The sequence below is a fragment of the Harpia harpyja genome, chromosome 1 (genome assembly GCF_026419915.1).
Source record: "Harpia harpyja isolate bHarHar1 chromosome 1, bHarHar1 primary haplotype, whole genome shotgun sequence".
NCBI classification, from domain to species: domain Eukaryota; kingdom Metazoa; phylum Chordata; class Aves; order Accipitriformes; family Accipitridae; genus Harpia; species Harpia harpyja.
In genome coordinates, this window is record NC_068940.1 from 31,214,801 (window position 1) to 31,284,789 (window position 69,989).

At 47.2% G+C, this 69,989-nt stretch overlaps 2 protein-coding genes and 1 long non-coding RNA gene across 5 annotated transcripts; 1 reads left to right on the plus strand and 2 right to left on the minus strand.

Moving 5' to 3' along the window:
- Positions 1-7,507: 7,507 nt before the first annotated feature.
- Positions 7,508-13,986, minus strand: LOC128140822 (uncharacterized). Its single transcript, XR_008234834.1, has 3 exons — positions 13,883-13,986; positions 11,203-11,817; positions 7,508-8,057 (listed from the first exon to the last, which is right to left on the minus strand). It is a non-coding gene; the product is annotated as an uncharacterized LOC128140822 (long non-coding RNA).
- Positions 13,008-27,276, plus strand: OPRL1 (opioid related nociceptin receptor 1). Of its 3 annotated transcripts, XM_052785139.1 has the most exons (5): positions 13,008-13,139; positions 13,404-13,706; positions 14,179-14,432; positions 23,498-23,853; positions 24,135-27,276. In XM_052785139.1, the coding sequence occupies exons 3-5, from the start codon at positions 14,206-14,208 to the stop codon at positions 24,656-24,658; spliced, it is 1,107 nt and encodes a 368-aa protein (XP_052641099.1). In that variant the 5' UTR covers positions 13,008-13,139; positions 13,404-13,706; positions 14,179-14,205; the 3' UTR covers positions 24,659-27,276. The 3 variants fall into 3 exon arrangements, with proteins under 3 accessions (XP_052641099.1, XP_052641110.1, XP_052641120.1); XM_052785150.1 differs by lacking the exons at positions 13,008-13,139; positions 13,404-13,706; positions 14,179-14,432 and adding an exon at positions 14,764-14,944; XM_052785160.1 differs by lacking the exons at positions 13,008-13,139; positions 13,404-13,706; positions 14,179-14,432 and adding an exon at positions 20,036-21,557.
- Positions 27,277-37,276: 10,000 nt separating this feature from the next.
- NPBWR2 (neuropeptides B and W receptor 2) lies at positions 37,277-40,365 on the minus strand. Its single transcript, XM_052785239.1, has 2 exons — positions 40,215-40,365; positions 37,277-39,697 (listed from the first exon to the last, which is right to left on the minus strand). Exon 2 carries the CDS (start codon positions 39,033-39,035, stop codon positions 38,037-38,039), a length of 999 nt encoding a protein of 332 aa, XP_052641199.1. The 5' UTR covers positions 39,036-39,697; positions 40,215-40,365; the 3' UTR covers positions 37,277-38,036.
- Between the last annotated feature and the right edge of the window lie 29,624 nt (positions 40,366-69,989).

Here is a 69,989-nt window from a genome sequence, read left to right on the forward strand (position 1 = left end):
TTGCTTGCTTTCTTTGTTTCTTTCTTTTTTCCTAGAAATTAATTTTCAGTCATGCCATCTGGTTGCCAGAGGTGACATTTTCTGCAGCTGAGGTAGCCGATGTCATGGGAGGATGCCATGGAGGACTCTGAGCATTTCTGTTTCACATTTCTTTTGTTTCTTTTCCATCAAGGTCACGGTGTCTCTTACCCAGGGTTTAGCTCTTACTTTAGCTGGAGCTTTCAAGAAAATGTTAGTGGCATCATTCCTTTCTGGGGAAAATACTGTGCAGGGTTGACTGAAACTGCAGGAAAATTTGGGTGAATTTCATCTAGGATTGAGCTAGAAATTAAAACGGGATATGAAAATTTGCTTTGAACTTGTGGTCTTTGTTTGTTCTGTTTGGATGCTCGTGATGCATGTGCTTTCAGGGAAATCAGTGCACATCAACTGAACTAAATCCTCAGGGGAAGAAAAGTAAAAGGAACTAAAATCTTTTTACAAAAATATTCACCAAGCAAAACTTTTAAGCCCAGTACATTTCCATGCTGGAAATAAAGGCGTCCTACAGATGTTACTGTTAGTTTTACGTGGAAGGCACCCGGGTACAGTGATGAATTTCCCTAGCAGAGGATGTATGGGATTTGTGCAGGCAAAGCCATGAGGGATGCAGGGAGGAAACCATTCCCTGTGCAAATCCACCAGATCCAACAGGACTGGATGAAAACGTGTACATATACTCTCTGCACACCCACTAGTGTGCACAATCTTTGCACTCTTGGATCAATGTGTTGCAGCTCCCAGTTCCCAATTTACACACAGCGTTGCAAATATAATACACAGAAACTGGGGTGTTGTGGAGCCACTGGCCGGTTTGCTGGTGTCCACTTCGATGCTCTCCTGGATGTTTGGGTCTTGGTTCCCTTGGTGAGTGGGGCAGGAGTGAAGGTGTCAAACTCTTCCCTTGAAATACTGAAGATTATTGTTTCCCCTTCAGCTACTGAAGTTTGGCAACACTTGCAAATGTCATTGCCTGTCAGGAAGATCTTTTGCATTTCCCATCCCCTGGAGTGGAGGCTGCCTATCAAGTGTCTCTTCGCCACACTTTAATGTTTCTGGTAAAACTACTGATTTGATTTTTAGATTTTGTCTGAACAGAATTAGCACATATCACATGCTTGAGCTGCCAGTTAAGGGAAAAGCCAAGGAATGGTCAGGGGAATAAACCAAGTTATCCCTGCCAAGGAATGGTCAGGGGAATAAAACAAGTTATCCCTCCTGGGGCTACATCAGCAGACCAAGCCTAGAAGGCAAAAGCATTTAGCCCATGCCATCCTGCTTTGCACATCACAGGGATGACAGGGACAGAGGTGGATGACAAGTAGGGCTTTGGGACGGGTTCTGCCCCGATTGTCGGAGTGCATGTTTGCAGGGCCAGGGTGCCACTGCATCAGCCGTGCCGTGCCTGCCCTTGGTGGGTATCAACCAGCATGGAAATGGGGAGGATGAGGTGGTGGCTGGACATCTGGCTGGGGCTGGGACTGGCCAGCTCTGTGCCGTGGCTGGCTGGAGATGGGAGGTGAGCAGGAGCTTGTGCAGGCGTCCGGGCTCTCCCGCAGTGGTGGGGTGCTGGAGAAGGATGGTAGAGCATTTATGTCTCTCAGGGAACACTGGCAACAGCAACGGATTTTGCTGATATTTAGTGATGACATATCCATTTCTCCTTCTTCTTTTTATCTAATAAATATGATCTCTCTCACAGGCAGAGATTTCAACTGAAACATTTAGATGCAGAATTAACTCAAACACTAAAAGCAAAAAACAACCCAGAGAGGTGTATCTGTAGCACTGCTAACCCTTGCAATGTTCAAGCTTCAAGGGAAGACCATCAAGATAATTTGCCAGGGAGACTTGCAAAACAGTATGACTCCCATAAACTGCTGCTGATGCATGCCTTGGAAAAGAAAAAGCCATCTCTTCTTGCTTTAGACAGGGTCATTTACTGCGCTACCTCATGTTTGCAGAGGAGCGTGCTAGAAGTGAGTAAGATGCTGAGCATGAGTCTCCTCCCAACACAGCTGCTTCCCACAATGTTCACTCCAACACCTGCAGACTTGCGAGGGGACGCGTGGTGTCTGTCACACACCGGGAATGTCAAGGCGAGGTCGGGAAAGTGCAGCTTTGGGGCTTTGCAAGTGCTGTGAGATGGTCAGCTCAAGGAAAGCTTAGACCCCACTAACCTTCCACTAGAGAAATGTTCCTATTTTCCTTCAGGTGTCCTCGCTCCATCCTAGGTGTGAAAAAGCCCGTGTGTATTCATGGGGATTGAAGAGCTGACTAGACAGTGAGAACAAAGCCATATGCTACATGTCATCATTTATATCCTACACTTTCTAAATCCCCCACCAAGATCACAGTATTCTTCTCACTTAGGAATTTTATGGAAGGAAAATAAAAGCCTAATAGAAGGCAGAATGAGCTCCATGTTTTCTGCTTCAGCATCACCTGCTGGTTCCAATGGGATTTGCAAATCCATAAAAGAGCTCAGGAGGTGTTGGGCAGGAGGTACAAAGCAGCCCATTTCGCAGGCTTTGGGATTTTTAATGGGATGCGTGGGTGCTGCTCTGTAATGGCTCACTACCTGAAGGCTTAAATGAAGAAAACAAGGGCAAGGAGGACAATAATAAGGCAGGCTTGTTAAATCATTTAAATTTTACTGTCGTACTCTGAGATTCACAATGAGGAGGCAATAAAAGGCATCCTTGGGCACAATTTAACAACCACCCTCGGTGACTGTGGCACTGAACTGCTTTAATATCTAGTTTAAAGCTAGTAGAAGCAACTCCAAGTATATTGTAAAACCTAATCCATCTTGTCTGAAAGATCAAAGTCTGCAGGAAAGCACAAATCCAAACCTCCAAAAGTATAACTACCCCTGAGCTCCAGGAGCAATATTAAAAATGTCATTTCCCTTCTTTTTCCCTTTCTCTTTCCTCAGCCCTCATTCAGATTTTCATGAAAACAATTGACAGCATGAGGTGATGCTCCAGCTTGTAGGATGATCTCATACAAAGGTAAGATCTCAACTGAGCTTTATAATTTTTGGACTTTTAAAAATTTTATTTCAAGAACCGAGTGTTTTTTTGCTCTTGAGTCTGTCTTCTCACCTGAATTGACCCTCTGTGCAGAATGGGGACCTAATCCATCTGCGCCAAACCTCGGCCGTGGGAAAACCTTGGGAAGAACTTGTAGGAACATCCTTCTGGAACAGCCAGTCCTGGGGAAATACTGGTATATGGACATGCAGTGAAAGCTCAGGCAGCATATGTTGCCTGATCCAGAAGTCATGAGATGGAAAGTGTCGGGACAGGGAGGAAAAATTGCTCCCAGGATTGTCCCTGACCTGTGCAGCATTTTTATTATTGTAGAACTAGAAACCTTCAATCACACTTCAGGGGTGGTAGCTGGAAGTGTTCAACATATACAGTAATAACAAAAAATAAAAGACAGGTGGCAAAGGTCTCCCAAATTTTCCTCAGAAATGAGCTCAATGAGATCCCAGAGGAATTAGATGTCTAAGACTGTTTTTGCATTCTCCAAGGCAGCTCTGCCACTACTTTATCACTCCAAAATGTGGAGGTTTGATGCTTAGGTGACTAGATGAGACCTGGGGACGGAATAGGTTTCCTGTCCTACATAGTATGCGGAATGATTAAAAAACCTCCCTTACTTACTGGACTGAATCTGAGACACTTCTAGGTAGTGCAACCCCCCCCCCCCCCCTCCAATTAATAGTAAGATTTCACAAAAGCCTGTGAAATTTCCCAGTTTCATGTGTCACAGCTGTTCCACCCTTTGATGTTGCTGAGATCTGAGCAACATGATATCTAGGCATGTCTGTGGTCTCAGAAAGCTTTAGCACTTGCGGACGCTATCAGAATTTCTCAGCAATCTGGGATGCTTTCCAGGGGAAATCTGTTCTGGTTTGTATTAGAGGTGGACTGTTTGGAGCAGAGCAAATAAAAATGCCTTGAGAGGTTGTGATGTGGACTGAGCAGGGGATGTGATAAATGGGAAGGGGACTGGGGAGCCTCATGGCTCTGCTGGTGCTGGCAAGGGGATGAGTGGGAAAGCCATCAGGGGTGGGTGCCTTCGTCCATCCAGCTCACTGGTGGGACATTGCTTTCAGATGACGGTGCCCTCGATTTGGATGGCTCTCTCATGACTGCAGCTCCTCTGGCATGGCAACAGCACTTTGCAAGGCTGGGACATTTTTACCTCTCTGAGATGCTGCTTTACTCTCACCTCCTGCATTTTAGCCCCAGGCTCCTGGTATCTGTCCCCCTCCGTCCATCTCGTAAATGAGTTTATGGAGTTTGCAGCACTGTCTGGGTTTCTGCAGGAGAAGCACAGTGTAAAAAGTCAATCCTTATTTCTGTGATTAGTGTAGCTGCCTCCGGCTCTGAGCTCACACTGCTCTGGGAGATGGAGTCAACCCAACACTGCCTCAGTGAAGGTGATGGAGGGTGCAAGTCAGGAAAAAGCAGAAGATATGAAGCAAAATGGTCTTGAGGGCTATTTAGGGGAAGTAATGAGAGGGGAAGTAATGGGACTGAACTGGGGACAGGCCTGGCAGGAGCATGTCCCTGTGCCTGAGGGAGAGGATGAGGTGCCGGGGTGGCTTCTGAGACATTTGATGGTTAGCAAGAGATCCAACCGTTTCTGCAGTCGGTCACTCTTTGGGAAGGTCTCAATCTCTTCATCTCTGAGAAGCACCTGATAGGACTCCTCTCCGTGGCTTCCTTGCTCTGATTAGGCACATTTTCGGCACCTCCAGCATCTTCCTCAACTGCTTGCTGCTCCTTGGGCTGAGCCGAAGGGGAAGCAAGGGACAGCGTGGGGGAGCAGAGCAGCGTGTGAAATGGCTGATCTGGGTGCAAGGCCAGGGGCTCATCCATCCCTTCCCACCACCAGGAACATTTCCAGAGCACCGTTCTCATCCCTCCTGCTGCCTCTGGTCCCTCCTCCAGCGCTAACCTGCAGCTCGGCACACTCATGAACAGATCTGATCGGGGCAGAGCTGTCCCTCACCCCAGCTCCTCTGTCAAAGAAATCGCCCGAGAGCACAGGCAAGGACCTTGCAGCCCTTCTTCTCCCTTTTGCACAGCCACTTCTCTCAAACCCCTAACTCGGTGGCTAACCAACTTTGCCAGCACATCTGGTCTTATTCGTGCTCAGCGCCGGCATCCCCTTGGTCCTGCGGATGCTGCTTCTGCATGGGCTGCCCGTGAAAAGCGTGGAGGGAGATGCAGCACCGACCAGAGCCAGGCTGATGAGTCCTGACCCAGGATAATGAAACCCAGAAGGGGTTTCAGCTGGGGTTCCCAATCCCCTTTGCTTGGGAATTGGGTCCCTACATACACCCCAAAGTGTCCAGATCTCTTTGCAAGGATGCCCAGGAGCCCGGTGTTAGATGTCTGTGCGAAGAATCAATGCTGCTCTTGTTAGTGCCAGAAGCAAGGTATTCCCATGCCACCCATAATTTCCCAGCTCTATGGCTGTGCCCAGCTCTCATTTACTCCTCATCCCAGCCCTCGAGTCAACCACAGAGTAAACTGGACGTAGGGCAATGGTGTGCTGAGGGCTACCCCATCGCAAGAGGACCTCTAAGGAGCTTTATGCCTCTTGGTTGGAAAACACTTAAATAACAGCCCCAAATTTGTTCCTTTTGTGTTTCTGAGAGCCCAGTAGTGAGAATTGTGGCAGGGTATCTATTTCTTAAAGGTCTTTCACACAATTTTTCACATTCAGAAGAGGAGATTGTAGTAGGATATGTGTTTCTCAGGGTCTTTTCACACAAACTTTCACATTCAAAAGCCTGGCTCAATCACACACACTCAGTCCCAGCATCGGTGCTTTTGCTGAACCAGGTTTAAAAACCTCTCCCAGTTCCCAAGCTGCTGCCACACCATTTGTGCAACAAGCTTTACCGAGGCTGGAAGAGCCCGTGGAGAAGAGCGGCCCCAGGTGACACGATTTCATCCCATGACGAGTGCAGGTGATGCGGGTCGGGTGGGTGAGGGATAAAAGGGCTGTGTGGGGCTGGGGTAAGGGGTTTTGGTGGTGTGGAGGGTGAGAGACATGTGGAAACAGATCAGCCCTGGGGGGACCAAGCAGCTTCTTAGGTAAGGCTTTGGCTTGGGGCAAGGTGGGAGAGGCTCTTAATGGAGGCTAAATATTGATTTTGTAGGGGATTGGTACAATTTTCCTAGCTGGGAATGAGAGCTGAGCAGCCCAGGGTGCTGGATAGCTCCTCTTGGTCACCAGTGCACCTCTGCCCACTCAGTATGTGTGTGTGCGTGTGGTCCTGTGGGCAGGCATGGTGGGGCGCAGTCATTGGCATCTCTGTGACACAAATGTAGAAGCGTTTTCCTATTTTGTCAAACCTTCAGGCCCTGGTTTTTGGCTCCTAGTGAAGCAGCACAGCTTTGCTGGAACCAGCTCATCCCAGCAGGGCCATTGACTCTTAATCCCACATAAATTATGGGGAGCTGGAATGTATGTACAGTACTTCTGGTATGGCTCTTTGCATGACATCTTCAGAGTGAGCATGACAGCAACATAAATAGCATATGTGAGGAGACATTACATATCTGTTGCTTGTTGCATATTATTTGCATACATATCCTCTACCTAACTGATGGTTCTTCCTAGTTATAGATTTGTTAGACTGCAGTGTTTTCAAGGCAGATATTCAAGCCTTTGAAAAACTGATGGGAATATATTTCCCTCTACAGTTGCTTGAAATTTTCAGTAAACATCTATTGTTTCCTCTTGCTAGAGAATAGAACAAGGGAAGGCTTCTGAGACTGCATTTAGGTGGGTTAAAACTGTGAAAACAAACTGCCTGAAAGCAAGTTATCAGGCATCAGCTGCTATTGATCCAAATAACAGCAAGATCTTGAGTGACATCTCTTTGGGGAAAGCAAGCATGGAGGGAAGCAAACAGCAAACGGACCCTGAATATCTTGGTGCTAGACTTTTTTGCAGTGAATTTGTTGCTCTCAAAGCTGCTCACGATGGAAAATGACTGCAGTACAGAGGCGATAAGCAGATTCCTACTTTGAAAGACTTCTGTGAAAATTGCCATCTGAGCACAGAGGTGTTTTCCTCCCTAAGGGATAAGAGGTTAAAGTGCTGGGATGGAGCTTGGAGGATCTGAATTCAGCATCTGCTTCTGTTTCTTACCGAGTACCTGTGTAAATCATGCAACTATAATTTCCTTTCCTTAAATCAGAGACCTTTCCTCTCTCAGCATCTGGGCTGTGGGGACCCCCAAATAGGGAGCCCTGGATGCTGGGTGCCCACTCCCAAAATGGTGGGGGAAAAACCCCAAAACAATCAGTGTCCTGAGTGAGGGGATAGTAGGGGGAAGGAAGGTTTCTGTCTTGCAAGAGTGGAAGGATTTGCTCACTTCAAGGTCAATGGATTTGAGATGCAAAGAGGAATAAGACTGTCAAAAAGAATAGAATGTTGCAGAGAGGATTTTTAAGGGCCTTGTCCACAATAACCTGAAATGATCAGTCCCTGGAAAATTCCAAATAATGATGGCAAACAATAAAATATCAGTGAAGTGGATAGCATTGTGTACTCCCTTTTTCCTGTTAGGGCTTGAGGGATTTTGCTCTAAATGAATTTTTGGTGAAAGCACGATCCACTCTAATTACCTGTAAGTAGTGAGGATCAGGCTCACTACTGCACACAGTGTTCTTCGAAATGCAGGCAGCTGCTGGCATTAAGTGGATCTGGTTATTCTTCTTACCATGGGCTTTGTAGCTTAAGGGGGTGTGGGACCTCTGATCTTGGTGGCTGCCGTCTTTTGGACGCGACCGAAGGGCATGAAGAAGGCATGTTGGAAACATGGGAGAGACTGGAATAGGACTGAAGCAACTCTTCCTGTGAGGTCGTGCTCAGGTTTTGGGAGCTGAATGTCTCTTTCTTCTCCTGTTGTGTGGTCCCAGGAAAATGTAGCAGGAGCTGACATATTTCTTGGCATTGTAACTCCATGGCTTTGGGAGCTGGAGAGCAAATGGAAGGAAAAAGATATGTAGAAGAGAAGTGGAGAGATTTCCTTTGTGCTTGAAATGGGCATGAATTATACTTGTTGCACTGTCCTGCTATTTTAGAAAGAGGAATCGATTGACTCCAGCTCTGTTAGCTAGGTGCCCCTGGGGATCAGCTGTCTCTTGCATGAAATTGTTTTATTGTACAATAGGCCTGTTCCTATGGATCAGTTCCTTGCTTGCAGTCTCAGGAATGGGCAGGGAGGTGCCCAGCCAGCAGCAATGTTGGATTTTTAGGGTACAGAGAGAAGCAGGAACTGACCCCACGGCTCTGGCAGAGCAAGTGGTGAGAGCAGGCAGGTGGAGCTGCCTTTCAGGGATGTGGGGATGGATTTGCTTGGCTGCCGTTCTCTGCTGGCTTGAGCTAACGGCTGTGTGCAAGTGTCTGGGCTTATATTTATGGCTAGGTCCAGGCATAGATGGGGTGTACTGGGATCAGCCCCCTGTGATGTGGACTGGACCCTCACCATCACCCTGCCATGTGCATCCTGAGATCTTGTCTCAAATAAGCTCTTCCTGAGAAATTCAATGATCGTGGAAGGGAAACAGGGACTTTGAAAGGGATGGGGGACATGGCCTGGGATGTGCTGCTGACCCTGTTCCCCTTGGTGGGTCTGGGTTTTAAGTAGTGTCCCAGTGCAAGCTGATGTCAGCAGGAACCTTTTTTTCCACAGTGTGTTTGTTCCCAGGCCCGTTTGCTCCTTGGGAAAGTTATTCTGTTTTTCTTTCTTTGTTCTGATGCTTAGCATTGCAAAAGAGGGTCAGCAGAGATTTCTGCCATCTCTAAAGGAGTCTGATGGAGCAAATACAGAAGCTACAATGAATATGTATTATTGCAAATACTGAAGAAACCAATGTCCCTCTTCTTAATAGATGTTATTTCTCATTCTTTGAACAAGTCTGTTGGCGATGGAGGGCAGATAGTCTACTTCTGGAATATCTCTCGCCTTGCGTTGTTATGTGATTTATAACATCACACAAGGAACAGAATTTGTCACCACCATCTCTGGGAAGGAGCACTGAATCCCCTGGTAGAGAGGAGTCTGGGGAGGTGGGTTTTGGGGCTCAAGAGACAATTTTTTTCATTTTGTTATGTCTTTTCATTCATTACTTCCTGCCAGTTTCTCTGATGCTCTAGTTGTTTGCCATAGATCTGTGATATTATGTAAAGCAGTCAGAATGTTCATATACTGAACCCAACATGTCTTGCTCTTCTGGAGCTGGTGCAGGGCTGAGCAGTGACTTCCCTGTGCTATTCTGTGGCTTCACCATCCTAGATCTCATTTTCCATGTCTGTTTTGCAGGTTTTCCAGCTCTGGAAAGAGCTTGAGCTCGTGCTCTAACTTCTCTAGCTGTAATGCAGTTTTGGTGTGTGGAGGTATATATATATTTTTTTTTGTTGTTATTAAAACCCAGTACCTGCTCTGGTTGCTTTCTTAGTGTTTAATGCTTTGCTGAAAGATGCAGTGCCTGCTGGCGCTGCTCTGCCTGCTCAGCTGCAGACACAGTTAATGTCCCTGCTCAGCACTGACCCTGTGAAGGGAGCAGCGATGCTCAAGGACCTCCCAGTGCTTGCTGGTGATGCTGGCCTTGGGGAGGCCACGGCTAGTCCAAGCTGCTGCTGGGCTTACCTTGACTTGTACGGCTGCTTAACAAAACTAGAAAGCTGGGAAAGAATGAGCAGAGAGCTCAGGGAGGTGCTTGTAAGGCCAAGGCTGAAGAGGGTGAAATGGGGAGCCAGAGGGAATGCTCCTCAAATGCAATTCTTGCTGGGGGGGTTTTCAGCAGCCAACAGCTGACTATTCAAAAGTGTGAATAGTTGGTCAGGAAAACAAGACCTTTTGTGCTTTTTTGCATAAATGTTTAACAGCAAATAACAGTCCTACCTGCCGGTCGCTTCTGTTTCTCATTCTACCAAACAGCTTGAGCCCAGTTTTATGATGCTTGAAACGAATGGGTTCACCAATGGTAATGCACTGCCAAGGCCATCAGTTTTGATGAGTGGAGGCTGTGTGTATTAACCAGAGATGGTTTCAGTGTTTATGGTATGGACAGTGGTGGGAGAAATGAGGCTGTGTGTCTCCCTGTGTGTGCCTTTTGTCCTTGGCTGGTTGCTGAATTTGTGTGATGATTAATGTGCAAAGAACAAATTTCACCCACCATCAGTGGTTGGGGTGCAAATTTAGCTAATTAGCATTTGGCATGTGGTTGGCAGGTGCCCATCATCCCAGGAGTAAGGGCTGCATTTTTGAACCTTGCTCTCCATCCTTTCCAGCACATTCTGCATTCCCCCCAGCCTTCCTCCCTCTTCTCTCCAGCCCAGGTGCTTGTCCCTGCGTAAGAAATGATTTCACGTCTTGCAAAATTAATTCTCTGCTCACGATGGCCTTGATTAAACAGATTGGCAAACTATGCTAAAGGTAGCAAAACAGCTCTGACATGCAGATGTCTTCACCTCCTGAAAGGAAAGGCAAAATCTGTGGGCTGTTGCTATTATGAAATGCAGGTGGCTGTGGGCTGTTTTCTGCAAAAGCAGCAAAAATTCTCCATGTTTAGGAACAGCGTCTGTAAAGTTAACCTGGTTGAAACGATGGTAGGTGTAATTATTGTCACTTGAACTAGAATAGCTTGAAATAGATAAGGTTTGTTCATCCATAACTGTGTAGACTGTACTGATGGTCCAGGAGTCTGGAGATAAATATACTATAGGTATGTGGGGAAAGCCCAGGGTCCTGCCTCTGCCAACATATATCCATTAACCAAGCAGAGAACAAGTGTGCTTGGGTCCCAGCTGTGGTTCTTATATTATAAAGCCTCTGAAAATTTGAACAAACAAACAAACAAAAAAACCAAACCCCAAATATGCACAAAGCTCATTTTCAGACAAATATTATTTTTTTATGGATATTCTAATTATTTACCCAATTGTCATGGTTTAACCCCTGTTGGCAGCTAAGCACCACACAGCTGCACTGCAAAACCAGCACACCAATTAACAAACTTTTGTATATTTTCAGTTTGAGTCTTATTTTGCAGATATTCAATGGAAAGTGGGGTTGAAAAAAAAGATATTTGCACCATGAATGTGTTTTTGACTTACATGTTGACGCTCTGGACACTTTCTTGTAAATCCAGCATCTATTCATGGCGTGTCACCTGCTGCCTTTGTGCGTGCTTTCTGGGCAATCATCATCTGGAAGAAGGATTGCATTTTTGGCTTTTTCTTTTTTGGCTTTGTTTACATTGCTGTCTGCATAGAAATCTTCAAGAAGAAGAGTTGATCTGTTTTTCTAAGAAATAGGCTGGGAGAAGTCCTTTCGGGTCATGCAGATGAAATCTTGGTGGCCTTCCTTCTCAGCCTTGGTGCATAGGTCCCAATGGACAGGGAGAAGACTTCTGATAGGGAAGAAATCTGGCAAGTCTCCTGCTCTTGACCATGAGATGTTCTGGAAGGACAGATATCTTCATGGCTGAATTAGGATTGGGGTGAAATCAGGTGAAACAGCAGGATTGGGACTGAAGGTGTGTGACATGAACATCCTGGGCTTTTTTCTGTGCAAGAGGACAGGGCTGAACATTGTGAAGATGCTAGATGGACAGAAGAGGAGAATTTTTGGAAGAGTTTTAGTACCAGACACAAAACATGTCTTGGCTGTCAGTAGTTCAAGGTGGCAATCCTGATCCCCTTTTACAGCAGTCATTCCAAAAGACTAGGCTGTATTGAGTCAAAACAAGGAACCCAACAAGACAAATGGGTGAACATGCTGTATTTGCTGCACTGAATGAACATAAAATGAGTATGTGAAGGGCTAAGTGCATTTATTGGGGTGGGAGCCAGCAGAGAGGAGCAGAGCTGAATTTGCAAACACTCTTTTCCCGTAGACTCCTGGGCTGTCCAGCCAGGCCGTCTCGCACTGATTTACTGCTGTCCTTCCTTCAGCCTTTGAAAATCAATCCATTAACAATTAAAGTAATGTCTAGTCCAGTATTTATTTCACACTCTTTCGTTAATGGACTGGCCAAAAAAACCCACCTTCAAGCGCTAGGACTGTTGTATTTCACAAGAGGGCTGCATCTCTGGGTCATGCTTTTTCCCTTGTTCCCTGTTACAGCTGAGACCTGCTCTTATGGAAGCATTCAGGAAAATTACCATGCATTACCATACCATACCATTACACTCCCTGTAAAGAAGGTGTAGCTTCTGTGCTAAATATCCCCAGACATCCATTAAAGCAGAATTGGAGCAGAAAGGGCTAGCCCTGACTGTGTCTGCTGGGCCTAAGCAGCTCTGCGTTGGGCTGTGGGCTCTGGAAGAGAAGCAGCATTTGCTCCCCAAAAGCCCATTTTCCTTTTCTCCATCTCCTTCTGGGCAATAGAAATGTGCCCCAAATTGGATCTGACCTGTGTGTGTCTGCTTGTGCCCCCAACACAAACTGCTGGGAAATGGCATCTTCAGGGAAACACTATAGATGGCCAGAGGCACTGGACCATGAGGCTCTTGTTTTCAGCAGCCCATCTGCCCCTGATGTGGAATCAAACTGGGGATGGATGCCAAAGACCTCTTTGCATCCTCTTTTGGGGGGTGGCATACCTGGGGGGCTCTGCAGCTCCTGGGCACTGAGTCTATCGTGGTCAATGTCCCATGGCCAGACTGGGAACAGCAGGGACCTGGGGGGTCTGTGTGGATCACACCACCCTAAGGTAATGAATTTACCACTGCAGCTGCTTGAGATAAATGTGCTACTGTAACTCTGATCCTAAGTGCAGGATGCTTTGGGTTACAAAAAATGACCTTTAGCGAATGCTACTAGCAGAACACTAAATAATAACAGTTTTCTCCCCCCTCACTTCTCAGTCCTCCTTGTATTTTTGCCAGTTTCTAGGTCAAATCCCCCATTCTGCTTCTCCTGTGCTAGCACAGCGTTCAGGTTGCACAATTGCAGAGGAGGGAGGAATTCGCATCCCGAAGCCTTGTCTCCCCCGTACCCCCATCCTTCCATCCTTCCCAGTGCCTCTGGGTGGGAGAACCCACCCCAGGTAGGCTGCGGGTCCCGTCCGCAACTGGGGGCTGCGGCAGGGTTATATTTTTTGGGGGGGGGAAGGTGATGGACCCCCCCTCCCTGCTCCGGGGGTGGGACGGGGGGGGGGGGCGGCCGGCAGCTCGGAGCGCCTGCTGGAGCAGGGGGGAGGACGCTGCCCTTGGGCTCGCAGGTGTAGGCTCGCTTTCCCTTTGGTTATTTATTATTCCCCCCCCCTTTCTTTTTCTCCTTCCCCCCCCTTCCCTGCTTTTCTCTTACGCAGTGGGAGAAGCCAGGCAGCCGGGGCTGGCTCTGCCCAGCCGCCGTCCATCCTCCCTCCCTCCCTCTCCCCCATCCCTCCCTTTTCCTTAAAAACGTGGGCTCCGGGGTGCAGCCCCCTGTGCTGGCAGCATCCCTGCCTGCGAGAAGCAGCCCCTTACCCCCCTCACCACCGACTGCCTCCGAAGCGGAGCCTCCAGCCGTGCCCGCAGCCTTTTTTTGGTCCCCCCATCCATCCCCAGCCCGGGGGTACCTGGATGCGGCCGGGGGGAGCACAGCCTCGCTAGTGGGGGAAACCTGCACGCAGGTAAGGAGCCAGCTGGGGTTTATTTTCAACTTTGGGCTTTTTTCTACCTTTTTATCGGGGCAGGAGCCGGGAGGGGGGGGTTGTACCCCAGCCCCAGTGGGATGCTGCGGCAGCTTTCGGAGGGCACCGGCGCGGGGGGGAGGTTTGGGGGTACAAAACCGTATGTTGGGACTCACCGACCCGGCAGGCAGGTAGGAGCATCCAAGGCTTTTGGGAGGGATGGCGTTGTGCAGCCCGCATGTCCCCTGCGCTGGCGGTGTGGAGATATGCGTGAGCTCCCTGTGTGCTCAGGATGCACCAAGCTCGCAGGGTTGCAGCCCATTAAAATGCTCTTGGGGAGGTTTAAGGGGGGCTGCGCTCTCCCCAGCAATAAATCGTCCTCCCCCCAGCGTTTCTCACGCACACGCTTTGCTACGGTCCCGCGCTACCCGATTGATCAGCGGATCTTAAAACTGTCTATTTGGTGCCCCAGGTCCTTGGCACAAGCTGGTGTTTCAGGATGGACCCGCTCTTCCCTGCCCACATTTTGGAAGACCCTGACCTGAGAAAGCTGCTGAACGACTCCTCCATGCTGAACCTGAGCTTTCTCCCCAGTAACTGGTTCAACAACGGCACGGGGGACAGCTTTCTGCCTCTGAGCATCAAGATCACCATTGTGGTTGTCTACTCCATTGTGTGCATTGTGGGGCTGGTGGGCAACTGCTCCGTCATGTATGTGATCGTCAGGTAGGACACGCAGGCAACACGCCAGGGAGGCTCTGGGGAGGGCTGTGAGCGGGGCAGACCGTCCCCCTGAAATCCCTGCTGTGGGTAAAGCAAGGCAGGCGCTCCCCTGGTAATTGTGATGTGCTTTAGAGGTAATGATGTGGCATTTGTTTTATTGTTTTGGTTTTATTTGTTTTTCTCCCTTCCTAGGCTGTGATGGAGGTTCCCACCAGCTTTCAGCTGCCCTCTGGTGCCTCCTAAAGTTTAACCCAGAGAATGGAACAGAGCATTCAAATCTGCTAAAAAAAAAAAAAAAAAAAAAAAAAAAAAAAAGGGGGCTTTTTTGCAAACTGCAGGACAGGCAGCTGGATGTCCTCAGGGAGGGCAAAGTGCTGGGAGCATCCCGCTGCCAGGGTGTGCCTGATCTTTAACAGGACCTCTCCCTCCTGTGCTGTGTCCAGCACCCCAGCTGTGGCTGCAGGTGCTGTTCCATCTGGGAGCTGGTACTTTCCAAAGCTGAACCTAGTTGCAAGGTAAGGGCCTGCTGGGAGGTTCAGTCTTACTTTTACAGGGGAAAAAAAAAATCACAAATATAGCTCTTCCAACTCTTTGGAAACTATAAACGTAAATAAGATGTGACAGGATGCTGCAGGGTTGAGGGCAACTTTTCTGGCTCCTCACACTGAAGTCAGGAGAGCAGAGGGACAGAGCACGGAGCATGCACCACTCCAGCAGCACTGTCCAGCCTCCCTGCACATTGCTGGCATTTTAAATGTCCCTGCCTGGTTCTGCTGTGGTCCAAGTCCCCCTGTTTCCTGGAATCAGAAACCTTGTTCCTCCCTGTAAGTACAAAATAAGTTTATGCAACCTTTAGGGCTGTGATTCTGTGTCAAACGCTAGCAATGCCCTTTGATCTCTGTACCCTGTGTGTTAAGGAGTGAGCTTCCATTTTATACACGTCTCAGAGCAGATTCCTGCTGCAGGTGGATGCTGCCAAAGACAGGGTGAATTTTTCTCCTGCAACAGAAGATGAAAATCTTTATCAGGTATTCAGACACTGATGAGATTAAGTATTGCTCCTGCCAGGAGACTTGCTGCTTCCAAAGCATCTTTCCCTTGAATACACACAACTCGGCTGGGGCAGATGCTGCAAAATTAAGTTTTCAGTATCACAGGTTGGTGAACGGCAGCTAAATCTCTGCTACAAGGGCAAAGACATGACTGTTCATTAGACCTCCTGTCTGTGCTCTTCCTGCCAAGGAGGTTATGGCAGGGAGAAGGGATCATGTTAGCCCTGGAGAATCTGGAGATGGAGAGAGGAGGTTTGCGGTGCTGCAGTACCACGTTTGGAGAGCTCATGTTTCTGTTCAGTGTAGTAGCAATGATTCAAGTAGGCACGGTGTTTGTGGGTGCGTGTAAGCGTGGTGAGCAGTGAGTCTCTGCAAGTGAGAAGTCTCTGGCCCACAGCGATGCAGCTCCCTGGGAATGACTGAGCTGGTGTGCAGGCAGGGGAAGGGAATTCGTGCACCCTGGATGAACCTTAAATGTGTGTCAGAAGGAGAAGATTTGGCAGTCTGCAGGTAGAAGACCCTGTCTGCAAAGGTCTCAAGGGATGTGGACAGCAGGACCCTGCTGGCCCCTGCCCAGGGCCGTGGCCAGTGTGTCACCAAGAATACAAATGTCCCAAACCACCATCCCAGTCAGGGTGGACGTGTGCTGTGGCTATGCGGGGTCATGCTTTCGAAATGGTGCCTTCTGTTCCACTCCTGTTTGGCTTTGATACCTTCCAGTTGGGTAAATGGGACCCAAGAAAAGAAAAGGGGGATTTAGCACTGAAATTTCCCCTGGAACTTAACTTCTTTTTTTGTATCTTCTGGTTTTAAGCAATTGAACACTGAAGACCGGTGTCAGCCCCATCTCCCCCAGACCTTTTCCACTTCTGTTTCCCCTTTATCCAGTAAATCCCTGTATATATAGAAGAGCCAATAGAAGTTTTAATTATTTGGGTAGTCCTTTTTGGGGATTCACCTCTGTTTTTCCAAAAACCACTCCCATGTGAGTCTGGAGGGACCCCTTGAATAATGTGTGCTGGGGAGTTATAACTGAGCTAGAGCACGTGTAGAAGAAGCTGCTGTTTCCCCCTGGTTCTCCCCACCAGTTTCTCCTGGGAGCTCAGTGCTGGCTGAGACTAACACTCAGCAAAATGACCCTTCTCAGTTTGGTGAGTAACTGCAACTTTTGGTTATCTCTGCCCAGGATTTTTCTCTCCTTGTTCTGCCTGTTAAGGTCAGGAGCAGGTGTGGTGATAAAATAGACTCAATATCCCAAACTCTTGACCCTGATCATGTATGCAGATTCATGCAGAGCTGCCAAATTAATGGCCATGCAAGGAGGATGTTGATGACCTCTCAAGCACAGGTTTTCTCCCCAGACTGGGGCATTGGTGCTTCTGGGCTTCATGTCTTACCGTCTTTTTTTCAGTAGGTTGAAAGTTGGTTGCTGGTATGTCAGCGTGGAGTTTTGGCACTCTTAGCGATATATCTCTTCCATTAATGGGAAAAAGACTGCTAAACCCTCTGTGCTGCACCGCTACCATCTGTAGGTATGGTGCACTCTACAAAAGCTGTTTTTTCTCTTTCCGTGCTTATATTTCACCAGGGATAACCAGACTTCAGCTTGCTACACAACCTATAACAAAAAGGTGTATTATCTTCCACAAAAAGAACGGTACAGTGACGTACACAGTAATTGTTTCCTGTTTTTGAGGGAGTTGGGTAATAAAAAGACTCCAATATCAGCACTCAAGGAAACTGGAGGCACCAGGAAGACTTGGTTTTTTTGTTCCTCTCAAATGAGCTTTTTGCAGCACTGACAGAAAAGTTTAAAATCTCCCGGTATTTCAAAAATACAAATTCAAAGCCTTCCCTGGGTTTTCCCCTCTGTTGTAGAGCCCAGTCTACATCTCTCTTATATTTGGAGTGATTTAACATTTGAAATGATTAATTTATAGAGACGGTCATCATGTGACTGTCAATCCCCTTCTAATGCTGAGCAGCGCTAATTGGATAAGACCAAGAAGGGCTCTCGTCAAGAACACGATTTCCTGGACAGCAAAGGGCCTGTTGTGGAAACCTGCCTTGTCTGCGGCTTTGTTCTGCTTGCTCATTGTGGAGTTCCTTGCCAGTGGAGATAATGCCTCCCCTCCCTCCTTCTGCTGTTTGTGCTCTTCTGCATATATTTCCTGTACTGGTTTTTAATGAGAGGCAGAGAGGGTTTGGGGGGAGAGTGGAGGAAACCAGGCTGCTGAGGTCCCTCTTATCTAGTAACTGAACACTGCAAGGCTGAATGCCCCGGAGCTTTGTTTTTAGGAAGAAAAGTGAAGGGGAAGGAGGATATATTGTTCTTGCAATGGCCCTGGGGGTGGCTGGAGATGATGCTGACCCAGGTGTTGCTGCACGGGGTGTGACGGAGACCCCCAAGCCTCCACCAGGGACAACATGAAGCTTCCGGTCTGGGAAGTCCTCTGTTGTTCCCAGCTCCATCATGCTGCTACGATGCTCAGCAGTGATGATCTGGAGGACTCCCTTCCTCAGTGTTGGCTCTGCTCACCTGGATCAGGCCCTTGAGGGAATGATGCCTCGTTTCTAGGGCACTTCTCTTTGCCATGGCAGCTTTCTGTTGGGAGCCCAGCAAAGTATGAGGGATGCTCAGCTCTCCCTATTAAAGAACATTGTTTCAGAGCATTTTAAGCAGCTGTTTAGGCAGATTATGGCTGTCAGGCCGCTACACTTCCATTTGCTGCTTCCAGGTGAAGCTTTAAGAGGAGGGATGTGATGGGGAGGTGCCTGTGCTGGGTGGCTGCCTGGGGATGGCTGTGCCAGCTGTTATTTTGCTTGAAAACTGCATCAGTCCCTGAGAACAGGAGTGAGGGCAGCTGGCTGTGATGAGACAGGGAAAATGAAGTTAATTATGACATTGCAGAGATGCTGATTTTTTAATAGAAAGCTTTCTAAGGGATAAACCTCGACCAGCTGTGTGTCTTGGAGCTGAAATCAAGTGAGTATTTAATGCAGCATGGACCCAGTGGGCACCAGTGGGAGCATCTGAGACCTTGTCTCTCTCCAGATTAGCCTCTTTTAGTTTTCCCTGGCAAGAAATAAATACAACTGTTGCAACTTGTAGAGAAGGGAAGCCCACACCAAGGGCTCTGTGCTGTGCAGAGTGATTGGAGCTGGGGAAGGATGGCGAGGTGAACAGGAGGGGGACCTGCTGCAAAGGACAGGTCTGCAGCTCCCCAATTTCCAGGTCCCCATGAGCCCAGATGAGCTGGGAGCAGCCACAAGGCTCGTAACAGCTGTGTGTGGCCCCTGCCAACACAGCTCCTGCGACTCCAACATGTGCTGGAGGGCTCTTGGCTTCCCCTGGCTTTGGTGGGATGAGTGAAAGGGAGTTACCCATGTGCAGCAGTAATTCTGTGATGTTTAATGTGGGACTCAGTTCCCAGTGCTTTCCAGGGACTGGGCAATTCCCAGCAGCGTTTAAGACCTGAGCAGTTCAGCAGAGGCATATCCAGCACATGAACAGGGATGAGAGCATCTTGCTGCAGGATGGATGCTGGTGAACAGCCTCCTTAGACCGAACCACTGTTCCCGACGGCTGTGTGCCCACTCGGGGTTGCATGAGCATCCCTGTGAGTGCCCGGGTGAGTTGCAGAGGCTTTTGCGGCTGCAGCCACCCAGCCACTGCCCTCAGCGTGGCGGCGATCGGGGCCGTGCAATGTCCCCAGCCATGCTGGTTCCCAGAGAGCACCTTCAAGAGGGAGGGCACCAGTGTCACCCAGACACGGCAGCGAGACTCAAAGGGCAAGAAAATCATCTGTCCCAAAGTGTTGCTGCTCGCCCTGGCTGGCAGCAGACTCCTTAACCCCTGTTAATCAGTCACCATCCTGCCAGGTAATTAATAGGCTTTTAAGTGCCGGTGTTGCTGTCTGCTTTTGCTGTAGCGTCTGGCTTCATAGTCCAAAGTGATTTAAATTTGTCCTTAAGTTTGTCCTCTCTGTTTTTGGGTTTTTTTTTTTTTTTTGTGGCCTATTGAACTATTAAGGATAAACTGGCTTGAATTGGGTAATTTCAGGATGAGGGGGCTCTGAAAAGGTGATCAGAGCAGCAGGGACACAGAGAGCACTGTGTGGGTGTATGGCTGGGAGGACACAAATCACGACGGTACGTGCCAGATCAAATATCAGCTTCATAAAACCTGTGGGCTAAGAGCTGGCTGGGAGCAGAGATGTCAGTGAACTGGTGCTGATTTCCACTGTCAGAGAGTGGGAGCAGCTTGGCAAAAATCCTCCCTAAGCCTTTTCCGCTCTGTTTTGCTTTCCTGTGAGTGTCCAGGGCGGCAAAGTCTGTCACTGATGCCAGGGCGTGGGGTGGGAACAGAGGGAGCTGCTCAAGGTGAACAGCACTGTCTGCATCCTGATTAGCTGGAGCTACAAGTATCAAAATCAAAAGGCTCCGAGAAGCAGAGAGCTCCTGGAGATAATGCTCATGGTTCCCCAGGGTTGAAGGCTTTGCTGCGGTCCCTCTGCCCCAGTGTCTGCAGCCTCATTTCGGGTTGTAGGATTGCTGCAGCCAGCTGGTCCTTAGCCCTGGAGCATCTGGAGCTCTGCTTGCTGTCCTGCAGCCTCGGGGTGGCTGGGCAGAAGGGAGGGGGTGATGCTAAAACAACAGGTTTGCAGCTCATCCTGAGGCTCAGCCGGGGACAGAATCCATCCTTGTGAAAAACAGGACCTCAAAGCCAAGTATGTGGAAGAGCTGTTTCCTACCCATCTCCTCTTCTCCCAAACTGCGTTCCCCTTGCTGAAGCAAGGTAACGCTGCTTGAGGTCCACTTAGCAAAAAGGAGGGAGAAGCCGAGTGCTGAGCTGATATCCAGACATTTTTCCTCTTAGGCTTCAGCAGCCGGGAGAACAGAGCAAAGTGATTACTTTTGTGACAAAGGTGGAGCTGGATGGAGAGCTGAGAACCGCCCTGTGGGAGATGCTCCATTAGGAAATTGCCTCCATGACCAAGTGCAAGAAAGTGGCTCAGCGGGGAGCTAATGTCCTCCATGGAGGCCACAGGCTTATCCGCATGGAGCTGTGCCCTGGGGGGGACCTTAGGTGCCTCCTAAAGCCCAAGAGTTTAATTTATCTTTTTTTGTACAGATTAAGAAGGAGAACACTCTCAGTTCCCAGAGGAAAAGAAAAAGAGGTTAATCCACAGAGAAGTGATTAATTGATTTTTGTTTGTACTGAACATTCTGGAAATGTTTGGGAACATCGGTTGGTTGGGATAATGGCTGTTGGCTCTCAGTGTGCAGAGAAAGTGGAGCTATAAGTAATTAATTAGGTGTAAATTAATTTCCCCACCTTTCAAGAGCACAAAATCAGCCTTAAAATCCACTTAAGGTGGGTTGAAGGAGGTAAGTAGTGGGCCAGCTGCCCCAGCATGTCCCCGTGTCTAAGGCAGCAAGGGAAGGCAGCTCTGCCATCACCTCAGAGGGAGCAAGGAAAGAGGCAACAGAGAGGGATCCGTGCATTGGGGGAGAGCGGATTTTGCAGGGCTGGGCTGAGCAATTACGCCTGGACTCTGAATTCTTGCTGAGAAGCATCTTGGAGGAGAGGGGCCAGTGAGTTTTCCTGGGGTGGAGGGGTGCAGGAGGGAGCTGAAGGTTTGCAATCTGCACACCCCAAGCTCAGGGTTAGCTGAGATGCCCCAAACTTCTTGCTGTGCTGGGGACAGGGGTACGTATAGAGGCAATGTTGTTCCCCATGGATGCTGGATGGGTGGTAGAGGTGGGTGGATCGCTGCTTGTTTCTTCCACTGGTCAATTAAAAAAACCAAACACCAACCTTTAATTTTTTTCTGTTTCACAGTAAAGCTGCTCATCATTGTTCAAAAATGCAATTGTTATTCCCTCAAGTCATAACATCAGAAAAGTAGTCAGGGTTAGAGGCATGTTGATGAGTTGCCTCCAAGTCCAGTCCTCCTGGAAGGATGGACTGGAACAAACTTGACCTTTGGGAAGCTTGGGCGAGCCCAGCCAGGTCTGTGGTATGCAGAGGAAGACTACAGCTCTCAGGAGACCTTTGCTAACACAGTCTTAGGTGACAATAATTTCCTGAAGCCTGAGCTGACAATACTTACATTTGTGTGGGCTGATAAAGAACAGTGATTTCATTTCTTAATTTTAATTACCCCCCCTGCTGACCTAGGGGGGAAAGTGTCTGAATTCATTCACAGACTCATCTCATGCTCCCTGTGTGCATTGCCTCATTTATGCCAACTGCAAGAATTCAAACAAAAAAGCAAAACTTGCTCACCCTGAGATGCTGCTGCTCTGGAGTTCACAGCACTGGAGCCTGTCTGTGTGTGTAATTCTGCTTAGGAAGTCCCAAAGCTTTAAAGCCCTGGCAGCTGCCTGGTTGTGTTTTGCTTGTTCATCCCTTCACCATAGGAAAGACACCGGTATTTTTCCTCTACTGCTTTTGGTTATATAAGTTTATCTGATCTGGGCTGGCTTTCTAAGAACGCACTGTCTTGCTTGGCTGCTGTGATTTCTGGACCAGGAGGAGCCTGACTCAGGCTTATGTGGGGACCTCAAGTGTTTCCATCAACATTCATCTGCTCCAAAAGCTTCCCTTGGCTTTCAAGATCGAATGTTTGACCATTCTTGCTTTCTGAAGCCATTTTCAAACATCTGACTTCTAATACAAGTACAGCTTAGAGCTCTAAGAGGGGTAAAATAATAGAGTTTATATTCTGGATTGTAGATCCCCTGGCTGTTATTCTGGCAAACCTGGCTATGTCACCATGTGTCTCAACAAAGTTCAGAGTGTGGCCGTGATAATGTTCCTCCAAGCATTCAAATAATCAAGAGCTGAAGCTCAGACCATCATCGGGGTGGTGGGGTACAGTGCTGAGGAGTGCAGTTGTGGGTTTGCTGTTCTAAATCAATTTGACAAAAGGCTTTTTGGGTCAGATCAGACCCCATAATATTCCAACACATATCAAACTGCAAATAGTGCAGTAGTTTATGAGTTTAAGTGTTACCCTCAAATGAACTTGCCCTCCGTTAATAACACACATCATTGTCTGCCATTTCTGGCAACATTTCTGCAAAAGCCATTAGTATAGTAAATGATAGATGAGCTGTAGTTTTAAAATTGTACCTATCTGTGCTCTTATTTTGCCCGTGAGAGGAACATCCTGGAGCTGAAATGTTAGATTCAGTCACAGAGTCACTGTTGAGTTTCCATTTCTGCAGACTCTGCATGTATCTTTGGGAAGGTGATAACATCTTTTTTTGCATCATTTCCCATGTGTAAAAAGGAGATGATTACCATTAGAGCAAGGTGAATCTTCTTTTGGGGCAGTCAGTTCATGTGGTAAAAGTAATATAGAAATGACAAAACCCATTTGCAGTAGAGTTGACTCATGACTTTATCTGCAAACTACCCCTTTCTTTAGAAAGATCCATTGTGATGTTTTGATTTCTGATACAAACCTCATTCCTCACCAGTTTTTAGCTGCCACTGGCCAGGGCTGGCCATCTTGCCCATTCTGATTTGTTAGCTCACATTAGCCATAGTCTTTGGCTATGAGCCCATACAATCAGCTTACCCCTGGGCCATATGATGCCTTTCAAATCAGCTTACTGCATAAAGCTCTTGCCAACATCTATAATAATGAAGCCATATGTGATGAAATCCTAGATTAGCCTTACCCAAGTCATTTTTCAAAAAGTATGTTCTGAGTTGACAACCTCAGGCTTTCATGGTCCTCACTTGCAGTCTAAGGAAATAAGCTTCTCCTGCCCATGAAACTGATTGCAAAGGCACCATTTGTATTGTTGTAGGAGCTGGATTGAGCTGTGTGTCCATAAGCATGTGGGAGGTAGAAAGGAAAGGGTGGTGTTCAATCTCTTGTTACATTAGAAAAACACAGCATCTTCCTGAAGCAGCAGAACGCCCTCTCCAGTAGGCTTCAATGTCTTGCCCATCATGGTCAGGTGGACCTCTAACCATTGCTCATTCCTCCATTGCAGATTCACCAAGATGAAGACAGCAACCAACATTTACATCTTTAACCTCGCTCTGGCTGATACCTTGTGTCTGATGACCTTACCCTTCCAGGGTACAGACACGTTCCTGGGCTTCTGGCCCTTTGGCAACGTCCTCTGCAAGATTGCCATCTCTATAGACTACTACAACATGTTCACAAGCACCTTCACCCTGACGATGATGAGCGTGGACCGCTACATTGCTATCTGCCACCCTATCAAAGCACTAGACATCCGCACTCCTCACAAGGCCAAAGTGGTGAACGTCTGCATCTGGGCACTGGCTTCTGTCTTTGGCATCCCAGCAATGGTGATGGGATCTGCAGAGAATGAAAACAACGGTCAGTAAAAATGCATCCAATGGGTGGGAGGTGGTGGTGGCCAGGAGAGCCCATGGGCTTGGGGAGCCATTGGAGAGGGGTTTCATCACCAGTTTCATCAGTGTGGTGAGCTCTCTGCTGTGAAGCTATTTTAAATCCTTCCTTTCTGCCCTTGCCTCTCTGCATCACTGCTACTGCTTTTCCAGTATTAAACATGCCCAAACTAAACTGAACGTGCAGATGCTTTTCTTCTTGATATGGCTTTGCTGATCTTTCTTTCCTTTTTATTTTCTCACTTGCAGAAATTGATTGTCTAATTAAACTCCCTTCACCCGTGGATTACTGGGATCCAGTGTTTGGCATCTGTGTCTTTCTCTTCTCCTTTATGATCCCTGTGTTAATCATCACTATTTGCTACAGTCTCATGATCAGACGACTCAAGAACGTCCGTGTCCTCTCGGGCTCCAAGGAGAAGGACCGAAACCTGAGGCGCATCACCCGGATGGTCCTGGTGGTGGTGGCAGTCTTCATCATTTGCTGGACTCCCATCCAGATTTTCGTGCTGGTCCAGTGCTTGGGTGCCAAGGCAGAAAGCGAGCTCGAGCTGGCCATCTCCTGCTTCTGTACCGCGCTGGGATATGCCAACAGCAGCCTGAATCCTGTGCTCTACGCCTTCTTAGATGAGAACTTCAAGGCGTGCTTCAAGAAGTTCTGCTTCCCCACCGCCTTCAGGACCGAGCTCCAGATGTCCAATAGGATGTGCAGCATTGCCAAGGACGTGGCCTATGCCTGCAAGAACTCGGAGGGGACTAACAATCCGGCATGACTAGGCATGGAAATTCCCATGGTGGCTGTTGCCCAGCAGAGTCCAACCACCCCCACGTCAGAGCTAACTCAGATAACAGCTCTTTAGCAGGACCTCAAAACTGAGAGGCGAGAAACCAAGGAAACAATTTTGGGGGTTGGGAAAACCGGATACTGCAAGAGCATGAAGAAAAAGTGAGCCCATCTGATGCATTTTTAATTCCAGTGCACCCTGCACTAAGGAACGTGTTTGAAATCAGCCCTTTGATTCCTGCGAAACCCTGGTGGTTTGCAACATTATTAAGAATTCAGGAATTAAGGGTTTAAAACAGGCATTGCTCCTGGGACTTACACTTTTGCTGCTGGGAGACAGACAAAATGCAAACTATTCCATTTCTTTTTTCCTCCCTGAGTTGTTTAAGACGTTAACAGCTCATGTGGCTCACCAAGCGCTCGTGTGCGGGTTTTATTCCTGCAGCATTGCTCTGAAATTAGACTTTGCTGAAGACAAAGTGGGCAGCAGCCATCAGACAAAACCCAAGATCATCTCCAAGATGAGTCATCACGAAGGGAAGGAGGCAGGGAGGGAGAAGAGGGAGCTGATGGAAAGAGAAATTCAAACTGCCCAGTGGCTGGGAGCCTGGGGAAGGACAACATCGGCTCCTGCAGACGGGGTCTGCAGTAAAACTCTCTGCCTCAAGAGGGGAGCAGGGTGGTGAGAAGGGTCTGTCAAAACTGATGAATGTAGCTCAGAAGAGGAGGAAGAAAAGATGGATGAAATGAACACAAATCCTTGTTTACATGCTGCTATTGCTTTTTTTTTTTTTAACCCTGTGTTTCCATTGTAATAATGGACAGAATGTGTCTATATATACACATCTCTATAGTGCTAGACGTACAGCTATATTGTAGGATTTCATCTTGCCAAGCATGCCTTGGGGATCTTCCTCAGTGAGAGGAGGGAGGAATAAAGTGGCCTATGTATACATGTATTTATGTACTGGGGAAAGCCATTTTGGAGAACTCAAAATGGCAGCTCCTCCAGAAGACATGGACATTTCTGGTAGAATGGGCAGCCTAAACCAGTCCCACCTGCTCCACATGAGATAAGCAGTGCACAAACCATACAAAAGGTGGTTGGTGTTTTTTTTTTGTTTTTTTTTTTTAATGAAATGAGATCCACGATGCTGAGAAAGCTTGGGAAATGCTGCCAAGGTATGACCCCTCCTGCCAACCATAGATTGATTTTCCTCTCCCAGTAGGCCAAAGCTTTGTGTAAAACGAAATGCCCCGTCATTTCATTTGATAATGAAAGCATTCCCGAAGAGTTTAACCACCGAGTGCCCTCCGTGCTGGCGGGGACAGCAGACTTGTATTCTCCCTGTAGCACAACAGCCCTGGGAAATCTGGCCGGTGGTGGCCAGTGGTGCTGATGGGGAAGCAAAGCAACGACCTCCCTTTGGAGATGGGAGGTCAACTCCAATGTGAGAACCGGCAGCATTGTCCAGACTGTAAAGATTTCATGTGAATATATTTCTTGTGCTCTGGTCTACGAGATTCTGTATTTTTAATGTATTGATTTGCCAATATTTTAATGCTGTCACATTCTTTATATATGCTGTATAAAAGTATCCAATGTTATATTTCTATGTGGAGTGTTTCCCTTATGGTTGGGCTTAAAATATAGATGGAATTCCAGTGTCCCACGTATAGGACCCAGATCCCTTGTAAACTGCTCAAGCTGGGAGGATTTTCATGCTGATTAGCATTTGATTGGGAATCTGGAGGGATACCAGAGACAACTTTGCAATTAGCGCTTCCCCTGAATAACATAGGGGGAGGAGGAAATCTGGGCACTTTAAGCACTTTGCAATGGGTGTTTATCCCCAAGCACTCACCAGGAAATCTCGTACAACCCCCAAGCATGCAAAGAAGAACTCCCCGAGAATGGCGCTGCTGGCAAGCTGCATCCGTGCCCTTGGAAAAAATGAGTTTGGTGGGCTGTCGTGTTCGTGGCTACAATAACAGCGTTGGTCAGTGAGCAACCGTGAGTCTTCTCAGCCCGTCAGCTGTCCTACAGTCTGACAGGGTGCTGGGTATGGCTGTGCATGAAGCTGGGAACCGACTGCCGGGCTTTTTTTTGCAGTGCCATTAGGGAGCAGGAGAGCGTTCATTAGTGGCTGGCTGAGGAACAGCCACCCTCCCTTTGTAGTTCTTGGTTGGGTTTTTAAATAGAGTTACGTCCTCTGAAAAAATATACCAGTGTTTCACATTTTTTCAATGATGATTTTGTTATAAAGACTATGCTGCAATGATCTTACATAATCAAGTACTCAATAAATGTGTGTTTACTAAGCTTTTGGGCAATTCTGTGGCTCTCGCAGTGAATGTGTTTAGGCATTCTGTTCAATGCTCAGTGGAGTTTGTTATAAGAGCAACAAAAACCTGAAAGCAAAAGCTTTATTGTACTGTGCCTATGGAGTTAAAGGCTTGCGATCAGCTGGCCGGCTGAAGCGCAGGCTCTTGAATTCTCTTCTGAAATTGTTGTGTTGGTATGATTTTACAATTACCGCAGTGTAAATGACAATTTCCTAGGTGGCTACTTGTGTGCTTTAATAAAGGAATATAAAACTCCCTGTACTTTGAATGATGTGGAGTCTGAGAGACTTAACTGCGTGGATCAGGGGATGTCTCATCTGTGGCGCTGCCGGGATCTTTGTATGTGGGCTGATTTTTCCAGCTAAAACCACTGCTGAGCACGTGCAATAACACCGAAGCATCCGATCCCTTCTTACTGAGGTCAGTGGGAACTTTTGTTATACAGGCAACTTTGTCTGCAGGCAACCTGGAAAGAGAAGATGCGAAAAGGCTAGAAAATCGGTGGTTGGAGATAAGCGTGAGCTGCCTGCACCCTGCCAGCCTCCGCGGCTGCTCTGGGTCTCACAACAGGGAGCTCTCCTGCGTGGGCAGGGCAGCGATGCTGGCAGCTGCCTGCTCTTAGAGGTGAAGTCTGATGCAGGACTGAAACAAGCTCTTCCCACATACTCTCCCCACACCTCCCTGGACTTACGGGGTTAGGCATGATCGTGGAGAGCAATGAATTACAGAACTGCTCTGAAAATAAAGCCACAGCAATATTCTGTAGCCAGGAAAGATGGATTAGCCATTGCACATCTCACTAAGGAAAGCACCTTCTCTCTGCACAGAGATCAATATTCCTACTCAGGCAGGTAAATATCAGGAGAGGGTTTTTTTTATTAACAATGGTGATTTAAAAAAAAAAATATTTTTTTTTTTAAAAAAGAGAAAGAAAATTGGTGAGAAAAGAATGGAAATCTTTATTTCTTTTCTAGTTCAGTTAATTATAAGTACCCAGGGGTGAGCTCTTATAGCAAAGCCATAAACCAAAGTACTTTATTCAGTATTATGGGATTTATTAATGTACTAAGCGTTCTCCCTGCTGCTGCTGGGTGGAGACAACTGCTGGAAAGGCCGAGGAATGGATGGGCTGGGGGCTGAGCTCTCCCTCGAGGAGCTCCTTGGCTCATGGCACTGGCACGTCTGGGCAGATCTCTGGCTTTGGAAGGATGCTTTCCTCTGCCGGTGCTACCTCTCCCTTCCTCTCCCCCCGCCCAGGCTGTTCAGCTGACAACTTTCCCCCCAACACGAACCACAGTTTCTAAAAGCAGAAATAAGGTGCAGAATTTACACCTTCACTTAAGTTTGGATGGTTTTATGGCATGGGAAGAACTTACCCGGGGAGGTGCTGAGTTGTCCTTTACTGAGCTACAGCTGAGACTGAGGTTAGTCGGTCTGAGTGAGTATTTAGTCAAAATCACCCTCCTCATGCCCGCTGCCTGTAGGAGCCACAAAGCCTTTCACCTGCTCCGAATGCCTCTGCCCCTCACTGAGCCTGGCCCCCCATGCTGAAGACAATTCTAGCAGGTTGAAGAAACCCTGCCTGCAGAAAAACAAAAGCTGCATTTGCCCCACACGGTGCCCATTGCTCTGTGGCTCAGGACTTGCCCTGATGAAGACGCTGTCTGATGCTGAGCAGTTGCCATGTCTATTTTTCCAAGGTGTTTTTGTGAGGAGCTAGACTGTAAATACATCTTCCCCCCCCCCTTCTTTTTTTTTTCCCCCAGAGGAAGATTTGTTAACTCATTAAAGAGCAGTAACTGGGCTCTGATCTCTCTCCGGGTACTTTGGGATATCACTGCTGGGTAGGACAACGTGTGCCCGGAGAGGGATGCCTCTCACCCTGCGATGCTTTATAGGGAAGGTGAGTGCTCTCCATAGTTAGATCCTCTTTGTTTAAATGAAAAGGATCTCCAGAAGCAGCTGGTGCTGGTGCAGCCTTTGCTACCTGCTCGGAAGAGGGACTCAGACTGGCAGCAAAGCGGGCTCTGCCAGAAAAACTCCAGTTTGCTTTCCTACTCATTTCCCTGTCCTTGCCTTCAGCTATTTTTGTGGATATTTATGCATAAGCAAATTTCTCCTTCCTTCATCAGCGAGAACCTCCTTTGGACAGATCCTGAACTGTAGCCCTGATTGCGTGTTCATGGCTTCATGCTGTGTTTCCACGTGAATCTCTGTGGTGGCAAAGCTTCGTCGCTGTGACTTTGCAGAATCAGCTGGTAATTCACATCCCTGATCTTCACCTCCCAAGCTGTCTGAACGACCAGTTCTTAATCCCTGGCCTTCTCCTGTGCTGAGGAGAACCATGAAGCTGAGGTGGGAGGAATAGAGGTTTGCAGGAGGGAAAACTGTCTCAGCTTCGTGGTGAAAAAGGCTTGTGAGGTGGTGAGGCTGGAAGAAGGGAGAGAAAATGGAAGGTGGACCTGAGGCTTCAGCATCAGCCCGTAACCCAAGAGTCACGGTGCTGCATGAGGAACAGGGATGGACTATAAGAAAGTAGAGCATATGCTGTGTGATGCTAATGGGTGTTTGGCAGAGGGTTTTTTTTTTTTGGATGGGGATGTGATGTTACAGGATCTGTAGCCCCTCCATGCCATGGCTGAGCTGATGCAAATCCATTTTGAGTGGCCTACAGTGGCCGCATGCACCTGCCCTTTTGCCCATTTAGACTGGGGCTACATGCCACCTTTGCTCAAAACACATGATAACAGATGTGTTAAGGTCATAACTCATTTTGAAAGAAGGAATTTTATTATTTTTCCAAGCAAAGGGACTACTATTGGGGTGGGTGCACTTTAGGCCAAAGAGCCACACAGCTCACAAACACCCTTTGTTCCTTTTTTCAATACCCTGAAGCCTGGATAAATTGCATGACAGAATGAAATAATCAATAAATAGAGCAACATGGTTATGTATCTTGGCAACGATGATGCTAATCAACCATGTACACCGGCTTTGCTCACTCTCTCTCCCTTAATGCAGTGAAATCCCAGCTGTCTGCAGTCAAGGAGCGATGCCGGCTCTCTGCAGTGCTGGGGGACACAGACAGCCCTTTCCCCACCTGCTGCCTTTCTTACTACATACCTTTCTGCTGCAGCAACCCAAAAAACTCACTAAACGCTCCCTCGGGTAGAAAGTGCACAATAATATCCAAGCCCAGTTGGGATCACCTTCACCCCCCTCCTGGAGAACACCTCTCACGTTCAGATTCTTGGGAATTTGGTCCTCTCATGGTTAAGCTGCTGGAAGGACCTCTGGGAGCAAACCTGGTTGCTGTGTGCTGGCACGTGGCATCACTTGGGATCCTTCCGAGTAATGAGCAGGCTGGATCATTTGTGGGTCCATATAGCATGTTGTTATACATATCCTTGCCTCTCGCTCCTCTCAAATCCTTGTGCCTTTTGCCGTATATAGATGCTGGATGGGAAATTCTATCTGCACAGCCCATTCAGGCAGCTATTACTGGGAGGTCTTGTAACCTATGCAACCAGCCCACACTTGCAGCAAAAGGTATTTTTCCTCCAGTATATGTTATTGCTGCGAGGGGATGTAGCTCCTGTGCGGTTGGAGTCCTCCTGCCCACCTGCAGTGGTCCAGGAGAGCATCCGCCGCTTCCCTCCCCTCCGGGCCTGCAGCCAGGCAGGATGGGCTGGAGCCAAGAGCTCAGCAGCACCAGCCCTGCCAAACAGCAGATTTTCAGCGTAGTGAAGTGAAGGATGAATCTGCAAGAAACCAAGCAGGAAACTTGATTTTTTCCAAGGAAACCACCGACAGAATTAACACCTTCCCACAGTCTGGTTTTTGGTTGCATCAGATCACCTTTCTCCCGGCCAGAGAGAGGAGAGCAGGCAAAGTTTGAACTGTCCCTGTCTGTTCTATAAACATTGATTTCTCTGTGTGTTTTCAGTCTGCCATGTGCAGTGAGTGCTCCTAAAAGCTCATGCCACGCTGATTCATTCAGTGATGGGGAATAAAAACACAAGCTATGTAGTCAATATGAAATCAAGATTAATGGCTTTTCGGCTTGATTTCCTCTGTGTGAAATGAATCCCATGTTGTGATTTGGGTATTTAATGTTTGTTCAATGTTAGGCATTAATAGCAACTTCTCCGTGTGCACAGGTCATTTGTTCACATATTTTGGACTTTCCCTCATCTCAGCCTTGCACTGCTCTTGCTTTACTTGACCACAGAGAAAATTCCTGGAGATAATCACTTGCCTCCAGGGATTAAGTGTAAAAGAGCAGAAAATGAGCCCAACCTCTGGTGCCGGTGTTTATCCTTGCTCCCTGCATTCCTGTGGCGGCTGGGAGGTGGGTATGGAAAGCCGACCAGGGCTGCTCTCCCCGCAGTTTGCTTTGGCATCTGCACTGGGGTTTAGTTTGAAAGTGCTCAGCTGGAAAACTGCCTCTTGTCTTCCGAGAGTGTGTTAGCGATGCCACTGAGCCCTTCTGCCTTGGGGCTATCCACCAGGATGGTGTATGATGAGCTGCCCAGCTCTGACCTGCCCCATATCAGCCTTATCTCTCCCAGCTCCTGGTCAGTTCGGAAGGAAGGAGCTCAGCCGAGAGTGCCCCGTGGCATGGAGGAGCCCACCGTCTCCATCGCATGGCTAAGAGAAATGTAATTACATCTGTAGCATTTCCATCAATACAAGCCAGCAGCAGGCTGAGTCTCAGGGGAGGGTTTTCATTGCGTTGAAATCTGACTTTATTAATTACCAGCCTCTGATCTCATTTGAGGGTTAAGTTTATGAAACTGAATCCTTATTTCTCTGCTTTCCTTATTCGGCTGCCTTACTGAGTTTTGTACAGTGGATGGTTTGGACCTTAGAAATGTATTCTTCAGGCTTGAGCTGTGCAGGGGAAGCAGCAGCGGAGGTGACGGAGATGTACAGAAGTCCTGGTGAAAGACAGAGAAAGAAATTACATCTCAGGAAAACTGAAAATGGGGACAGTTGCCTGCTGTAAAAAGTCTTACTCCCAAACTATAGTTTATTTTTCCCTCGTTGGGAATTCCCCCTTCCCACATGGGATGCTGGTGGCATCCCCAGGCAGGGGACATTGCAGTGGGGTACTTTAGCAGAGCCACCATCAGCCTTCGGTGCAGCCCAGGCTGCTCGCCTCCTCCTGGAGAAAGCTTTCCAGCCTCTCTCTGCTTATCCAGTGAGCACCAGATTTGGCTGTAGACACTTATGGGAGTGCCCGTTTTTTATCTAGACATCAAATATTTTTTTTTTTTTTAAAGGGAAAATAGCCACTAAACAGCCCTTGAAGCTTCAGGCTAGTGTCTAATTCCACTCAAAGAGCTTTGTTAGATAATTGTAATACTTTTCTGAGAGAAAATAGAGCAATTGAGGCTCATAATGAAAAGCTATTCAGACAGCTTTGATCTTTCCCTCTGCATCTTGACTTACCAAACACAAATGCCAATGAGAAACTCTTGGCAATATTTACTGTCACTATTCTTGGTGTTTGCCTTTAAATTAACTCCTCTTCCTCCCTTCCAGCAAAAGGGAGGTGGGGGAAGAGAAATGTGGCAATGTGACATGTGGCTTTTCGAGAGGGGTTTCTTTGGAAAGATTTTTTTCTTTTTTTTGGAGGGTGCCTAGTGTCCTGTCACTCCATGATGACAGCAAGTGTGGAGCTCCTCTGGAGGCCTCAGGGCTACCCTAGATCAAAGGTTTATCACCCCAAAACTGGCTCCGGGCACAGCCTCGACTGCAGTGGTGGTGTAGATGGGATAAGCCCCAACACGGTTTGCCCCGGGCATGGGACAAGGAGCTGCCAGTGCTGTATCCCCACGGCCCACAGAGAGTCCAGAGATGACCTCCTGACTCACCGTGAGATGGACCTCAGCCTGGGGAGTCCTATTCTTTTCCGCAGCAGCTGGGAATATCAACTCTTGAGGTGCTGAGACCCTCTGAAGGCACCCAGCCGGGCTCGTTTCTCCCAGAACTAGCAGTGAAGCCAGAGGATCACCATTTCCTCGGGTTTGCAGCAGGAGCATCAGTGACACATTAGCACCGATGGTCCCTAATCAGGATGACACCCAGGGGCTCCCAGCATCCCGTAGGTGACAAGGTGAGTGCTACAGATAAGTCAGGCTGTACAGAAAAGGGGCAAATTCTCTCTCTTGGATTGCTTTTAACAGCATCCTCTAGAGACCCTTCTGCTTCCTATCTTCCATATTCCAATTTTTTGCTCATCCATTTTTAATCTCTCTTTTCATATTTTTCCCATCTAAAGATGCTTCTGAGAGCTGGGCCTTCATCCCTCAGTGGGGTATTATTTCTTTTCTCACCCAAAATTGTGACCAGCCATAGGAGACAGCGCAAGACTCTAAGTACTGGGGGATCACAGCTTCACAGGGGAGCAAACTGCAGCACAGCTCGGATGAGGACAATTGATTGAAACAGCCATTATTACTTGCTGCAGCACAAAGATTTAAAACGCAATAGTAATTTCCGATGCCCACCTGTTATCTCGGATGCCTGTGTTTAAAGCCTGCGGTGCGAATATGAGCTCTGTATGAGCCCTAATTCCTGTTTCAGGGGTGGAAAACGGCTGCTTCTTCCTCTCCCAGGGATGATGAAGCAGAGTCCTCCAGGGCTGTCTGTCCTCTCGGGTGCAGCCGGAGCAGGGAAGGTGATGTCCGTCCCGGAGAGGAGGCAGGCAGGAGCCTGCTGCCTTCCTCCGTGCTGCTCCAGTGGGCAGGAGCAAGCGGAAAGCCTTCAGCTCCTGCTGTGACCAGAGAGCTGTGAGGTTACCTGGCACCTTTGCACTCCTTAAGACATCCAGGACTGTCCTGGAAGGAAATTTCCCTGGCTTTGGGGCTGAGCTGGCTTCCCTGCTCGATGCACGGCCGGCTGGGAAGGAGGTTAGGATGGGAGGGAGCCGTGGGGGTCACTGATTCAGCCTCCTGTGACCCTGCAAACCCTGGAAGGGATGCTTGGTTTAGAAGGGGATTGATTTGGTGAATTTTTAAGGGGATTTATTTCCCCACTTCCAGTCTTCAAGATGCAGCTAATGTGGGCTGGTGTGATCTGCACCAAGCCAGCCGCAGCAGCCTGATGAAATTCAAACAAACGAGTGGGCGAGCAGGTTTTCCCGAGGGTAAACTTGTGCAATGAGTGGGCAAGGGTCTCCTCAAAGGTGGTTTCTGCTCTCCCAGAAAGAGCCGTAGCAGCCTGGCCTTGGGTGCCATGCTCAGAGGGTCTGCCCGGGCATGGACAGCTTGAGTTTGCCAGCTTCCCCGCAGAAGCACGGTACCAGCCTGCGTGTGAGGCTGAGCAGTGCTGCGGGAGATCCAGCGATGCTGAGCTGAAAGCAGAGAGTGCCGCTTAGTGCTGTCGAGCTGAAACACAGGGTCCCACTGGACGCTCTGCCGGCCGGCACACCGGCCAGCTCGGTGCACTGATGGGAACCAGAGCCCCATCTAAGCACAGGAGGAGACCTTGGCCAAAGCAAGTCCCTTTTCCCCTTGTAGCCTTGCACTCCATGAGAAAAAAGGAGCCAACACTCCCGTCTTAAGCATTTTACATAGAGAAAAGCACGGATGCTGGCAGGATGCTGTCATAAGAGGAGATGCTGAGAGATGGGGCTGCTCACCCTCGGGGAGAGAGGGCTCGGGGGGAATCTGAGCAATGTCCGTAAATGCCTGATGGAGGATGCAGAGAAGAGAGAGCAAGGCTCTTCTCAGTGGTGTCCGGTGGCAGGAGAGGAGGCACAACCTGAAATATGGGAAATTTCATTTATATATAGGAAAAAACTTTTACTGTGAGAGTGGTGAAGTACTGGAACAGGTTGCCCAGAGAAGTGGCATCTCCGTCCTTGGAGACATTCAAACCCAAGTGGTCGTGGTCCTGGGCAACCTGCTTTAGGTGACCCTGCTTGAGCAGGGGGCTGGACTGGGCGATCTCCAGAGGTGCCTCCAACCTCAGCCACTCTGTGATTCTGTGACAATCGTGACATTTGCTTCAAATGGGAAAAGCTCCGGCAATGACACTATCGGGTCTTTAAGTGGGTGACTTACACTCGAACGGTACTTTCCACCTAATGAAATACATTAAGTTTTCCACCTAATGAAATTTACTACCTTTCCTACAGACCTAACACCAACAAGCAGTGGCATTGCAGCTAACTAGACAATTTGTGTGTGAGGTGGCATCATCTGAGTCAGTTTTCTGCACTCAGAGAGGTTTTTCCACCTGGGGAGCCCATTGCCAGCAGGTGGCAACCGTGCTAAAGCAGTGGGTGCCCATGATGCCGGCCTGGCTCTGCTCCCTGGCCTTGCTTGGGCTGCTCCAAGGGGTCACACAACACCTCTGCACTCCCTCATCTGCTGCTGGCACCTGCCTCCTTCCCTGTGAAGGTCAGGACCACAGCACCCAGCTTTCCTTCCAGAATTGGCCACCCCTATGGCCCCTGGTCCTCCATCTGCCAGGTCTTCCTCCTCTTCTCCAAATTCTTTTGAGTCATTTGATGCCTCTTGAGAGCCATCAGCACCTTCTAAGTGGAGCTGATCTCTTCTCCAGGTGCTTCCCTGTTCCTCCTTTTGTGACTGGGGCTTGCTAAGCATCACCCCACACACCTGCGTGTCCCAACACACACATACGCTGTCAGGACTGGGTTTTGAAAAATCCTTGTGTTTGCTGATCGTTGCAAGGTGCAGCTAATGAGAAATAAAGACAAACCATGCAACTTGGCTCAGGGAACCTTGGGCACTAAATCTGGGGGTTTAAGATTGTGGGATTAAGGACCCATGGCTGTGGTCTGTTCCTCATGAGGCTGGCTGAGACTGGGGATTCAGCTTTTGATCTTCACAGCAAGTTAATGTTACAGTTGGTATAAAAAATAAAATTCCTGGAGAAGTTTAATGTGGAAGAATGTGTTCTCCTTCATTGTTCTTCCAAAGTTAACACCTTTAATATGGAGAAGGCAACACAAGTGATCTTGTATTCACAAATCTCTTTTTCTTTTCTAAAAGGGAAAAATGAATTTGCCATCATGATGTATTGAAGGTCGTTAATTTTGGTGTTGGGGCTCTGAGGGCACTGATAGGACTGAATTGCCCTGAGTGGCCTCACCTGGGGTCTCCACCCACACCCTCACTCATTGCTCCAGGAGCCCATTTAAGCTGAGCCCTGCAGTTTCTAACCCTGCTTTGTTAAAGTGGTACCTGTTTCCAACTCTGCCTCCTGGATGGATGGACAGAGAGACCTTGGACTTGTGTTGCAGCCTTGTCTTCAGCCCTGTTTTCTGGATAGACCTTGGATGACTGCGGTAGGTAGCTTGTCTCCTAGATGGACTTTGGTATGTGCAATATAGCTGGTCTCTAGTCCCACCTTTTGTTTTACTTGTCCTGCACTTTCCTGGTGAAGTTTAGACATGGAAGAGTCTGTGGATCTGAGGAAAGCTGGAGAGAAAAATTTTAGCTGAGACAGCCTTCCTTAAACCAGTAATATATATACCCTGTGGGGCTAAAGGGTGTGAGAATAAGCTTTTCACAGCCCTCCCTTTTACTGCAGCCTTGCAAGGCAGCTTACTGCTGTACTTAGCTGGGCATTGCCCTCTAGGACAAGGGCTGGGGGCAGTTTGGTTTTCGCAGAGGTGATGAGGGGTGTCGGTCTTTGGCATTGCTTTGGCCAAAAAAAGTCTCCTCGCATTTAACAAGGTGCTTTGGTGGCTAATATAGAGCCAAAATAACAGAGCTGTGGTATGTGTGCTATCTTGGCTGTGGTAGATGACTATTAAGGACTGAACATGGCAACAAGCCCTGCTCACCTCTGTAGGTGGGTGGTGGAGGTGAGACTTCTCCATGGCTGTGAAAGCTGGAAGATGTGGTGTGCTCATCCTGCTGTCTATCAGTGAGGGAGAGGTTCCCTTGCTGAGAGAAGGAGGATGGGGTTTCAACGTGGTTTTGGTAGTTCTTGAAGCATTCAATATGGTATTTCTGATCGCCGGAATCTTCAAATCCTGGTTCTGTTGAAGTACTTTTACTATTTGCCTGTTAAAGAAGGAGCTTTTTTTCTGCAGTGCTTGCTAGAGTTTTTTCTTGTGGCTTACAAAATGCCTTAATTTTGTTACAATTCTACAATGTTTTATTTTACAGTAGGTAAAATGCAATATATATAGAAAAGACATGGGACAAGTAGCGTAAGTTTTCTCTGGTGAAAGAAGGATCAGTCTCTTTTTTTTTTTTTCCCCATGAGGTTTATTTCATTAATCACTCTTAAATAAATATATATTTGACACTTAGCAGGAACAATTAGTTAAAAATAATTTCTAACACAAATTCCCACAGTTGCCATAGTATTTGTATAGTGTCTTATCACTATTTTTGAGATCCAAATCTTGCTTTGGTTTAAATTTAAATTTAACTTGTGTTAACAGTTCAGCAAAGAGGGGATTTGGGTTGGGGGTGGAAAATAGACATCCCTCAAAACCAAAAACAAAGCCATAACACACACACGCACATACACTGACATGAAAAAGGTTCATTTTCTCTTCCAAATACTCATCTTGCATTCTCTGTCCATTTTATTGATATTTCACTGAAAGTGCTTGTTAGCTCTGCTCCATGAAACAATCCTCCAAATAACATAGCTATTAAGAACTGAGCATTACATTGATCTAAAAACTAGTCTCCAGCTTGTCTGTGCTGTACAGCAGATGGCAATAAAGGACCACTATGTAGTAGAAGTACACCTCTGAAAAGAAGTTTTCTGTCCTTAATGCTTCAGAGTGTGTAATTAAAGCTAAGAATATAGAAATGCAACTTTGAGAAGTTGGGAGGTGCAGAGAGGGGAAAATGCAAAAGTTGCAAGTAAGCGGGACAAACCATGTGAATGATAAACAGACACATACATTACATGTAAATGAAAGAAAGCACATTGTGCACTCATTAGCCGCCCCTTCAGTCAGCAAAGTTGCCCCTGCAAAGCCATGGGACAGAAGGGATCTGTGAGCCCCGATCCACTGTTCAAGAAGTTCTGCACTCCAGCATCTTCCGGAAACTTTTCCGAAAACTGTCATCCAGGAAAGCATACAAGAAAGGATTCAAGCACGAATTGGCATAGCTTAGACTGGTGATGAAGTAGGATATACCAATAACTGTGGAGGTCTGGGGCAAGTCAGTGGTCAAAGCCACGATGGTGGCCAAGTGGAAGGGGGTCCAACAGAAGAGACACACAGCCAGGACTATGAAGACCATAATAGTGACTTTCTTCTTGGCTTTGTCCAGGGCTTTAGCATTAGAGTTCAAGTGCATGTTCCTTAGCTTGTAGAGCATCATGGTGTAGAGGATGCAGATGGTGGACACTGGAATGGCAAAGCCAAGGATGAGGGTGTAGATCCTGCTGGCTTTGAACCAAAACCTTTCAGGCTTGGGGAAATTGAGACCACAACTCTTGATCTCCAGGTCATCTATGTAGACATTGGCAAAGATGATGAAAGGGAGAACTATGATGGTGACTAGGATCCAGATGCACAAACTGACAATCCTGGCTGCTCGGTATGTACGATGTGGCATCCTCTTGGACCTGACTGTAGCCAGCACTACCAGATACCTGTCTATGCTCATCACTGTTAGGAAATAAATGCTGGAGAAGATATTGTAGTGGTCTATGGACAAGATGACCTTGCAGAGGACTTCTCCGAAGGGCCAGTAGTGGAGGAGGTGTTCAGCAATATTAATGGGCAAGACAAGTGTGAACAAGTCATCAGCTATAGCAAGGTTCAGGATGAACATGTTTGTCACAGTCTTCATCTTGGGGGCTTTGAGGATCACATAGATGACAGCAGTGTTGCCTGTGAGCCCAACGGCACAGATCACAGAGTAAATCACAGGGAGGACAATGTAGAAATCAGCCGCCTGCTCTTGGAAGGTTAAGTTGAACCTCATGCTGTTGTCCAGGTAGCAGCTGTTGCCTGCATTGCTGCAGGTGCTGTTTGGATCATCCCAAAGAGAGTTGTTTCCCATGCCTGCTGGTCACAGACTACCCTCAGATGTCATTGAAAGCCTTGCTAGCCCAGAAGGGAGAGCCTTTTTATTCTTTTTTTTTTTTTTTCTCCTGTGAGAAGCAGCTGCTATCTCATTTAGAAGTGGGTTATTTCCAAAGAGTGGGTTGTGAGGCAGCATGGACCATGTAACCTACCTCTCCTGTCCCCCACCATTGCACAAGTTAGATTTTTGAAGTGATCAGGGGGAGAAAAAAAAAACTAAAAAAAGATTGAAAGACACACAAGGCTCTGTGAACAAAGCAAAAGAATTGTAACTCCCTGTGTAAGTCAAGGAACTCTTCTCTCTGAGAGCATCCCAGTGAGCTTTGGCTTTTCTCTGCTGGGGAATTCCAGTGTCTCCAGTTCAGCTGTCTGCAGCAAGAGTCCTTTTTGGGGCTGGCAGGAACAGGGAGGGTAGAGAAGCAGCTTTGTGCCTGGTCAGCTATTCACAGCCCTCAGAGGACTTGAGGGATGGCTGCTGTTTCACTTGCGCAGTGCTTGCTTTTCCATGCTGGAGCAGAAGCATTGCAGTGTTTAATTAGTGCCTTTCTTTGTGTCGGAGTTCAGATGCTTTTCATTGACTGAGATTTCACAAACAATGAAGAACTTTCTGACACGGCTACTCCCCACTCCCAGGGTCCCCTAGCAAAAGAAGGAGGGGAGGGGGAAATAGAGTTCAAGGAGTATTTCTGAAACTAAGGGTTAAAGGGGCTTAATTCACAATTAAAGTAACTCTTTAAGCACGGGTAGGTTATGGTCTTATTCAATGTGAAGACCATCCCCGTTGCAAACAACTGTGGCAGCACACAAAACTTGGCACAGATTGACAGCCAAACCTGTAAATCTCAAAAGTTTGGGATTATTCAGGAAAGTGGGGGATGTACCCTGAAAGCAAATCTACTTTAGATCAAAGCAAGAATTACCCCATCTATTTACAGTTGCTACATCCATCCCTATCGCCTGACCCATACTCCCAAGAATTCCTCCGCAGGGAAGTGAACGAACAACCGACCCCCTCTGTGAAGATCAAAGATTTGGTAACTGGTCCCCAGGCTCTGCAAAGAGAAGTGCCTCACTTCGCTTGCATTTTGTTGTCGCGCAGTGATAAAGTGAGCAGTACTGCCATCGTTGGGGAATGGAAGGTTGAATTGTCCCTTACCTGATGAGCGGCTCTGGCTGCCTCCTCCAGCACCTGCTGCTCTGTGCTGTCGAGCCTCTTGTCTCTAATCCCAGTTGGAGGAGGGTCTCTGGGATGCTGACGTTCCCCGGCTTTGCAATCATATCAACATGGTGGCTGCGTGTGTGCGTTGCATGTCAGCAATTAGAACTTGTTCACACCGGGGGGGGGTGTGTGTGTGTGTGTTTCTCTGTGCAGGGCTATTTCAATAGTAAATAAGGTAGATGCTGGTAAGCAGCTGATGCTCCAGGGTTGTTCTCTTCAGGAATGAGGGAGATGTTGAGGGGCACAGGCAGCATCCAGGGCTGGCAAGCTGTGGCTGGCTGAATGAGGGATGTTTGAAATGGTGGGAAGGGGGGGGGGGGGGGGGTGTTAAACTGCTTCAATAGGGAACGCTGGCTGGTTTTAACAAAGGAAGATGTGCAAATGGGGGGGGGGGGAGTGGGAGGAGGGTACACAACATTACAGTGCTCAAAATGAACAAATATACAGACGTACCTTGCCAGATCTGTGCTGGTTTCAGCTGCTCTGGGGAAGCTCAGCTGGTTTTCCCCAGCTGGGTCTCTGGTCCAGCTTTGGAAATGCAGCTAAATCCTTCAGATGTGCATCACAAGATGCAGGAGTCCTGTGAAGCTTGACAGAAATGCACCCCAGGTTATACAGCAAAACCAGCAACAATGTAAGATCGCTTTGCCTTCATGTCCATAAAAAAAGAGGGGAAAAAGGAAATCAAGGGTCTTTTGATTCTCCTTTAGCCTTTTAAATGTATCCCCCAGCTGCAGGTTGCCTGACCTTTGTTTCAATACCAGGTGAGAGAAAATGCAGGCATCCATCAGTGCTATGCCTGGCAGTGTGTGGTGTCATTTAACCAAGTGGGTCAGCTTGTTTATATGAGCCATGTAGCTAAGAGCTGTGTTGACTTTGCTCCTCTTCCATAGATGTTTACCCTTTTCTTGCAAGATTACTGTGCACCAGTAACTGGGTGGGAGCAAAACACTTCATCGCACACAGGGAGGCAACTCCTTAAGACCATGGCTATAACTGACTTTTCAGCAGATGGTAATTTTTTTTTATGCCCAGTGTACAACTCTTACAGATACTTTCTGTATCTCAGGCAAAATCTGACCAGCCATTAGGCCTAAACAAAATTAAAAAGAAATTAAAGATTGCCCAAGAAGGTGTGTAGGAATGATATGGATGATACTTCTTCGGATGAAAGACCCCCTGAGCCCTCCTCTTGCCTGTTTTGGGAAAACTGGCACAGTTTGTAAGTACTTGGAGAGGAAGCAAGGTTTTGATAGGTCTGCAGGGGGGAGGCAGTTTTCCAGGAATCGCTGTTGTCTTTGTCAAAGAGAAGAAAATGCTGGAAGACAGAGAATTTCAGGAGAATGTGATGTTAAATTTACTGATCTGTAACTGTTCCCCAGGGCAAAAGGGTGTAAGAGTGTTTTGCACTGAAAATCCTTCCATCGTGGCTTTCTGTTTTTCAGCATAAAGCACATCTCTCAGGTCTCTGGGAGAGCTTAAAAGCTGTCCTTTCACTCCCCAAACTATATTATCTTGGAATTGGCTGTCATGCTGCCTTGGCCAGTGGCCGGGTGCCCAGGTGCTGCATATTTAGGGACAAGCTCATAAGGGCTGGGAGTTTGGGTGCTGGGGAGGGCTGCAGGGGCTGGCTGTGCTCCTCTGGATCATGCTGGGGCTGCATCCCTCCCCGGCTGCCTGTGCCACCTTCCTTCTCGTTATCCGTAGTGAGCACAGTCTTGGCTGGGATGTGTTTGATTAAAACAACTTTGTCAGAGATGAGATGGAGACTAAGAATTTAATCTCATTGTCTGGTGTGAGTTGAGGGGCTTTTGGTTCTTTTATATCCCCCAGACAAATTCACAACACCTACTTCTGAGCTGTGCTCCTTGCCTCTTCCTCTAACAGATTTGCAGTAAAACTCACCTGCTTTGGGGAAAGCAATTGCAAATGGAACTAAATTCATGCATGAAATTGCATTGCAGCAGGAGTGCTTCCATCAACAAAGGGAAAATCTTTCCCTTGTGTCAGCTCTGGGTCTGACCAGTGTGAGCTCTGGATCGGACCAGAGCCGGCAGCTGAGCACAGAGGAGGCATGTGTGTGTATTGGCATGATGTGAAACAAGTTGTGCCTGGAGGGAAGGCTGAGAGGATGTTTTATTCATCTTGTTTTCTCTGGCTGGGTGTCCCTTCCACTTGATTATAAATGTTACAGTGGCACAAAGCCCTGAAAATCAAGTGCTAGTTCAAGTTGCTGTTACGAAGGGCACAAGCTGTATTTTTTCCCTCTGAGCCTCTCGGACCAATCCTTGTGCAGGCAGCTCCATCGCCAGCATGGTGCAAGAGGGACAAAATTTCTCTCCCTGGCAAATGTATGCCATGGAGATGGACTTTGCCTCTTGAAACCCATGTTCACTCTATGCAGCTTGAGTCAGCTGTGCAAACAGAAAGGAAAGGCAGTAAATTAGGCAGGGGGAAATCCCTTGCAAGGCTAAATCAATGGTGCTTTATTGCCATCATAAAGTTGATATGCTGCTGACTCCAGACAAAGGCCATCCATCGTTTTGGAGTTATGGAGAACTGTGCTGCCACCGGTGCCTGGGGAACATCAGGAGTGCTCGCACCTGGCTGGGGACAGGCAGGGCAGAAGCTTTCTTTGCCTGGGTTGCTTTTGGAGAGCACTGCAAAACATCTGCTCGAATGGTGGGATTATTTCCCCACCAACAGTGTGAGTGATGCTGTCTGAGCCCTCTGAGATGCTTCAGTCCTCCAGTGAGGGCATGGTGCCTAAAGGTTTGTTGTCTAAGGCAGAAAGGTGCCTCCTCTAATGAGGGACCAGTGAGGACCTCTCCAGGTCACTAGGAGCAAAGCCTACCTCACCTCCCTTGTTAATCCACAGGGGCAATTAAAGAGGATGAGTTACTCTGGATCAGCCCCTGAGATGGACCCCATTTTTCTTCTCCTTTTTCAGAGTCGCAGTAGTCTCGGCTGGATTTAATTTTGAAACTTTGTTGAATTAAGGCTGCTCTTTATTCTATGCAGGAGCACCAGGGGAGATGAAACCAGGCTTGCTGGAGGGGTGACTTCACCGGGGAAGGGAATGACTGTGTTCTTCCTGCAAGGGCTCACAGGGATAGGAGATGTGTTCAGCCATTTAAAATTCAATGAATTAACTGCAGGAAAGAAAATGGAGAACTGATTACACTCTGCTCTACCGGAGGGTAGTTATGTTGGAAATTTTTAATGCACCTGTGCTACTGCTGCCTAAAGTCACAGGTCAGCTGCTGATCAGGCAGTAGCTTTCCAGGGCTTCTTCACCCCCTTTGAAAAGTATATTCTTGTCTTTGGAGTAGAATTCAAGGAGAGCTGCTAAATAAAGCGAAATGAAGATGGCTTCTTCGTCACGCGGGGTGCCCCTCAGGATGCACCTTGCTTTTGGCATTCTCCCTTTGGGAACAAGGTATGATCAGCTCCCTGTGGTCATAGTGCTGGTGTTCCTTGTCCTTTTCTGGGGTGGGCTTTGAGCCTCACCTCCGTGTCTGTGTGACAGTCATCCTGGGAAGATCCACAGACAATTTGCAGAGATGGAGCAGAGGTGTGACCGAAAAGCTGGGGCTCAGAGAAGGGTGTAATCATGTGAGCAGTTCAGATCTGGAGTGGGATTGTTGTTCCAGGACTCCAGCTTTCCTGGATGTCTAAAGGGATCGCTTTCACCTCTGCTTCACTTCTCAGCTTTGGAGGAAGGGGTTGGGCAGTGCTGGGCTCAGCATCCCTCCTAGCACCTAAGCCAGGGAGCAGTAGCCCTCTGCTTCACAGGTCTTGGGCATGACCTTGGAGCTCCTGCAGTCACCAGAGAAGTTCTGTGACTGGGTCCAGTTTGATAAGGCTGCTTTGCTTTGCGTCCCCGCCTCTTGAGGGATTAGCTGGGGAGATAATCCTGTTTTCTTGGGTTCTGGCTGCTGTCAAAGAGTCAAGTTCATATCAAGGACACAGATACACAATCAATACTCTTTGCTCACCAAAACAAAATGTTCTTGGCTGACTATCTTGCAGTCAGTGGTTATTAGGGTGATTTATTTTATATGAGGTGTTCAGGCTTTTCAAAAGGTGGTACACCACTGCAGGTTAATATCCAGAACCGATTGTGTCGAACAGTCTGTAAGTGATGGCTTCTGGCGAGAAAAGCCAGTGTGCCTGGTCAGGTTAGTTATTGTAGGATAACGTTCACTATGCTGTAACCTCTGCCTTGGGGCTGAGTCTCCCCTGAGCTGCTCTAGTCCCAGCCTGGGGACACACAGAGGTTGACCACCGCATCCCCCAGGAACCACCTCCTTCTCCTCAGCATGGTGCTGGCTCAGCAAAGGAGCAGTCGGTGAGTGTTGGGGTGAGCTGGAAAGGAGAAACCTGAGCTTATTCATCACCCCTGTGCTGGGTGCTTCCCCCTTTGATACAAGCTGGGACAAGTCCTCCTGCTTCCCAACCCTTCCTGGCCAAAGCGGGCCAGGTTGGCTTAGGCAGATGATGGTGCTTACCTGGTTCCCAGAGGTGTCCCACAAGGTAAGGGGTGTAGGTGCTGGTTTTTCTGGGGGGTGAGGATAGACCAGATGTCTCCATTAGCGAACTTGTGAATTGTGAGTAAAGAAAGTGCCTTTGAATGGTAATAACAATTGCAATGGATCCAGCAGCTGGTGACACATCCAACCTGCCACAAGCTGCAGTGAAGGCAAAGTGGTACTGGAGGTGCTTTAAAGAAAATCAGAGTAATGAGTCTTACTTATAAATGGCCTGTTTTTGTCTGGCAAGGGATGTATCAATAACTGCCCCATCTCTGCCTCTGCAGGGGAGCAATCAAGACAAATGCCATGTGAGGAATTTCCTCAGACCAAAGGCGATGGGGAATAAAAGCTGTAGCACTGGGAGGTGGTGGGTGAGTGGCTGGAGCTGTTTGCTCCCTTTCTGCAAGCCAGGAAGGAGGCTGTGAAGCTCCTGCAATGGGTCAGCCCTCGTTCCCAGCAGGTTTTGGAGGCCCTGGCTCTTCTGCAGGACATCCCCAGCTCCGTGGTGCCGGCACAGCCCTGGCCTGGATATGTTCCCAGAGGTGCGATCCAGCCGTGGAGGGCGAGTGGCATTGCAAGAGGCTGCCTGGCTCCCAGCAAGGAGCTGGTGCTGTCAGAGTGCCTCTGCCGTCCTGGTAGTGGTGTGTTAATTAATAGAGCTCTGGCAGTGTACCTGCGGCCATATGAGCAAGGACACGGTGCCAGTCTTGCTGCAGTTTATAGGTATCAGTGAGAATTTAAAGAGTGCAGACAGAAAACTACACAGCTGCTTTAAACACCTTCTTCCCTGCCCCCCTGCTGGCCTGGCTTCAAACAGCCTTGTTTCAGCTAGAAATTAAAATAGATTTCCATTCCAGGATGCTTTTATTCTCCAGTATTTTTTCCTGCTTTTCCCCAGGGCTGTATTTTGGTTCGTTTTCTGCCCTGAGGCAGTCCAGTCTGTCCAGACCAAAAGCGCTTTGGGAGAGAAAGGTTTCTGGAAGGGGACTGTCACCCTTTTCAATGCCTTCATCTCCTTTGTGGGCTGTGTGGGGCTCAGGGCAGTGGCTGGAGGTGCCAGGCAGCAGCCTGGGGTTCCCCTTGTCTTGTCGGTGCTGCCACGAGCAGCGGGCAAAGGCTGTCCCGCAGCGTATCCTGCAATGGCTCTGACTGCTGGAGGGATGCTGCTGCCTCATCCTCCTTAACTCTATCTGGAAGCAGAGGAAATTAATCTGCTGGATCGATCGATTTGTCTTCTGGGCTTGGAGCTTTTGCTGTTCCCTATCTTGGGTTTTTTCCATCAGCCCATGTGAGTCACAGCTTTTGTGTAATCTGACTATGGGACCTGTGCCTGTGAGGAAAAAGCATTGTATGTGACAGTACTTCATGCTGCAGTACTCTAGGTTACAGTTAATTGCTTGCTTTTGCAGCTGTCTTGGAATGCTGTTAACTCTTGAAACTATCAATGACCATTGAAAAGTTAACAGGATTCTGTTTTTCTGCTGGTTGCCTTTAGCAGATCTGCACGGCATGTTGACAAGGGGGTTCTCCAGCACAGTTATTGGATTGCAGAGATAACAAGCGAGACCTAAGGAGGAATCCTAGTTTAAAAAGATTGGAGTAAAAGCGAAATAAAAGGATGTTAATTGCCCTAACTGGGTGGAAAAGGAATGGATGTGAGTCAGCAGGTAGAGATCTGCTCTTCTCCTGGGTCCCCATCCACACTGCACTTTCTAGTGCTGTGCTGCTGGCAGATGAGGGTTGTGTAGGACGTGTGCTGTCTAGTGCTGCAACCCATTGGCATCCCATGCAGGAACCAGGCATTATTTATTTGCTATTAAGCTGATTATTATCCAGCTGCTAAGAGCCCTTGGTATCTGTGCCACTTCCAAGTGATATGAGTTGTCACTTTGACTTTTTTTAATGACATTTGAACTGTCGCTTCTGAAAACTCACCCTTTCTGTCATTGCTTGACCTGCTTTGAAAGCTAAGAGGCTTTGCAAACAGCAGTGTTGCAAATGGGTTTTAATGCATCCTTGGAAAACCAGCATGGAGCCCTTCAGGGATGCTAGCTGGGGAGCAGGCTCTGTGCAATATATTCCAATATCTCTAAGCAACAGCTAAATGTGTCACCTCATCTGCTTAAGTAGCAGAGCTCCTCTGGCCTAAAAGCCTAATCATCAGAGGGTTATGGAATGCAAATAGCTGCTGAATGAATTTGCTGCTTTGTTCACTCCGGTTTCCCCTCCCTGCCTGTGTTATGACAATGAAATGACTCATTTTCACCTTAATATCATGTTTTAGAAAAATGTTTTAATGTTTTGTGCAATGTTCATTGTTTAAAAAAGAAACACAACACATGAAATCTGTCTTCTGGCACAACATTTTCCAACAATAAGGACTACGGTCACTTATTACAGCTCACTTTTGCAATTAATACCAACCTGACCTACTTAAATAGGTCATTGTAATTCATGTGACCAAATATCTGCTAACAAAAATTTGGATTTAAGAGCATGATCCTTGTTGGATGTGTCAACATGATGGAGGAAATGAAAGTTGGATAACTGAGGTGAGCTTAGTAGGGAATGGTGTGCTATCAAACACGAAGAAAAAAATAAAAGGAAAAGGGAAGGGAAGGCATTCCCGCAAAGTGAGGTTTACAGCTGGTGCTGTCTGCTCCTCTGCACCCTGTGGTGATGGATGTAGCGGGGACATCTGGCTCTGAGCAAGTGAGGGAGGGAGTGGATTCAGTATGTGCACCAGAAATAACCGAAAGAGCAGCAACGGTCAGTAGAACCTGGCTCTTCTCTCTCTAAAATCTAATTTAGACCCCAGAGCAAAGTGCCAAAATTTAATTCCCTGGGGAACTGAAGCTGCCAGGTCACTGACTGGGGTTTTTGCAGCGTGCTGGGGAAAATGAGGTCCCCATCAGAAATCCTACCAATGCAAATTTAATTATAGGCAACCACAGCATAGAGAAGATGTTTCAGATGCTTGTGGAGGAGAAGCAGAAAAAGAAATAAAAATATACCTCTGTGTTTTCCACTGGGAATAATTTCTGAAGCACAAAACTCCCTGGGCTGTGCAGGGCCTCCTGCCCGGGTAAGTAATTTCAGACAAGAGCTGATCGAGTGGGAGAAGGTGTTTTGTGTTGGAGGGCTGAGTTATGGCTGAATAAGTCTTTCCACTTCTAATACCAGTGATCCTTGGTAATATCAGTGTCGTTTTATCAATAAGGAGCACACTCGGGCTCTGTGAGACCTCTCCATCTCCACCTGCTTCTCAATTCCACTTGAAGGCAGAGGAAAATGATTTCCTTGTAAATGGCCTGTTTCCACCGGCTTCTGCAAACTCTCACCGAGGCTTCTTGCCAGGAAGTGGATTTTTTTTTTTTGTAATAAGAATTGCTTTCTTCTTGTAAATGTTAAGTGATGTGTTTCCCCGCCTCGGGTGTCAGGAGCACATGCTGTACAGAAACACTCCCCAACTGCATCAATAACCTTTTTGTGGTGCTTAGTGAGTCCTAGATAACTGCAGAGTAGTCGTGTGTCTCTGCAGGTTACTTGGCAATCAATTATACGTCTTCAATACATCCTAACTTACAGGGAGGGTGGGATGAACTCCTTACTCTGCAGTCAGGTGCTGGCAGTGCCCGTTCTTTTGCAGGTTTATGGGCTCAGCCAAATAATACCAGGCTCAGCAGCCAGGTTGTGTAGGAATAGAGGTGCTTTTTATTTTTGAGACTTTGAATCTGCCTGTTATCTGGCCAGGATTTAAGGTGGAAAGAGCTTTTGGGCTGTAGTAGCATCTCCCCTGTTTTCCCTGTGCAGATCTGCAGTATTCCTGCTTGGCTTGCTCCGTGTTGTGTGGGGGAGCCAGGATCCTTCTACAGCCCTACAAAGGACAGTGGATTTTCTGGGTTGGAAGGAAAAACATCCACGAGAGAGGCAGAATATGATGCTGTTACCTGTGGCTAGTGTTCCCACCTCTGCACTCAGTTTTTCCCTTCCTTTCTGCCCTGGGGCACCTGAATAATGGAGGTTTTGCAGTTTTATTGTCTGTATTGAAATCGGTGGAGTATATGGGCTTGTTTCCAGCATGAAAACAAGCTCTGTTTTGCCCATTATATAAGGGAAAAATGATATCGGGCAGAAAGTGGTGAGAAAAAGACGGGTGATCAGCAGATCTTTTTCATGTAGCTGTAGGGAGGGAGAAAACAACTGTGGTGTGCAAGGTGCGTCGTTAACATAAAAGCAACAAAAGTGACCCAAATAGCGAGCGAGCATCAAATGAGCTGGCATCGTTGTCAGTAATGGAGCATCTTCGATCTCCGCCAGCTGGGATCTCTGCTGCTGTGCCTGCTCCTTTGCCTGCCGAGAGGCGCTTGTGTTGCGGCTGATTGCGCCTGTCACTTATATTTCGATTGTACAGCCGGTTCTTAGAAAACAGGTTCGCTTTTTTAACTCTCTTGAGCATTCAAGTGAGTCCAGGAGATGCGGGGATGGGCTGATAAGTGGGTTTGTATTGTCTTGGCTGTTAGATGTTTTGCTGTTTCCTACTTGTGATGGACCTATTTGCTCTGCTCCCAAGCAATCCCAGGCATGCTGCTTTTGTGGAAGGCAGACTAGCTAAAGAGAAAAATGGGCTGAAAATGACCCGTTCTGGGGAAATGCAGTCACTGTGCATTTTCTTCTGGGATCTGCTCGTAAGCAACGACAGAGCCTGAATGGGGATCTGCTCTCCGGGGGGTTGCTTATGCTCATATGATGCTCTCCGTCCATCTACAGAGGGTTGTCGCTCCATGGAAACATGTTCCTGCAGGACCTCCTAGCAGGGGAAGATTGGACATTGCAGCCATGCGGCTTGGAAAAAAACATCGAGGCAAATTTTTCCTTTCATCTCCCTTTCTCACCAGGAAAGCCAGGACGTCTGCCTGCTGTATTTCATGAGTAGGAAATCAATTGCTGAGGGATTTCTGCTGGGAGATTTGTGCTTTATGAAATTCATGCTGGGGGCAGAGAGGCAGGCTGGGGAGCTGGAGATGATAGCTCCATCTTCTTCCCCTCTGCTGCTTTAATTGTTTGTAATGACTTAATAAGCATCACTAAACAGGGAAGCTGATCCTTCCCTGCAGCAAACACAGGCATGAGGCATTTTATTAGCTTTTCCAGGGCCTCTGTTTGGAATTTCTTTACTGTATTTTCTTCTTTACGGGCTTTATCCAAAGCCTGGGGGGATCAGTAGGAAAACTGTCGACTTTGTGGTGTCAAGGCTCTGAGTGTTGAGCCAGCAGCAAATCCATGCGACGATCTGGGAAGAAGAAAATATGGAGGAATGGCATAATTTAAGCAATGAAATGCTCTCGGCCTTGTCACTCTAGGCATACCAATGCATGCCAGGGAGAGGAAGAGCAAATAAGGTACAAAAAAGGGGTATTTGCAGAAGAACGAATGGAAATAGCTTGCCATTTAGGCTGGAAATGCGGAGAAACTTTGTGCCCAGCACACGGGTGCAGATGTGCACCAGCTGCCCAGTGACAACAGGCAGACAGAGAAGCAAAATCCCAAACTGAAGACTTTTAAGGTGGAGCTTTCTGGATGTAAGGAGCTGTAGAGGCAGACCTCAGGAGTCTCACGGCCGGTACAGGCAGCTTCCCGGGGGGAGCATCCCTGCCCCATGGCCAGCAGCAGGTCTGGTCCCAAGGGTTGATTTAGTTTGTACCTGGTGGCTCAGCAGAGCTTGGGGAAATACCCCAGCCCACGCTCTCTTTCCCACAGCTCTGGTCCTCAGAGTTTTTCCCTTAAACTACAAAAACTGAAAATGGGATGGTTTTTGCTGCCTCTTGGTATTGTGCAGCTCAGGGGGAAGGAAACTTCTTCCTCCCTTCATTTTTCTGCAATAAAGCATTTTGTTCCTCTCTGAAGGAGCGGGAAGAAACACTTTTTTTAAAGCTAACAGAGCCAAATTGAACGCCCTTATCATTTGGAACAAAATAACAAAATTATGTTAAAAATAACTCCAAATTTTTGAAGAGATCTTCTGAGAAAATATTTCTCTTGGTGACTGATTACAAGTGGGTATGGGAAGAAACTCTTTGCCTCAAACCACTCAAAGCAGTGATTTTTTTCCCAAAGAGCAGATGTAATTACATTTTCTGGATGAAAAATAAAAAAGATGTAGTGGACCAAACAAGCTCCAAGCCAATCTTCATTTGCTGTCAATGACCAAATTACAGCACATGGTTACTACCAGCTCTGCTGGACAAAATGTTGCCTTTGGGTTAGTAGGGGTTTTGTCAGAAATCTTTGTAGCATGAATAGTTCATGTACTCATCTATTTATCGGCTTCAGCCACTCCTTTCATCCATCATACCTTTCTGTTGTAAGGCAGCTCATTTAATTATGTTGTCCTTTAATTCAGACATGTGCAACTTTTTCTACTTCTAGCCCCAGTTTTCAGCTGGATGGACATTTTCTTATCTGTGAGTGTCTCCAGTGATGGCCACGCAAGTGAAGGGAAGGAGTTGGCAGATGATAACTTATGAAACTTTCTACAATGGCTGGAAAACCCAGCCTTCAATTTCCATCTCCTTAAAAATGCCTGTTGTCTTTGTTTCTTCTGCCTGCCTGCTCATTATGCCTCTGTGCTTGTGGTCTTTGTGGCTGGTCTGAATTTAGTGCTTGGAAATGCAATTATATGGCTCCCAATTATTTTCACACAGAAGAATCTTGTATATAAAATAAAAAAAAAATTTAACCTTCCAGTATTTTGAAGTCACTTCTAAAACTTACAATGTTTGGGATTGCCCAGTTTTAACTGGGCAAGTTTTCATTCCTGCTTCCTGTCCTTATTGTCATTAATTTAAACAAACAAAAACTACCATGCCCAGCAGATCCTTCCCTGGTACAAAATGATGGAGGATGAGGTGTTGCCCATCATCCTTCCGAGGCTATAAACCTTTGCCCTCTAATTTGTTCTTGGTAACGAACTTTCAGGGCTTAGCGATGAATGGATGCTTGTCTCTTCTGAGTGGGCATTTATCACTGCAGGGGTTACCCTGCATCAATGATGTGGAAGAAAAGTATGATGTAAAGTAACTCGTATTGTTCCTTATACCTTAGGACCAACAGCTGAGCTATGTTCTTTGTGTTTTTTTCCCTACTCCAAATATCTTTTTCTAGCCCACCAGACACAGATGGAGGGCAGAGGAAGGAGCAGTCATGTTAAAGAAGGCGATCCAGGTGGGAATAATATTTTTGGGAAGATCACCTGCACCTTGGCTCTGCCACTGTGTGAGCTGTTGGAGTGGATGGAATTTAAGTAAATGACTTCTCACTTCTTTTGATGTTTCTTTTTAAGCTTTCAAGCCCCTACTGTGTGCGTTATCTCCTGTTTGTTGGCGAGATAAGGGATGGAGGAGATAGCAGCATGTCCTGAGGATCAAACAAACCTGCCTATACGCAAAGTGTCTCACTTGCTGGGAGGGAGCTCTCCATGCATGAAAGTCATCTAGAAAAGAAATAATTTGGTGGCAGAGGAAGGAGACAAAAAGTTTGGGGAAGCAATCCCTGGCCTGGTTTAAATGGCATAACGCCTGCCTGGCTGCCCGGGACCTCAGCAACCTGCCGAGATTCCCTGGCATCAGGTCTTCTTCTGCTCCCTGTCTGCTGGGCTGTAAACATGCTGTTGCTGGGTGTGATCGACAGCCAACACAGCTGGATCCTTGTTGTCCCCATCCCACTCAGGGCAGGCTTATTAATCACTTGTCTTCCTGGCATGTCCTGATCATCCTTGGAGGCAGGGCTGAATCTGAGGGAAACTGGAAGATTGAATTGCTCCTTTTCATGGAGAGAAAAGGAAGGATTTACAATTTGCTGAGCTCCTGTTTGCAGGAGGAGGGGGATGCTGGCAGGTCTGGGGCTGGTCCTGCTGTGGTCCACCCTTGCTGCAGGAGCTGTGCCTTGGGGCACGGCTGCCTTCTCCCCCCAGAGCCCAGCTCAGGCTGTTAAGTGACACCATCAGCTCTGCTCCATGTTGAAATTACAGCAGTTTGACACCCAGGTGACTTTGGCATGGGAACCTGGCAGCGGTTACCGCATGGCTGGCTTCAGAGCAAAGAGGTTATCTGACTTAGCTGAAATCTCCTTCATTGTGGACTGAGTAAAACTGCCTTATATTTGTGCAGTGCTAAAAATCCATCAGAAGCTGATTGCCAAGCCCTGCTGCGGCTGCTGAGTAATGGGATAACCCCCTGCAATGCCACCACAAAATGGGACACTGGGATAGAAATACTAGAAATGACATTTCCAACCATTTGCAGGCTCTGGTGTTCTGATGTTGGCTTGATGCTGTCAAAGGGCTTGATTTTAATGATTTTAGAGGCATTCACTTGAAGGGCAGTGAAATGCACCTGAGGCAGCAATTGCATCTCTGGTCTCTGCAAGCACCTCCATGTCCCTTTGTGCTCCTCAGCACTGAAATCCTGCAAGGACTGAGCAAACCTGGGGCTCTGGGAAGACTCAGTAGTGTCAAATTTTGGAGGCATTTGAGGCAGGACATGGAAGCAGCAGCAGGTGATGTTGTAACCCTTCATCTTTGTGCTCTCCTGCATGCTGATGAAGCCTGAAGGAGTCAGGGATTCTGTAAAGCACCTTCTTTGTCTCCTGTGGGGGGGGAAACAAGTGGCAAAGCCCTTAATTTCTTGGAGCTTCAGGCATGTGTCACGTGGCTGCACTGCACCCCAGGACCCAGGCTCTGCTACTTTGCACTGGCTGGTGCTTCCAAGCTGTCCTCTGTGATTTTATTTGCAGACCATTTCTCCTACCAGCCTACACTTTGCTTTAAAAATTCATTGAAAAATTCAGCACCGTGTCGGCAGCTGAATGGGCCCCAGAACTGGAGAGAAGGATTTGAGATGCGATTTGCACCGCAGACTTGTTAAAGCAGGGGAAATGCTGTGTTCCTCCTGTGCCCAGAGCTGCTAATCTTGTTCTGAACATTGAAAACCTCTCCAGCTTCTCTCATTATACCTAAATTTGATTATTGCTTTGACTTCACACCTCTTTCATGCAGGCTTTTCCTCCCTCCTTGGCTGGAAATGTCAGCCCGGAGAAGAGAATTTTTGCTGAGCCTTGGACTTGTACACATTGCCCATCCCCGTTCCTAATGCTGCTTTTAATTATCTTGGGAATCTGAGCACAGGGGGAGCTGGTGGTGACTTCAGAGAGGAGAAAAGTAAGGCACAGAGGCAAAAGTGTAAATGCAGTGTCTGGGTCACTGCAGCCTGCACCACCATGGGGATTTGGAGTGAGCGAATTAATGCTTTTCTCTGTGAATTGACGATTCCTCTGTTGCCTCCTCCGAAATTCCTACGTAAATGGCAATGGGATGTGAATGTGTTATCGCAGGTGGTGAATTGAGCCTGAGGAACAGCACAGCCCGTCCCTGCCCTGTGTCCGAAGGTGATGGGAGCAGATGTTCCCAGCCTGGCAGGAGGATGGAATCCTGCTGGCACAGAGGAGCATCTCCTCAGCCAGGTGTCTTTAAAGACTTATCACCTTCTTGGCCTTGCCCATGTGCCCTTAATGCATCCTTCCTTTTGGAAAGTAGTTGAAATGTCTAAACATTAAATGGGTAAAAATACCTGGGTTCTTTTCAGCTCATCCTGTGAATTATTCCAGAGTGAGTTTGGCTCTTTTTCTGCAGATGAAGAGTTACTCAACATTTTTGGCACAACTTTTTTTTCTTAGTGAAAATATAGCCTGTCTTGGACTCCTGTCATCCCTCTTCTGGAAGCAGACGATACGCTGGGACCCTGCGCCAGGGTCCTGAGGGGTTCCCTGCTATTGCCCCTTGCTGCTGCAGCCAAAATGCCCCACAGGCAGCGATGTTTGTGCTGCTGAATGCCCTCCTCTGTGTGGAGAGCAGGGCAATTTCCAGCTGCTAGATGGCTGTATTTTGTCTCATGTGCTTTTAAAAAAAAAAAAAAAAAAAAAAAAAATCCCACACTTTGCAATCAGCTCTTTGTTCTGCTGGTACCAAATAGTGAACCCCTGAGATGCGCCATTTTGGAGAGTGGTCAGAGCTTGCTGGGGCACTTCAGGTTCCTGCTAATTACCTGTCATTACAACCCAGTCACTCGCTGATTTTTAAAAGCTGTAGGTGGCTTTGCTGGGCAGTGAGGCCATCTCCTGCGGCAGAAGGGCTGGGGATGAGCGATCAAGGGCGATTCACTGCAGTGCTCCTGTCCCCAGGCTCTGCTCCCTGAGGAGCTGCCCTGGGCAGTTGCAAGGGGTTGCTTAAAGGAAATACATTTATTTCCAAGTCCTCAGGAACTGGGGTGGGTGTGAGTTGCTGTGTTAGGGAGCTCTGAGCTAGCTCTGCTTGAACTAATGCATGTCATGCAGAGAAATTCTGCTCAGACGTTAGTTCAGATCTGAGGAGTGCTGTAATTGGACTCATCTCCTTGCCATGGATCTGAGTTCAGGCACAGCATCCCGTGGATGTGCTACCTTGGGTTTTGGCTCGTACAACAAGCTCGGAGCTGTAGTGCCACAGGGGATTCATTAAGGAGCTATGTTTCTGCTTGGGCAAATGTTGAAAAACTGTTGTGGATTTGGTCTCTTTCTATATGTTCACAAATTACTCGTATGCCAACTGGTTTCTATTCTGCTGCTCAAAAGTAATATTTCCTGGGAGAAACACATGTTGTCCCAGGAGCAACACCTGGAGAGATGGCAGCAGGGCAAGGAAAGTCACTGCTGCCAAGCAGGGACCCACATCGGAGCCCAGCTCCTGAAGGAGGATTGCTGGGCCATAGTGAAGCTATTTGGTAGAAGTGCCCTTAGAGTGTAATTCAGTGTAAAACAGTAGTCCAGCACTGATGTTAATTCTAGCTGATCTGTCAAATCTGCCTCTCTGAGATTAGGGGCTTGTAACTGTACTTCTTCTCGAGTTGGTTCCTCGGGTCTTGGTAGAATCCTCTGGATCATAAACCAAGAAAAGACAATTGGGTCAGCTGGTCATTTTAAAGATTTTCTTTTTTTTTTTTTTAAATATACATCTTTGTCTCTCCAAAACCTGATTATTATTCACTTATTTTCTATTAAGGTTTTTGTTTGCTAGTTTAATGGCTTGTGAAAAAGTAGGTAAAACCATATAAAAGCATGCAAGGTGCAGGTCCTGCCCAACTCCAGCAGAGCTTTGCATTGCTGCCGTTTCCCCCAGGAGACCCCCAGTTCCTCCAGCTCCGTGCTGCAGGGTGGCTGCATTTACCTGTGGAAGCCTCATCCCAGCAGCATCGTGCTTGGGCCAGGTCCCACCTTGTCCCTTGGGTGCCCCTGGCTGGGTTTCACCCGTGCACCGGGGCTTGTGCTGGAGTTGCAGCCATGCAAGGTCCTCATGTGGCTGCGTGGGACCCGGTGTGAATTGTTTGTTCGCTGCTCTTGACAAAAAGTTGTGACATGCACCTCTGTGTCAACAAGATGACACTTTAATGCTGCTGCTGTTGGCTGGTCAGGCAGTGCCAACACGCCGTGTCTGAAGACGGCTGGGGAGGAGAAGGTGAAGGAAAGCTGGGATGAAGTGCCATGTGCTACTTAATGATATCAATAATTGCTCAGGAGTGAGACCTGCGAAGGGACTTGGGAGGGCCAGGCAGGAGGGACAGCTCTGAGAAGTGTGTGGCACGTTGGTGATGTACTAATAATTATCTTTACACAGATGTGAAAAAGTATCAGTTTGCATGGCCTAAATGTCTGGATCTGAGAATTCACGCTGTGTGTTGCAGAAGCTGTGCTGAGCTCATCTTGCTCTGAAATATTACCTCTGCATCTTAACCGGGAACAATATTAAAGTCCTGAACCTACTAATAAAAGTCAGTCATAATCCAGGAGCAAACTGTTGCAATATGCATTTGTGGCGGATGAGGAGACCTAAAGCTTTCATTAGGTTTATTGTTCCTCTTGGAGAATGAATTCAGCATTAAAAAAATCTCCCTCCTTGGTGTTAAAATACTCTCCTCTTGGTTTCAGCTACGACCCAGACTTCAATGCGAAGTATTGTATTTCTCCGTGTTGTTGCTGGTCGTACGTTCTGCCCCTGTAGGTCTCTGCAGGTAGGTGTTAATTAAAGATGTGCCAGGGGGTTCATCTGTTTTGGTGCCTGAGCAGGGACTGCAGAAGGCGGCTTACAAGCACTGACATTTGCTGCGGTATAAAGTCCAAGGAGTAAATTCATGCCAATTAACTTCACACCTTTAACTAGGAGGATCAAGTCGTGTTATGCTTGCACCAGGGTCTAGCAACAGAGGTGGTCTCTAAAGGGAAACTTGGTCCATGTAGGAGCTGGTGGTGCTTTTCTCTGCTCTGTAAGAACAGTGGTGAGTTAGATCAGTGGGAAACAAAGCTGGAGAGTGGCAAATAGTATCAGAAACTGAAAGGAGAAATGGTAGCGTTAGACCCAGCTTCACCTCTAAAATTAATAAAAGCAGAGGGGCAGGTGGTGAGATGATCTCTCTGCTCTGAGCTGATTAATATTGTCTTATTTTTCTTCCTGCTTTTGTCTGTGCTGACCCAGGTTTTGCCATTTGAAAAGGAGCTCAGTACAGCGTCCACCTTCCCTTCCCTTTGTGCAGTGCAGAGCACACAGAGCCTGGGCAGGCTGATGGTGTAGAGTAAAACCTGCAAATATATTGGTGATCCTGAGCCTGGCTGTACCTGGGGATGCAGCTAAACCCACTCAAAAGTAATTTCTGGTAAGTCTGGATTACACTTTCTTGAGTTTAGCAGTGTAAACCTCACCAGTCATTTCTTTAAAAGAAAAAAAAAAGGGGGGGGGGAGGAATTAGGTGTTGGTATTAGTTGTGTGGGTATCACAGCCTGCAAATGGCTGCTTCCTGCAGGATCGTAATGAAAAGCCATATATAGCAGCTGCTCAAAAATAAGCATGACAGGAGAAATATAAAAAGTGATACATGGCGACTTTGGGGGCGAGCAGCAGCCCCAGATGCGGCGGCTTGGCATTAAGGTGAAGGATGGGCATGGGGTGGGCTGGATCCAGCATTCCCCACCTTCCAGACTGCTGTTTGCTCCTGATGAAAGACTCTTGCGTGACCTCAGACCCTCTTAATGCAATGTAAATCATTCCCACAGCTCTTGGTTGAGCTGCTGGTATTTCCAGAGCAGGATTTGGGCACAATCCTGCTGGCTGCTGAGCATCCGAGGAAGGTTCTGAGCATCTTCACCCCCAGAACCATGAAAATAGCTCAGGCTCTCCCTGAATCAGGTCTTCATGGGAGGTTTCCAGTCTGTCTGCAAGATTTTTTTTCTCCCCTCAACAAACATTTTATTTAAGTACAGTGATGCATTTGGGTTCCTTCCCTTATTCATGTGTGCCTGTGAGTAATCAATCATACATATGGATGATACTGTGTATAGAAAAATATATTCCTGGATTGTCACTTTACTTCACTGTCACTGAGCTGAATATGGTCCTCATATAACCGGGCAAGAAATCTGTAGGAATTTTGGCTCAGCAAGGAGCAGAAAGCACATTTTTCTCAACCAGACTCCCAGCTGATACGGCTTCACTGACAAAACAGTGATTCCAATTCATCTTCCTGGGAGGAATGTGAAGACTCATTCACAGATCACAAATTCGGCAGGCCTCCGATTTCGTGAACCTCATTTCACACATCCAATTTCAAGGACCGTTAAAATAGGCTTGTGTTTGCTTTGCTACACAGAAGTGCTGTGGTTATTCACAGGAGAACAATACATGACTGTCCCGTGGGAGCTCTCGTAGTAACCTCCCTTGTACAGATACTCTGTGTGGTCACACAGTCACTGGACAATTCTGGGGACAAAGATGACCCCGCTGACTGTGGGTGCCAACTACTGTAAATCACAGCAGCTTCATTGCTGCCATGGAGTGATGGTGGGTCCTGCTGATTTTTATTTATTTATTTATTTATTTTTCCCCCTGCTCAGGAAGCATATAGTCCCTACCTCAACCCAACCCCCAAAATCTGGCTCCTTGTTTTCCAAAAAGCCTATTTCAAAGCAAACTTTTCTTTGTGAGCTTGCTATTTGGATGAGTGCATGAGAACAAGGTAAATCGTTGTGAATTGCCGCACTCTTTCCTTGTAGAAATTCCCCGGTGCTCACCCCTGGTTTTCAGGGATGCTTGCCACCCTCCTGAGATTACAGCTTGTCTTTGGGAGGGTAAAGCTCAGCTGGGCTCCTGGCTGTGCACCCAGACCTGAGGATGATGGCGTTACCTTTCCTGCTTTGCAAAATCTGGTCGAGTGGCCCTACACCCACACCTTCTACCATCTCAGAGACAAATCCCAGTCCTGAAAGCTGCAAAGGTCAGGAGGAATTTATGCATAGCCACACACGAGGCTGTGTGTTTCCCCGCTGACATTTCCGAAAGCACCGGACCACGCAGCATCCAGCCACTGTAAACAGCTGCACAGCGACAGCCCACGACACGTGCTGTGGCTCTGCACCCTCCAACACCGCTCTCCCATCTGCTCCCATCGTTGCTTTCATGGCCCAACATCAATAGAGCAAAAGTGCTTTAAAAATAAATTGTCGGGAGGGAAAGGAGTGCTCTGACCTGGATATTGATGGACTGCTGCCAGAAGGTGCTAGGTTTGCCTCCCTGGGCTGTTTTGAAGGCTGCTGCTTTGCCAGGGGGCTGTGACTTTACATCTAGTCAGAATTAATTGGTTTCTCTTCCATATGGTTATTGTGACAAATCCCAGCTCTTTCAAACCAGTGGCTGTTTTGCTCCCAACCTCATTGGTGTCCACATGAGGTACAACAAAGATCCTGGTTATCGCATCAGGAGCCCCATTGTGTTTTCTCCTTGTCAGCAATGAAACCGGCTATTAAATAATTATTTGCTGCTCACAATTTATTTTCTGCTTTATACCCACCCAGTTACCTTCTGTCTCTGCAGATATACGAACAGTGTGCCACAGCTAACTAAACATGAAAGGAGAAACCTGATTTTGCAGTGTTCCGTGCAAACAGAAGTACAGTGGCGATGGACTGGGAGTCTATGGCGCAGGATGATAAATACTTCAGCATGACTCCACGTGTGCTTCTGGGAGATTTCTGAGGTTGAAATCTGAAAGGTGAGGCAATTTTTCCTCTGCCTCCTCTAATGCCATGCGGGAGGTGGGAAGGCAGTCGCTGCCTCCTGGGAAGCAGCAACCTGTCACTGGGTTGGTACCTTTGGGTGGGAGTCCCACCACAACTACTGCAACTCCTTCAGCAAACATGGCTAGTGCATTTTGGGGCTGGGGCTGTAACAGCCCAGAATGTGGCAGAGCAGTTTTATATTATTTTTAGAGTTTTGAAAAAATTGTTCCCAAGACAATCTCCCTCTTCTGTCATAAATTGTGGAACAGAGAAAAGGGAAAATAGCAGAGGTTTGATTAAATTGGCTTTTTTCAGCCCTAAAATAGTGTCAGCTTGATGCCTGGTATTTTAGAAATTGGTTTAGAAGCATCTCTCTCATCCTACCAGAGAGGTGGGATTTAAGGCTTCCAACAACAGAAACACTGGCTGTGCAAGAGCAGAGTTTTCCATCCCTAGCACCTTGGTTTCTTGTCACGCTATTTTAAGCAGCCTCAGCCAGATATATAAATCTACTGCTACAAGCAACAGTAACAGAAAGAAAATGTTCTACCAAATGGGGAAAAAATAAGAAAAGGGAGTGGCAGCCCTTTCTGGAGAGCTCATGTTGATTTTGAAGAGTTGGATGCAAACAAAAGAGGTTTCGCTATATTTCTTTCCTTGAAAAATATAGACATTTAATAAAAATGTCTCTGATGCTGTTGGTAAGTTTGGTATGGTTTTACATCTGGGAGGAGCAAGACAAACATTCTGTTCTTCTGAGATGTTGCCTTTGCAAGGGGAGATCACAAATATCCCATGTAGTTTTGTAATGTAACCCTAAGCAGCACCCTGCCGTGCTCTCCCCTGGGTGCTGAGGGATTTCCTAACTTGCATTTTACGGGGTATTTTCACAAGGCAGCAAAAGAGCAGCCATGTGTATTTGACAGGCAAAGGGGACTGGTGGGTCTGTAGCTTAATTCAGCAGAGCTTTTTCCTTCTGTGATCATTTGTAACCTGAGGCGCTCCAGGGCTCTTGAACTCAGCAGCTGGGGAAGTTAATCAGTGTAATTAGTGATAAATGAACCTGTTCCCTTCCCCTTAGCACGGGTGGGATGAGCATTAGGTAACCCTGGGAGCACTTGCCAAGAGGGGACTTGTTATTTGGCAGGGAGGAGGAAGAAAATATTGCTTGTAGTAAGTAGGACAACTTGCCTTCCCCGGGAAGAGGAAAAGAAGCAATTAAAGATGTGAGCGCTGCATGGAATCGTTTGCATCATTAGCTTCAGTGTCTGCAAATGAGGCAGCTATCTCGAGCTCCACAGCACGTCCCTGCCTTGCTGTAACCACCGAGCAGCGCAACCACCGTCCTGGCTCATTGCAGCCTGAGCCGCTGGAAAGCATGGGTCTGAAATTGTCCATGGAGGAGCGAGGAAGAACACTCTTGTGTTTTCTGAGACCCTTTTATTACTCTTTGCTTCTTTCTTGATCTCTCTGAGATGTTGCACTACCCAGACACGACCCTGCGGTTGCATCTTGTCTACTATGCAGGAATATATATTCTCAATAAGCCATGCTTCTCCTAACCTTTACTCTTGTGTTTCTGGATTTCTGTCGCGTGATACAAGAAAGCATGGGTTAAAAAAAACCCTAGTGGGCAGGGAAAGGATTAGTTACTTAGGATGAGTGCAGAAGCATTTTTTTTTTCTTCAGGCTGCCTTTTCCTTTTTTTCCACTTTCACATAAGCTCACTTTAATTCTGTTGTTTGGAGCACATGCTCCCTGGGCTTGTTTTGGCTCTAGCTGTCATGCTCACTATTTGTTATTTATTTGTTGTTTATTGTTGTGTGTCCCCCCCCTTCCAGCTACCTATGTGTTTCTTTAAATTTAATTTTTACTTTCATTTACCTGTTGGAGTGATGGATTTTTCTTACCTTTTATTACTTAGTGGTTTGTTTGGGTTTTTTTTTGTATTCCCTTCATTCTCTGAATTCAACCTTTCACTTGCCTTGTGGTTGTTAGGTGCCAGTTATGTGAGTATTAATTCTTTCTCTACTGTGTGTCTTAGCTTTCACAAGGAGGTGAGTAGCTCTCTTGGGTTAAACTCATCTCACTTAAATGCCTTCCTTGATGCTGCCTATGTCCTTGGACCACTTTAGGCAAGTAAAATCTCAGTGCGGAGATTATAGGTGTGAAGTGATGACTCTTCTTGAGAGGACAAGAATGCTATTATTCACCTCTTCAGGGATAAATTGACCTCCTCATTTTGGGGAGGAACTGGCTTAGATCTGCACAGAGGTGCCCATTGCAGGTACCTGGGCTTGGAGGGACAGCAGCAGCTCCTCGGGGCTGTGTCTATGCGGCACTGTGAGGTTTTGTCTTGGGATGCTGGGGCAGTGGGAACAGACACTCCTGTGATATGCCCGTAAGGAAATGGGGTGTGCAAAAGGGACTGGAAAGCTGATCTGCTTTGCTTAGATTTCTAAGGCTTGCATAGGAAAAAATATTTTTACTGATATTCTGAAGAATTTGAGGATCCTTCTCATATTCTTTTCCTGCAAAATCTTTCCCCTTTGTAAGAAAGCTGGAAGTCCAGAGCTCGTGTGATGAAACCCCCTGATTTTTCTTATTTTTTCCCCAATGTTTTTATTACATTGGGAGCCAGGGTAAGAGGATGTGTGTAACCTGCCTGCCTCTGTCTTAATGACAGTAATGATGACATAGGGAAGCTGCTCAGAGCAGCATCACTGTGCTGTCCTTCATTTTCCTTGCGCAACTGCTGGTGATTTAATGAATGAGGCACAGCCAAGACCTTTTGCTCCTCTTATGCTCATCAGGCAATCATTGCCCCGTCACGCTTCGGCTTCAAATACCTCATTTGCATCTGGCTGCCCTTGACTCTCCTCCACGGACGGGAAGATGAAGAGGTGGGAGTGTAAAGGCTGGGGGCTGGCTTTTATGGGTGAATCATGAAATAGTGGCCAATGCAGGCTCATGCACGGGAGGTGCTGTGGAAATGTCGTGTGCTGTGCCGTGAAAGATGATAGTAAATGGATTAAATGGGAGATAAAAAGGGGGAGGGCACCTGGTTAGCTATTGCTGAAGAAAACATGGAGAGAAAATGTGAAAAATATGCCAGAGAGTGTCGTTAACTGCATTGCAGGTCCATGGCTCTTTTAATAATTGACTATGTAGTGAACACTCAAATGATATAAAAAGCTCTTAAGTGAGTGAGGGCTTTTAGTGAATGGTGGGGTGAAACAAAGGAATACTGATTCTGGTAGAACGTTTATTCTAATTTGAGCAAGATCCTTTTTCTGAGATAACAGCCACATTGGATACACTGAAATATCTTCTCCATTAGCTCCAGCAGGAACAGGATAAAGCTGTCATTCAGGTAAACTTCAATCCAACATGTGTCTGCATAGTAATAAGTTAAGTGGGAGCCATCAAACTGTTGTAGGAGTAAGGATGGTGTTTAGAGCTAAGGTAACTAGCTCTTGTACAAGTAGGAAGAGTAAATTAGGAGTGGACAAGCCATGAGTTTTAGCAGAGCAATTATAATTTATGCTAAGGGTCTGTCTTTGTTGCAAGCTAAGCTTTAAAACAGACCTCTACTAAAGAGGACTTAGTAGTCCTGAGCTCCAAACAGACCTTTAGATCCAAATTTTCCTGTGGTTTGAGAAAGCTCAGGGCTTCAGCAGAATTTTATGGCCTTGGTCTTGACGCTTGGGCTGTAAATGCTCCCATAAAATGAACGCCTAAGTTAAGACTTCCACAGATTTCTAAAAGCTCCAATGGAGGAAGGTCCACCTGGATTTTGGGGACAGGATCTCAGAGCAGAATGCTTTCAAGTGCTGTTAAACTGCATTAAAACTCCTTTTTATGGGGGAGTTAATTTCAAACACCAGCCTATCAACCTGACACATTCTTCGAGAAGGAGCAAACTTTGCAAGGCATATTTAAAATAATTTCACTGACAGGTTTACAGCTGTGAGAACATTAATAAACTGAAATGGCTATTCACCATGCAGTAGCCACTAAGCAATTATGTTTTGTCTGTAGGCAGCCTAATGAAACCAGCAGTTAATGACCTAATGGGAATTTAAACCAGCCCACTGCTCCACAGAGACATCCCTTTTCTGTCCCTGGTTATCCTGCACCCAGTGTTTTCTGCAGAAGTTTAGTGCTTGTTGATGTTCAGGTAAAAACTACCTTATTTTGTAGAAGTGGTGATGCACTTCTGTGGTGGTGTTTCACATGTGTGTGCCCAGATGCTGCCACGTTGGGGTCACATCACAAAGTCCAATGTTTCTGCAGGAGCTGGTGAGCAGGGAGATGTCTGATAGCATGGCATGGGAAAACTAGAGTGGTGGGATTTTGTTTTAGTGTTTCCCTCAGTGCCAGACAGCATATTCCTATTACAAATAAGGCAGCGGAGGGCTAAGGGATGTGTTAATGAACAGTAGATGGATGCAGAGCCCAAATGATGACCCACGGAGGCCCACTGTGCCCTGGCTATTCCCCAAAGTGATGTCTTTGGAAAGCATCCACCTCCTTTATATATATATAAATTCCCCCCCCCCCCCCCCCCCCCCCGCTGGAGTGCTGAGAGCCTCTTCTTTTGCACGAGGCAGCCTGAAGGGTCCTGTCCTGCTAACAAGCAAACTTGTACAATCCTTCTCCAGCTCGTCAGTGAGGTAAGGACAAAGTCATTAGCCATCTGCGTGGGGGTAATTAAGCAGTGCAATACAGCAGGCGGGGGGCTGCAGGATGCTGCGGGCAGGGGGACTCGTGTTGTTTTTCTTGTCTGGGTCACAACGTAGCACTGGCAAATGGGCTTAGGATGTGGAAGGGCCAGTTGTTGCCTTGAGTGCAGGTATTATCCCATCCCTCCAAACTCTCCAAACCCTACTGTGGATTAGCTCCCAGCTAAGCCTATGGAGATGAGCCATGTGCAAGGAAGGTGCTGGATAAAGGCGATCTGATGACTGACAAGTGAAGCAGCCAGTGCCAAGTAATTTTAGCAGCTTTTTTGAGCAGGGCAGGGTCAGCAGTTGAGGAGACATGGCTATGCAGTAGCAAACTGGGTTTGCAGACTGCAGCTTGTGCCGGTGTGTTTGTGCTCCTTGCAAAGGAGCCGGAGCAGAGCTGTGCACCGAGACCTTGGCACTGAGCTCAGGCTCTCTGCTGTCCGTCCCTCTCTTGCTCAGTCACTGATCGCAACAGCCTGGAAGGCACACGCTTGCATCCTTCTCTGCCTCAGCTCAATGTGGATATCATGCTACCTATATGAATATCTAAGCCTTTATCTGTATATTGATAAATCAAACATCAAAAGTTGCTGTTTTGGTTCTAATTCTAGGTTGCTTTCAATATAGTTTTCCTCTGACAGTTAATGTTTTGTTTCTTTGAACGGTCTGTCATTCTTTTGACGTGTAATGAATAGCAGCATCTGTTTTACCCTCATTATACATATTATTACATGATGTCTAGCCTTTTTAGGTTCTTTCTTCTCCAAGTCCTAATCACTATGCTCACTCCTATATGCTTTTAATTATTTCTGTTGCTTATCGGTGGACTTTTCAGTTCTGCCACCCACGCTTTGAGCAAGGTGTCTGTGACTCACTGCGCTGTGTGCTAGACATCAGGTCAGTCTAAAGAATAGCATTAGGATGTATTCAGCCATATTTTCTCTTCCTCCCGCTGTGTGCATGTTAATGTTTTGCTACGAGCACTCTTGCTTTCTGAGCTCTCTCTAGTGGCTTGATGTTTTTCTGGAATAATCAGAGTGATGTCAGGATTTAATCCCCTCTCAGCTCAGAGGTCTGGCTTTTGAAGAGCTCTGGTCATGCTCTCCTACTCATCTTGTCCTGTCCTTGGTGGAAATATTAAGCTTTCACAGATAATTTTTCAAGTTTGTGCATGCTGGCACTGTTTCCCCAGTAAAGTTTTTGAGTCTTTGAAGGGTTTTCTGATGTGGGAATGACAATCCTAATCCTTGATGGGGGTTGCAGTTGCCTGAGTTGTGAAACCTGCTGAAAAATGCTGTTTCTTTCCTTTCAGGTGACTGTTTTCATCAACAGATTACGAGCTTTTGGAATGTCTTTTCAAAGGGAATTTCAGTGAGTCTCTGTTTTTTGTTTCAAAGGGGAATGGTGTTTTTTTTTTTTTCACCAGCACCTGCTTAAAATCCAATTAGCTAACTGCCTTTGGTAATTAACCATAAGGTATTTCAGGAGAACAGAATAACAACAGGACAAAATCAAGTAGTGACAACTCTGTGAGAGTCTTGACTGAATTTGGACCCACCCTTTCCCAGGTGCAGGATCCTGCACAGCCCCATAACTCACTACCATCTCCTTTGAGCTCTGCTATGCAGCGCCTTGAAATGCTGGAGGAAAAAAAGCATCCTGCTGCTCTGCTCCAGGTTCACATGTGTACCATCACCTGCAAACCCAAAGAGGCTAGCAGGTATTTCTGCCTGTGGTTCATGTGCCTGGGCTTTGCACACAGGATCTTTTCTTTTGAAAATTTGGCCAGCCTGGCTGCTAGGGCACAGAGCTCTCTGGCTGAGAGCCTTTGGGCACTCTCTTCTGCGAGAGGTGCTTGCATCTGTTCGTTCTTTGCCAAATATTTCCCCTCATCTGAAAGTTCCTTGGAAGGGGTGGGAAAGCATTGCAGGATTGCTAGGCTTGGTTTTTGGTGTGATGTGCAGTGACTGGCTTTTAGGTAGTTGATTCATCTCTTAGCTGGTAGGCTTAAAAACTCTTTAAACTTTACAGCCGATCGCCTGTATCCCCTATCTGGGACTGAGAATACACTGAGCTTCTGGGCTTTTCTTGAGTTAGCTGAACATGCTATTGCACATCTAAACTGTGCACGTCAGTACTAACTCAATGCTTCATCCCACTCATCACAAACACGAGTGGATGGTTGCTTATACTGGTCCTCTCCACCACCAGAAGAGATGTATTAAAAGAACTGGGTGCCCCATAGGTATCTGGTTATGTGTTTTCCTCAAAAATGTGGTTAGATGAGTTATGTGGGACTCATTTCTTTAGAAGGATAGGAGAAACAGCTGATGCTCCCCATGATGGGCCTCCCTACCTAGAAGTCTGGCACAGATGTGCTTCTGAAGAGCTTTATAATTTGTCCTTATTATGTTCTATGTGTGATTTAATGAAAGAATTTTTAATGAAAGACCCTTTCTGTACTGTAATTGAGCTCTTAATCTTATCTGAAAAGCAGAGCACAATCCCTTCAGAAATGGCGTTCAAGTAACAGCCTATTTGCATTTCCTGCGCCGTGGTGTCGCTCACAGGAGCTGCTCGCTCTTTATTTAAGAGCAGATAATAAGCAGATTTCTTCGAGTCAAAAATACATCAGTGATGCCATATGGAGTAAGTTTGAGAAGCAAACTATCTCACTTCCCAACTGAGCAAGCGAGACCTTCCCTGGTCCTGAAAAGCAAGAAGTGAGCTTTCCCGTAGTGAGCATCTGAGTCTTCATGCAGCTTGATGCTCAGCAAATGGTACATGGAGATGACAGCTGTCATCAAAATTAGCTACCCTGGGCAGGTAAAAGCTGGCAGGAGATAAAAGTCAAACTTAAAAGCAACAGGATGCTGAAAAAATTGTGAGAAAGGCAATGTGTTCAGTGAAAATATCTTCTTCATCTTAAACCTTCAAAAAACATTTTTACAAAAATCCACAAAAATATCTTGCTTTTGAACAATCTGATCTTCCTAAATAGCATTTCACAATCCAAGTTATGAGTTAAGAGAGTTTAAAGAAGAATGCTTAGCACAGGATTTTTCATTGTGAGCTTAGTAGATTTTTTTTTTTGTGCTGTAGGTTGGAGGGAGGCCATGAGCCCCTTCTGCAGGCTGATGAGACCCTGTTGACCTAAGCACTGATGGATGCTCCCAAAACCTAGTGTTGGACTGGTCCCAACCCAAAATCTGGATGGGACTATGGGAAGCATTTAACACTACAAAATACTTGAAACTTGGTGGTGATCCACAGTTCCCACTCCAAAACCATGGGCAATGCAAATAGTGACTGGTTTGGTGCCTGCTTTGTGCAGAGCTGATGGTTGTGAGTGGCAGAGCCATGGGATGAATCGATGGCTGGTTTGTTGGGGCACACAAAATCTTACATCTCTACTGCTTTGGTTCACAGAACAGAGTGCATTTTTGCTACACAAATACCTGCAGAGTGGGAAGGATGAAGAGGCAAGCCTTCTCCTGCCACTGGCCATCGATTGATGCTGTGCTTGTTGCAAACACATGAGTTACATCTTGTACAAGTCTGTGAAGTCAATGCAGAGAATTCCAGGCTGAGCTCAGATCAGAATGTCATTTACCAGGCAAGTGAGGACTAGACTCTCCACCACATTTCCACAGCTGGAGATGAGTGGGTTGAATTGCATCCATTGGCAAGATGAGAAATGTGTCATGTTTTGTCTTGCCCTGTACAGCAAATATCCTAATTTAAAGCAGCACTGTCTTTTCAACTTCTGCTTCTTCCTTTGCCTCCTTGCACTGAGGCACACACACCTTTAGGGAGAAGACCCATCCATTTCAGTCCTGGTACTTCATCTCTCCCACCCATGCTTCCCTTTGTACTAATCCACTCATCCTTGAGAAGACCTCCATTACTGGAGTAATAGGCACTATTGGATCAGCCTTTGACGTGATGAGCAGTGGATTTTTGTAGTCAACACATCAATTTAAACTATAAAAGATCAATTCCTTCCTTCCTGGAGAAGAAATTAAGGAAAAACCTTTTCATGTTATGAACTAAGTGTATAAGGCTGAAGAGGGTGAAGGTGAAGAGGAGGTTGTCTCCTGAGAGGAGTAAATTTGTCAATTTAGCAAGTTAGAAAGAATACGCTTGCACCTTTTAAGGAGTCGGGTACCAAAATAATGTCACTGAGTAGGCAGGACTGGGGTGGGAATCACTCACACTGCTAAGCAAAGCCATGGATTTTGGCAGATCTATTCACACAAGAGCCCATTTGCTGATGCTAGCTCCACAAAGCAGGGTCCAGAGAGACGGCTGGTCAAGGACAATTTCTCTGCCTGATTTTACAGCGTATTGCTACAAGGCTGTTTGATAGTGTTTTCCATTCCCTTTGCATCCCTGTGGGCAGCGTCCTTGATGAGACCGTCCTGCCACACGCTTACTGCCTGCACGGTGGCACCAAGGTGGCTTGCGTGATGCACCAGTGGTCTGCGAGGGTTTGGTCCCCTTTCGCTCAAAGCCGTGACAGGTTAGAGGGAATTTGGTGAATTATTCAGCAGCATCAAAAGCCCTGTGAGAATTAATTAGTGGCTGTGGTTATGTAAGGTGAAAGCAGAGGATGTCACGCTTTTTGGCAGAGGAGCGGGTGCTGCAGCAGAAGCTCCGATCCACCATACAGCACCCAGGGACAGCGTGGAGAGGGGCGAGACGTCCCCTATGGCACCTTGGTCCCACCTGGCACAGCTTCTCCAAAATCAGCCTGGATCCCCTCCCTTCCCAATGCAAAGAACTGTTCTTTGTGCTTTCTGCCAGAAACAGGACAAAATGGGGGGGGTGGGAAAACCTCAGCTGAGCAATGCTGAGGGTAAGAGCTCCATTCTGCAGGGATGCTGTGGAGGGGGCTGGAGGCAAGCACCCTGCCCATGCTCACCCATGCTTATGGGTGCTCACACAGCGTGTGCCACCTGGCAAATCCCTTCCACAACCGCTAACATGCTCCTGATTATATTTGATTAATTACAGCAGGTTGAAATTCTAGAATCAGAATTCTGCTGGTAGAGGAACATGAAACAACATGTTCTCTTGATGTTGGAGCTCCTCTAACGGTACCCTTGACTACATTTGCCAAGGTAACGGGGGGGCAATGACTCAGAAGATGTGCAGGCAGCAGCTGGCAGCACAGAGGCTGAGCACTCAGATTTGGTGCGCTCAAGCATGGACCTCATGTCCCTGCAGTGCTTTTCCATCCAGGAATGGTGTGGAAAAGGGTGACAAGTCCCTGGGGATGCGGTGCCAAGAGGTGATGCGATGAGATGAATTTG

What these genes read in the sequence shown, in the direction of transcription:
- NPBWR2 (XM_052785239.1), bottom strand. Translation starts at nt 39,035, where the DNA reads ATGGGAAACAACTCTCTTTGGGATGATCCAAACAGCACCTGCAGCAAT.
- OPRL1 (XM_052785139.1), top strand. Translation starts at nt 14,206, where the DNA reads ATGGACCCGCTCTTCCCTGCCCACATTTTGGAAGACCCTGACCTGAGA. An exon ending in GTCATGTATGTGATCGTCAG is followed by an intron (nt 14,433 to 23,497) that starts GTAGGACACGCA and finishes CCTCCATTGCAG; the next exon opens with ATTCACCAAGATGAAGACAG. An exon ending in TGCAGAGAATGAAAACAACG is followed by an intron (nt 23,854 to 24,134) that starts GTCAGTAAAAAT and finishes TCTCACTTGCAG; the next exon opens with AAATTGATTGTCTAATTAAA.